The 71,884-nt window shown below is 45.4% G+C and overlaps 4 protein-coding genes across 4 annotated transcripts; all 4 read left to right on the top strand.

Moving 5' to 3' along the window:
* The first annotated feature begins 16,871 nt into the window (after positions 1 to 16,871).
* LOC127345910 (protein STAY-GREEN LIKE, chloroplastic) lies at positions 16,872 to 18,353 on the top strand. Its single transcript, XM_051372431.2, has 3 exons — positions 16,872 to 17,241; positions 17,333 to 17,827; positions 17,965 to 18,353. The coding sequence occupies exons 1-3, from the start codon at positions 17,095 to 17,097 to the stop codon at positions 18,064 to 18,066; spliced, it is 744 nt and encodes a 247-aa protein (XP_051228391.1). The 5' UTR covers positions 16,872 to 17,094; the 3' UTR covers positions 18,067 to 18,353.
* A 20,732-nt stretch (positions 18,354 to 39,085) lies between these two features.
* On the top strand, positions 39,086 to 39,544 carry LOC127340465 (uncharacterized). Its single transcript, XM_051366208.1, has one exon. The coding sequence runs from the start codon at positions 39,086 to 39,088 to the stop codon at positions 39,542 to 39,544; it is 459 nt and encodes a 152-aa protein (XP_051222168.1).
* A 1,777-nt stretch (positions 39,545 to 41,321) lies between these two features.
* On the top strand, positions 41,322 to 44,034 carry LOC127345909 (cell division protein FtsY homolog, chloroplastic). Its single transcript, XM_051372430.2, has 10 exons — positions 41,322 to 41,653; positions 41,742 to 41,920; positions 42,022 to 42,080; positions 42,744 to 42,781; positions 42,886 to 43,006; positions 43,101 to 43,169; positions 43,258 to 43,340; positions 43,445 to 43,513; positions 43,608 to 43,670; positions 43,771 to 44,034. Exons 1-10 carry the CDS (start codon positions 41,369 to 41,371, stop codon positions 43,882 to 43,884), a joined length of 1,080 nt encoding a protein of 359 aa, XP_051228390.1. The 5' UTR covers positions 41,322 to 41,368; the 3' UTR covers positions 43,885 to 44,034.
* Positions 44,035 to 44,494: 460 nt separating this feature from the next.
* LOC127345908 (anthocyanin 3'-O-beta-glucosyltransferase) lies at positions 44,495 to 46,170 on the top strand. Its single transcript, XM_051372429.2, has one exon. It carries the CDS (start codon positions 44,537 to 44,539, stop codon positions 46,040 to 46,042), a length of 1,506 nt encoding a protein of 501 aa, XP_051228389.1. The 5' UTR covers positions 44,495 to 44,536; the 3' UTR covers positions 46,043 to 46,170.
* The last annotated feature ends 25,714 nt before the right edge of the window (positions 46,171 to 71,884 follow it).

The raw sequence follows: 71,884 nt of genomic DNA, 5'->3' as shown, positions 1-71,884 counted from the left end.
CGATGTAAAGAATAGGACCGGGGTCCACAGTTCACTAGAGGTGTCTCTCCCATAAGATAAATAGCATGTTGGGTGAACAAATTACAGTCGGGCAATTGACAAATAGAGAGGGCATGACCATGCACATACATGATATGATGAGTATTGTGAGATTTAATTGGGCATTACGACAAAGTACATAGACCGCTATCCAGCATGCATCTATGCCTAAAAAGTCCACCTTCAGGTTATCATCCGAACCCCTTCCAGTATTAAGTTGTAAACAACAGACAATTGCATTAAGTATGGTGCGTAATGTAATCAATAACTACATCCTTAGACATAGCATCAATGTTTTATCCCTAGTGGCAACAGCACATCCACAACCTTAGAACTTTCTGTCACTGTCCCAGATTTAATGGAGGCATGAACCCACTATCGAGCATAAATACTCCCTCTTGGAGTTAAGAGCAAAAACTTGGCCAGAGCCTCTACTAATAACGGAGAGCATGCAAGATCATAAACAACACATAGGTAATAGATTGATAATCAACATAACATAGTATTCTCTATCCATCGGATCCCGACAAACACAACATATAGCATTATAGATAGATGATCTTGATCATGTTAGGCAGCTCACAAGATCCGACAATGAAGCACATGAGGAGAAGACAACCATCTAGCTACTGCTATGGACCCATAGTCCAGGGGTGAACTACTCACTCATCACTCCGGAGGCGACCATGGCGGTAAAGAGTCCTCCGGGAGATGATTCCCCTCTCCGGCAGGGTGCCGGAGGCGATCTCCTGAATCCCCCGAGATGGGATTGGCGGCGGCGGCGTCTCTGGAAGGTTTTCCGTATCGTGGCTCTCGGTACTGGGGGTTTCGCGACGAAGGCTATTTGTAGGCGGAAGGGCAGGTAAAGGGGCGTCACGAGGGGCCCACACACCAGGCCGTCGCGGCCAGGGCCTGGGCCGCGCCGCCCTGGCGTCTGGCCACCTCGTGGCCCCACTTCGTCTCTCCCTCGGTCTTCTGGAAGCTTCGTGCAAAAATAGGACCCTGGGCGTTGATTTCGTCCAATTCCGAGAATATTTCCTTACTAGGATTTCTGAAACCAAAAACAACAGAAAACAACAACTGGCTCTTCGGCATCTCGTTAATAGGTTAGTGCCGGAAAATGCATAAATACGACATATAATGTGTATAAAACATGTAGATATCATCAATAATGTGGCATGGAACATAAGAAATTATCGATACGTCGGAGACGTATCAGGCACCCTCACTCAGTTTTCTTGTCCCGGCGCGCATGCTCAAAATGGCGTCGCCGAGCGTAAGAATCGTCATCTTCTTGAGACCACCCGTGCTATGATGATTGCTTCTTCTCTTCCGCCACATTTCTGGGCTGAGGCTGTCGCTACATCGGCCCACCTCATTAACATTCAGCCTTCCGCTGCTCTACAGGGTGGCATTCCTCTCGAGCGTCTCTCTGGAGTTTCTCCAGACTACTCGACTCTCCGTTCATTTGGTTGCGTCTGCTATGTCCTTCTGCCTCCTCGCGAACGCACCAAACTGACCGCTCAGTCTGTTGAGTGTGTTTTTCTCGGATACAGTGATGAGCATAAGGGCTATCGCTGTTGGGACCCCGTTGGTCGTCGGATGCGCATCTCTCGTGACGTCACGTTTGATGAGACGCGTCCCTTCTATCCTCGCCCCACCTCGGGTACTTACCCGGTGGATGATATCTCTTTTCTTCTTTTTCCGGATGCACCCCCTGCTGTCCCTCCTCCCCTCCCTCCTACTTCTGATGCGCCCCCTTCGGCGCCATCCTCTCGTTCGTCTAGTCCACCTAGTACTCCTCGTTCTCCGGCTTCGGCTCCTTCCGATGCTGTCCCTTCTTCCTCTTCTTCTGATGACTTGTCTTCTGCAGATGAGCTTCCCCCTTCACGGCCTGTTCATCAGCGTCGTGCTCCAGTTCGTTACTCTCCTAGTCAGTATGGTCTCTCTGTCGTTTCCGAGCCGACTTCTTATCGGGATGCCGAGCGTCATCCTGAATGGCAGCTTGCCATGGCTGAGGAGATCGCTGCGCTTGAGCGCACTGGCACTTGGGATCTTGTTTCTCCCCCTTCTGGTGTTCGTCCGATCACGTGTAAGTGGGTCTATAAAATTAAGACTCGCTCTGATGGATCTCTTGAGCGCTATAAAGCGCGTCTTGTGGCTCGTGGTTTTCAGCAGGAGCACGGCCGTGACTATGATGAGACTTTTGCCCCTGTGGCTCATATGACTACTGTACGTACCCTTCTTGCTGTTGCTTCTGTTCGCCGCTGGTCTGTCTCCCAGCTTGATGTTTAGAATGCTTTTCTTAATGGTGAGTTGAGTGAGGAGGTTTACATGCTGCCTCCTCCTGGGTATTCTGTTCCCGATGGGATGGTCTGTCGTCTTCGATGTTCTCTCTATGGTCTCAAACAGGCCCCTCGTGCCTGGTTTGAGCGCTTCGCCTCTGTGGTGACTGCTGCTGGTTTCTCTCCTAGTCTTCATGATCCAGCACTTTTTGTTCACACTTCTCCTCGTGGACGTACTCTTCTTCTTCTCTATGTTGATGATATGATCATTACTGGTGATGATCCTGAGTATATTGCCTTCGTTAAGGCTCGTCTTCGCGATCAGTTTCTTATGACTGATCTTGGTCCTCTTCGCTATTTTCTTGGCATTGAGGTTTCCTCCACTTCTGATGGCTTTTCTATCTCTCAGGAAAAGTACATCCAGGATCTTCTTGCTTGTGCTGCTCTTGGGGATGAGCGCACGGTTGATACTCCTATGGAGCTTAATGTTAAGCTTCATCCTACTGATGGTGATCCTCTTCCTGATCCCACTCGTTATCGCCATCTTGTTGGGAGTCTTGCTTATCTTGCTGTCACTCGTCCTGATATTTCTTATCCTGTTCATATTCTGAGTCAGTTTGTCTCCGCTCCTACCACTGTTCACTATAGTCATATCCTCCGTGTTCTTCGTTATCTTCGTGGCACGATCACTCGTCGCCTTTTCTTTCCCCGTTCCAGTTCTCTCCAGCTCCAGTGCTACTCGGATGCTACGTGGGCGAGTGATCCTACGGATCGTCGTTCACTTTCTGCTTACTGTGTGTTTCTTGGTGGTTCGCTTGTTGCTTGGAAGACGAAGAAACAGGTAGCAGTTTCTCGTTCGAGTGTTGAGGCTGAGTTGCGGGCTATGGCTTTGTTGATTGCTGAGGTGACCTGGTTACGGTGGTTGCTTGCAGATTTTGGGGTCTCTGTTACGACACCCACTCCACTTTTGTCTGACAGTACAGGTGCTATCAGTATTGCACGTGATCCGGTCAAGCATGAGCTGACGAAGCATATTGGTGTTGATGCTTTTTACACACGTGCTCAGGTGCAGGATGATGTTGTTGCGGTTCATTATGTGCCTTCAGACTTGCAGTTGGCGGATTTCTTTACGAAGGCCCAGACTCGAGCGCAGCATGATTTCTTACTCTCCAAACTCAGTGTTGTGGATCCACCATGAGTTTGAGGGGGGGTGTTAGATGTATATATCTGTATATTGTAGTTTCCCCATATGTTAGGGGACTTTCTGCATATGTGCACCTGTACATGTACTATATATTGTGGCTTTTGGCCCTCTGGTAATACAACAAGCATATTACTCTAACAGACAACAAGTTGATTCAAACTCTGTCTGTCTGGAAACGAAATGACAGATCAACACATGTTGGAAAAAGGCATAAAAAGAAGAAACCGTAAGCATCCCTGGAACTACAAAACAGCAATACAGTGATAACATGCAGCAAACCAATGCCCGAGAGTAAAACTGGCTAAACACAGTTTACGAATGGACTGAAATATTATATTTCAAACTATTTGACAGCAAATGAGTACCAAGTACTCTAGCAAAATAAGTAGAATCACTCTTGCAATTACATTCAGTTTTACCAACAGCTAGTTTATGTAATAACATAGCAAAACTGCAGCCCGTCAAGAATTCATGATCTTGGAGTTCAAAAAGCGAGTCAAGTTCAATGAAGAGTTGTACTTGTATGTATGAGGCTCTGCAGCAAATCCATGTCTGCAAGCAAGATATAACTGGGCTGACTGAGACCTTGACTTCCATGTCTGTTGCTTTGGAGGAAGAAAAAGAACAGATTGCCTCCCTTGATGCTAATATCCGGGTAATGAAGATAACATCAGCGATGTGCGTTGACAGTCATGGAGGACACCTAGAATTTGACCTTGTTAGTATGAAGATGTTGCCTAAAGCATACAGTAATTTTGAAAGCAGAACAGCATAAAGTATGAAGCAAACTGAAATTAGGTGCGCACTGACATCCCTTTCCCATTTTGTTATTGATGTTTATTCAATTAGAGCCACACTTTCCCAGCAAGTTCACTCACTATTGTAAAGTCTAAACATGTGCATGTTACAGAAGTGGAGCAACTTGCACTCTGTATAGTTCATGTTTCCAAATGCATTGGTCGATTGTTAATATTTAAATTTTTGTGCAGGCTGACTAGTATAATGTGTTAGTTTAACCAACAAGTTGACTAGTATAATGTGTTAGTTTAACCACAGGTTGACTAGTATAATCTGTATTAAAGAAGAACGAATTCTGGTATAAACAAATACTTGAGATTAAATGCTCTAATCTCATGTAAGCAGAAGCTGACGTTAGCCTTTTTTGCATTGCTTCATTTTGCTTTCGGACTGGTTTTGAGTTTGCTAAGGTGAAAATCTTGAACAAAATTCAAATCAATTTTCAAACTTGGGACTGATGTAAAAGAAGAAAGGTGAAAATGATTAATAGCATACATTTGTCTCATCATGTGCCATCACTCTACTCTAATCATATTTGTCTCTTTGGGCAAACAAACACGGATTCTACTTGCAACTTATATGACTTTGTTTGTAGATTGTAGGTTTGGATAACTGTCTGGAGCATAGTGCAAAGAAAGGACTGAACTGAATGGTACGGCACAACATTTTGAGCCTGACAGAGCATAATGAAAAAATGTTTTGAAATAAACATATCATATAAACACGATAGTTGATATATTTGTCATGTTATGCTAGTTTCAAACATATATTTTCAGGAAAAAGCAGTAGTAAACTGTGCACAAGTAGAGAAGGCAGCCTGATTCAATCCTAGTTGTCTTCACTATATCGACAAGCCGACCGCTTTATAAAATTTAGAAGAGCATATTATGAAATTCCGTCGTAAGGACTGCGTGTTCTATACTAGAATGTGAAACTGGTAGTACTAGCAGCAGAGTATTACATAACATGAATATGCTATCCGAAAATGGTAATCCAGTTTATAAAGCAGTGTGGACTATTATATTAGAAGATTATGCATATTCTGCATGCAAACCGCACCTAACAGTTTTATGCATGTATCAGACGTTATTGCAATATCAAATTTAATGTCTCCATGTAAATTTCAGACATTGACTGTTGGTTAACATACATGAACTCTTCAGCTAAGACTAATTCAGTAAGCACACCGAACAGGAACATGCATCAGTATTTGTATGAAAGAGGAAACTGAATTAGCAAAAATAATTGCTTCGGAGTCGGCGTACATGGAGGCGAGATTGGTGCTGGTACCTCTCAATCACTACAGGAATGTGCCGATATGCCGAGGGCCGGGAACCCTCGGTGTAGCCTGTTTTGGCCGTCGGCGTAGGCTACGCCGAGGGCAGCCCTCGGCATAGCTCCTCGACGACTACCTCCCTCGGCGGAGCCACTGTTGCCGTCGGCGTAGCCCGGCCCTTGGTGTAGCACGCTACGCCGACGGCAAAACCATCGGCATACAAATTTAATAAATTCAAATTTCCTTTTTCCAAAAAAAAAAATCAAAAAATCGAACTTTTTTGATATGCCGTCAGCATAGAGTTTTAATTTTTTTAAATTTTAATTTGTTTTACGCCATTTTTTTACTTGTTTATCTTTCACCCAATACACTTTTAATATTAAGTACACTTAATATTAGGTCAAATTACTCGGTCACCCATCCCCACACTACTCTAGCATCAGCACGTTTAACTTCTTGGTTCCATTCGATGAGCTTCCATTAAAAAATTGACACCTTTCTAATAATAATAGCATATCAACCCTATTAACCCTTGGACCGTGATGTCACACCTCTTTATTTTTGAATTTCAAACTATTACTTAAGTAAACAAAAATGAATATATAAGTAATAATAATATTGAATTCAAATAACAATAAAATTATTTTAATTTTTGGTCCTTTTCTATTTAATATGGAATAATTAATATCTTTAAATCGGAAAATCGAAATTCCACAAATAATATGTCTAAATCGATCAGAAAAATAAGAGAAATCTAAATATAACATTCATATTATCATTTGAACCTAAAAGTTAGAGTAATCCAAATATGACGTTCAGTTTACCATCTGGCTAAAACGGCTTCCTTGGGAGATGCGAAATGGCCGTACTGGGCGCGTTGGTGCACCGTTCGCCAACATGCTAAACGGACAAAAATTAGCAAATAAAGTGAAGTGTTATAGACCTAAAAACATTTTTCGCGAAATTTATTGAGTGACGGTAAGTGTACCCCTAGTTCAAATTCGGTCAGTTTCCAGTGGATTCGGCGGGACACCGCAGGAAGCCGCATGGATTCCCAGATAGATAGCACGCACATATGGCATGTGATATATGGTGCGGAGGCGGTGTCCTACCACTACGCGGAGGTTTTGCGCAATACTAAAATGCGCCCCAGTAACTACTTCACAAAAAAAACTCGTTTTGGCACCCCAAAAATAAAAAAACCATTGCCCATGGGTCGGATTGAAATGTGCTCTCGGGGCCTTGCTTCCCATCCCAGGGATCACACACGTGCCAAATATGGCCTCGTTCCGACAAATTGTGCGGTGTCACATGCCTTTTCTTACTCATTTGCCCTAAAAGCCATAGAACTCCGAACGTGATAGCCCTGTTTGTGAAGGGTTTTCCAAAATAATTTCCGTAACCTAATTCTGAATTTTCGAATGGTTACTAGGACACATAAAATGACCCCATGCGGCTCCGCGGGATTTTCGTTTAAATTGCCATCTGGCCAAAACGGGCTCTCACGGAGATGCGGTATGGCGTACCGGGCGCACTGGTGCAGTTGTTCACCATCGCGCTAAACGGAAAAATTTAGCACATAAAGTGATGTATCGTAGACCTAAAAATATTTTTCCCGAAATTTGTTGAGCGACGGAAAGTGTAGCCATAGTTCAAATCTGGTCACTTTCCAGCGGATTCGGCGGGACACCACAGGAAGCCGCATGGATTCCCAGATAGCTAGCGCGCACATATGGCATGTGATATGTGGTGCGAAGGCGGTGTCCTAGCACTACGTAATAATAAATGCGCCCCATGTAGCTGGTTCACAAAAAAACCCGTTTTGGCACCCCGAAAATGAAAAAATCATCGCCCATGGGTCGGATTGGAAATCCGCTCCCGGGTCCTTGGTTCCCATCCTAGGTACCACACACGTGCCAAATATGGCCTCGTTCCAACAAACTATGCGGTGTTGATACGTCCCCGACGTATCCATAATTTCTGATGTTCCATGCTTGTTTTATGACAATACTTACATGTTTTGCTTGCACTTTATGATGATTTCATGCGTTTTCCGGAACTAACCTATTAACAAGATGCCACAGTGCCAGTTCCTGTTTTCTGCTGTTTTTGGTTCCAGAAAGGCTGTTCGGGCAATATTCTCGGAATTGGACGAAATCAACGCCAAACCTCCTATTTTTCCCGGAAGGCTCCAGAACACCGAAGAAGAGTCGGAGAGGGGCCAGAGGGCCACCAGACCATAGGGCGGCGCGGCCTGGCCTGGGCCCGCGCCACCCTATGGTGTGGCGCCCCCAGGTGCCCCCCTGCGCCGCCTCTTCGCCTATAAAATCCCTTTCGACCTAAAAACACCGTACCAATTGACGAAACTCCAGAAAGACTCCAGGGGCGCCGCCGCCATCGCGAAACTCCAATTCGGGGGACAGAACTCTGTTCCGGCACCTGCCGAACGGGGAAGGGCCCCCGGAAGCCCTCTCCAACAACGCCACCGCCTCCGCCCTGCTCCGTGAGTAGGTCCCCCATGGACTACGGGTTCTAGCAGTAGCTATGTCGGTATACTCTCCCCATGTACTTCAATACAATGGTCTCATGAGCTGCCTTACATGATTGAGATTCATCGATGTAATCGGTGTTGTGTTTGTTGGGATCCGATGGATGATACATTATGATTAGTCTATCTATAAAGTTTGTGAAGTTATTGTTGCTGCAATCTTGTTATGCTTAATGCTTGTCACTAGGGCCCGAGTGCCATGATCTTAGATTTAAGCTCTATATTGTTGCTTAGATTGTATCTACAAGTTGTATGCACATGTCAGCATCCCGGAACCAATGGCCCCGAAGTGACAGAAATCGGGACAACCGGAGGGGATGGTAGTGATGTGAGGATCACATGTTTTCACGGTGTGTTAATGCTTTGCTCCGGTACTCTATTAAAAGGAGTACCTTAATATCCAGTAGTTTCCCTTGAGGCCCGGCTGCCACCGGCTGGTAGGACAAAAGATGTTGTGCAAGTTTCTCATTGCGAGCACGTACGACTATATACGGAAAACATGCCTACATAATTAATAAGCCTGATGTTCTTTCTTAATGCCTTTGATTCCTATCAATTGCCCAACTGTAATTTGTTTACCCAACACTTGTCACTTATTGGAGAGTTACCACTAGTGTAGATCGCTGGGAACCCCGGTCCATATTTCATCATCAAATACTTGTTCTACATGTCATCATATTACCTCTGTGTTACTATTACTGCTGTTGTGTTACTATTACTACTGCTCTCATATTACTGCTACTTTCACATCACCCCTGTTACTAGTGCTTTTCCAGGTGCAGCTGAATTGACAACTCAGTTGTTAAGGCTTATAAGTATTCTTTACCTCTCCTTGTGTCGAATCAATAAATTGGGTTATACTACCCTCGAAGACTATCGCGATCCCCTATACTTGTGGGTCATCAAGACTGTTTTCTGGCACCGTTGCCGGGGAGGCATAGCTCTACTCATAAGTTCACCTGGGGAGTACACTCTACCTCTCTCTCTGTTTTTATTTTCTTTTATTTCGTTTTGCTTAGTTTACTTTTGTCTAGTTTATTTGTGCTTAGTTTATTTCTGTCTAGTATTATTTTGCTTAGTTTACTTTTGCTTAGTTTATTTTTGTCTTGTTTTATTTGTCTCATATACCCAAAAATCCATAAAAATTTGAAAAATCAAAAAAATTAAAAACTGCTGTTATGGGAGAACCTACAACCTACTTGGAGCTCATAGAATGTTATAATAATTATAGGAAATCAAGAGCTGGTGAAGTAATGAGTGCTATGATAGAAAAAGTGAATACAATTGCTAAAATCTTGCTTAAACGCCATGATATAAACTGTTGCTCTCAACAGGATACTAAACATCTTAAATTTCAATGTGGCTTTAGTGAGGAATTTTTAATTAAAAACTATAATCGGAATTGCTATATTCATTATGGGTTCGAAGAGGTAGAACAATTTGTCGTGTTTATGGGAGCCTCTGAGATCGAATCCTTCATGGTTGAGAATTATGAAACTTGTGTTGTTTGTAAGGACCTTAAAGATTATGTCTCTTCTATCCTTAATTGTTGCATAGAATGCTTCGGTAATAATCCTTATATCATTGATTATAAAGAGAGACTCATTAATGCACAAGAATGCACTCACAATTTGCAGGAACCCGTGGAAGAAGAAACTGATGAACCTGAAAGCTCATTGGATGAAAAAGAGGAGGAAATTAATGAACCTGAAAGCTCATTGGATGAAAAAGAAGAGGAGAGCGACGAACAAAAGGAGGAAGAATGGATTAGCTACCCATGCCAACCTCCTAATGAGAGTAACTCTTTATCTCTTACATTATTTGATTGTCCTCCATGCTTACCGAAAGAGGTTGAATGTTATGTTCCTGTGGATTCTCTTGAAATAGTACCTATGAGTAATACTTGTGAGAATAATTATGCTACTGTTATATATGATAATCCATGCTACTTTGATAAATCTTATGATAATGCTTTGTTTGTGCCTGATGTCGAAATGCATGGTACTAAAGAATTTTGCTTAGCAAATGTTTATGATAAAGCTCTAGATGATGGTCCTATGTTACTTGATAATATTAATTGTACTACTAATGAAAATGGGATTGGAGAGTTCATGACTTTATCTAGGAGTCCCATATCTCTTGAGATTGATCAACTACCTTGTTATATTATTAATAAAAGTAAGTTTGAAAGCATTAAATCCACTATTCTTGAACTTGATAAAAATTATATGTTTGTGGATCATGAAAAGTATGCTGCATGTGATAGCTATATTGTTGAGTTTGTCCATGAAGCTACTGAAAATTATTATGAGAGAGGAAAATATGGTAGTAGAAATTTTCATGGTACTAATACACCTCTCTATATGCTGAAATTGTTGAAATTACACTTGTTCTATCTTCCTATGCTTGTTACTTTGCTTTTCATGAACTTGTTTATTTACAAGATTCCTTTACATAGGAAGCATGTTAGACTTAAATGTGTTAAGGATTTGCCTCTTGATGCTCTCTTTTGCTTCAAATACTATTTCTTGCGAGTGCATCATTAAAACTGCTGAGCCCATCTTAATGGCTATAAAGAAAGAACTTCTTGGGAGATAACCCATGTGTTATTTTGCTACAGTACTTTGTTTTATATTTGTGTCTTGGAAGTTGTTTACTACTGTAGCAACCTCTCCTTATCTTAGTTTTGTGTTTTGTTGTGCCAAGTTAAGCCGTTGATAGAAAAGTAAGTACTAGATTTGGATTACTGCACAGTTCCAGATTTCTTTGCTGTCACGAATCTGGGTCCACCTCCCTGTAGGTAGCTCAGAAAATTAAGCCAATTTACGTGCATGATCCTCAGATATGTACGCAACTTTCATTCAATTTGAGCATTTTCATTTGAGCAAGTCTGGTGCCATTTTAAAATTCGTCAATACGAACTGTTCTGTTTTGACAGATTCTGCCTTTTATTTCGCATTGCCTCTTTCGCTATGTTGGATGAATTTCTTTGATCCATTAATGTCCAGTAGCATTATGCAATGTCCAGAAGTGTTAAGAATGATTGTGTCACCTCTGAATATGTCAATTTATATTGTGCACTAACCCTCTAATGAGTTGTTTCGAGTTTGGTGTGGAGGAAGTTTTCAAGGATCAAGAGAGGAGTATGATGCAACATGATCAAGGAGAGTGAAAGCTCTAAGCTTGGGGATGCACCCGGTGGTTCACCCCTGCATATATCAAGAAGACTCAAGCGTCTAAGCTTGGGGATGCCCAAGGCATCCCCTTCTTCATCGACAACATTATCAGGTTCCTCCCCTGAAACTATATTTTTATTCCATCACATCTTATGTGTTTCACTTGGAGCGTCTGTATGTTTTATTTTTGTTTTGTTTGAATAAGATCGGATCCTAGCAATCCTTGTTTGGGAGAGAGACACGCTCCGCTTTTTCATATGAACACACGTGTTCTTCGTTTTACTTTTAATGTTCAATGATAAAAGTTGGAAGCTACAATACTTATCTTTATTTGGTTGGAAGCAGAAAATGCCTCATATGTCTTGGATAATTTGATACTTGGCAATTGTTTTGAGCTCTCAAGTAGATCATAAGTTTTTGCATGTAGTTTAAACCTATTAGTGGAGAACTACCGTAAAGCTTGTTAAAATTGGTTTGCATAATTGATCTCTCTTAAGGTCAAGATATTTTCTGGTAAAAGTGTTTGAGCAACAAGGAAGACAGTGCAGAGTATTATAATGCTTGCGATATGTTCTTATGTAAGTTTTGCTGTACCGGTTCATACTTGTGTTTGCTTCAAACAACCTTGCTAGCCTAAACCTTGTATTGAGAGGGAATACTTCTCATGCATCCAAAATACTTGAGCCAACCACTATGCCATTTGTGTCCACCATACCTACCTACTATGTGGTATTTCCTGCCATTCCAAAGTAAATTGCTTGAGTGCTACCTTTAAACAATTCAAAATTTATTACCTCTGATTTGTGTTAATGTTTTATAGCTCATGAGGAAGTATGTGGTGTTTAGCTTTCAACCTTGTCATTTACTTTTGACGGACTCTCATATGGACTAGTGGCACATCCGCTTATCCAATAATTTTGCAAAAAGAGCTGGCAATGGGATTCCCAGTCCCAAATTAATCAAACTAAATAGACACTCCTCCATGGTATGTGATTGTTGGACGGCACCCGAAGGATTCGGTTAGCCATGGCTTGTGTAAGCAAAGGTTGGGAGGAGTGTCATCATAATAAAACTAAAATAAAAAGGCACTCCTTCATGGTATGAGATTGTTGGCAGGCACCCGAGGATTCGGTTAGCCATGGTTTGTGAAAGAAAGGTTGGAAGGAGTGCCACCCAAAAATAAATATGCAATAATTCATGGGAGCCGCTCTTGAAAGTCCGGTTGGCGAGGTAGTTAGTGTACCCATTACCATTCGTTGACAACAACAAACACCTCTCAAAATTTTACTTTTATGCTCTCTATATGTTTTCAAAACCAAAGCTCTAGCACAAATATAGCAATCGATGCTTTCCTCTTTGAAGGACCATTCTTTTACTTTTATGTTGAGTCAGTTACCTACTTCCTCCCACCTTAGAAGCAAACACTTGTGTTAACTGTGCATTGATTCTTACATACTTGCATATTTCCAGATAGCTAGCATGGATTCCCAGATAGCTAGCGCGCACATATGGCATGTGATATGTGGTGCGAAGGCGGTGTCCTAGCACTACGTAATAATAAATGCGCCCCATGTAGCTGGTTCACAAAAAAACCCGTTTTGGCACCCCGAAAATGAAAAAATCATCGCCCATGGGTCGGATTGGAAATCCGCTCCCGGGTCCTTGGTTCCCATCCTAGGTACCACACACGTGCCAAATATGGCCTCGTTCCAACAAACTATGCGGTGTTGATACGTCCCCGACGTATCCATAATTTCTGATGTTCCATGCTTGTTTTATGACAATACTTACATGTTTTGCTTGCACTTTATGATGATTTCATGCGTTTTCCGGAACTAACCTATTAACAAGATGCCACAGTGCCGGTTCTGTTTTCTGTTTTTGGTTCCAGAAAGGCTGTTCGGGCAATATTCTCGGAATTGGACGAAATCAACGCCAAACCTCCTATTTTTCCCGGAAGGCTCCAGAACACCGAAGAAGAGTCGGAGAGGGGCCAGAGGGCCACCAGACCATAGGGCGGCGCGGCCTGGCCTGGGCCCGCGCCACCCTATGGTGTGGCGCCCCCAGGTGCCCCCCTGCGCCGCCTCTTCGCCTATAAAATCCCTTTCGACCTAAAAACACCGTACCAATTGACGAAACTCCAGAAAGACTCCAGGGGCGCCGCCGCCATCGCGAAACTCCAATTCGGGGGACAGAACTGCGTTCCGCACCCTGCCGGAACGGGGAAGTGCCCCCGGAAGCCATCTCCATCAACGCCACCGCCTCCGCCATGCTCCGTGAGTAGTTCCCCCATGGACTACGGGTTCTAGCAGTAGCTATGTCGGTATACTCTCCCCCATGTACTTCAATACAATGGTCTCATGAGCTGCCTTACATGATTGAGATTCATCTGATGTAATCGGTGTTGTGTTTGTTGGGATCCGATGGATGATACATTATGATTAGTCTATCTATAAAGTTTGTAAAGTTATTGTTGCTGCAATCTTGTTATGCTTAATGCTTGTCACTAGGGCACGAGTGCCATGATCTTAGATTTAAGCTCTATATTGTTGCTTAGATTGTATCTACAAGTTGTATGCACATGTCACTGTCCGGAACCAATGGCCCCGAAGTGACAGAAATCGGGACAACCGGAGGGGATGGTAGTGATGTGAGGATCACATGTTTTCACGGTGTGTTAATGCTTTGCTCCGGTACTCTATTAAAAGGAGTACCTTAATATCCAGTAGTTTCCCTTGAGGCCCGGCTGCCACCGGCTGGTAGGACAAAAGATGTTGTGCAAGTTTCTCATTGCGAGCACGTACGACTATATACGGAAAACATGCCTACATAATTAATAAGCCTGATGTTCTTTCTTAATGCCTTTGATTCCTATCAATTGCCCAACTGTAATTTGTTTACCCAACACTTGTCACTTATTGGAGAGTTACCACTAGTGTAGATCGCTGGGAACCCCGGTCCATATTTCATCATCAAATACTTGTTCTACATGTCATCATATTACCTCTGTGTTACTATTACTGCTGCTGTGTTACTATTACTACTGCTCTCATATTACTGCTACTTTCACATCACCCCTGTTACTAGTGCTTTTCCAGGTGCAGCTGAATTGACAACTCAGTTGTTAAGGCTTATAAGTATTCTTTACCTCCCCTTGTGTCGAATCAATAAATTGGGTTATACTACCCTCGAAGACTATCGCGATCCCCTATACTTGTGGGTCATCAGGTGTCACGGGTCGTTTCCTACTCATTTCTCCTAAAAGCCATAGAACTCCGGACTTGATAGCCCTGTTCGTAAAGGGTTTTCTAAAATAATTTCCGTATCCCAATTCCGTCTTTTGAAGTGGTTACTATAACACATAAAATGACGTCATGCGGCTCCGCGGGATTTTCTGACTTCGTTTAAATTGCCATCTGGCCAAAACAGGAATCCGAGGACATATAAGAATGTGTTTGAATTGTTACTATGTTAACATGGTACTGTACATGATTCAAATATGCATGATTTTGACATAAACGGATAGAGGATGTTTTTTTGAACATTTTGATACCTTATACGCATTTTTCTGACATCATATGAATTAGTTATGATTTTTACAAAATTAGACAAATTAGAAAAATGGCCTACGCCGAGGGTGGCCGTCGGCGTAGCCCTGTCTACGCCTAGGGCCAAAGATATGCCGAGGGCTTCCCTCGGCGTAGACCTCGCTACGCCGACGGCAACGCTACGCCGAGGGTCGGACGGGCAGGCTGGCCTGGCTGGGCCATACGCCGATGGCCCCGACTTCTGACCGTCGGCGTATAAAAGGCCCTCGGCGTATCGCGCCATTCCTGTAGTGAATGTTACGGCTGCGTCAACCTAGTGGCCGCGTGGCTCGCCGGTGAAGCACGAAGGGGCCGAACTGGTGGCGGCTGATCTCGCACTCGACGCATGATGGGGCCGACCTGATGGCGGCGGCACTCATTGGAGATGCAGGGCCGGGCCGATCTGGTGGTGGCAGGGATCGCACGAGGTGCATGACGTGGTGTCGTGGAGGCGGCGATTTTGGCTGCTCGACGTCGCGTGCTCGGGGATGAAGGAGGGGGTGTATGCTCGATGTTGGCCCGGGTTTCATTCTGCTACTGTACTTCCTTTTCTATTATCTATGTTTTAAGTCGTTTAATCCTAACCATTGTCTCAAATCATACCGACCAAACCTATACACCAACTTACGGGTGGGTGTGAATGAGATATTTTCAATTGTATATGGGTTGTATCTGAGAAAAAACTATGTAAACCTAAATTTGCTCTGTGATTCGTGTTACATCGAGATTTGCAGATGAGAGCGACAATCGAGATGCAGACTTACGGGGGACATCATAACTAAATTTCAGTCGAGTGAGCTCTAGGCATGCCCAATAACATGGGAAAAACAATAGTTTTTTTAGAGAAACAATAAGGATTGTTGGTTTGGAAATAAACGCTTTCCAGTCTAGCTAAAATACACATAGATAAACCTTTAAATAAAGTTATATATTTACGAACAAACTTACTTTGAAGTTCTAGCTAGATGTAGCTGGGTTTTTTTAAACGAAAACGATATTTAGAAGTTTCAAAAAAAATGAAAAAAAATCTAGATGTACATAAGGCTGAATAATACAAATTCTAAAAAAAATCAATGCTAAATACCATATACTTTCAGTTACGCAAAAATGAGAAATTATGATAAACTTTGATAGTTTGAAATGTGTAGTGTTCACTCTACTAAGATCCACTTTTTGTGTAGGCCAATGTATAAGGTGTTTCTTATTGAGGCTTTACACACGTGTAGGGTACGTGTTTAGCGACATTTATTGTTTTCAGATTTTTTCAAAAACATCTAAAACGAGGTTTTTGATTTTTTCAAAGAAAAGAGCTAATTTTTCAGATAACATGCCAATGGTCCGACGTCAAATTAATAACGCCTCCAACAATGACAAGATACATGGTGTTGAACCTAACTTATAAGATCAAAAAACACATCCACAGAAACCACCGAAGAAGCTACAATAGAAAACGCGAACAACGGGCACAACTATTACAAAGAATACGCAGGATTAGGGCAGAAACTAAACAACAACATTGCTAGGCTGAAACTCACCCAAAAATCGAACCAACGAACACACACGCCATCAACAGACCTGCCTATCGCAGGCAAAGCCGCCAGAGGCCGACCATCACGAGGAGCGGGCCAAAGCTGCCCATAAACCATCCCTTTATGAAGCATATTAATTAAACTTCTAGCTCTACAAGTGTTCGTGTGAGAGTGTGAACGGTGGGAGTAGAAACATGTGGTCATCAGCTGAGTGCACATTTTCAGTGTATATGAAGATCATTTTATTGATAACTTTTATTAAGATCTCTAACTCAATTTCATGTCCATTTTCTTCTTATTACTATAAATATTTTTCCTACTATCTATAAATGCAAAAAAAAACCTTCTAGTATCATTTTTAATTAATATGTACCACATATTTAGAAAATGGGTTCGTTCTTCTGCAGTGCTCGTGTCACGGTGTCAGTCCATGAGTTTGGACGTGACCTGGAGACTTAGCTTGTGGCCTCCATGAGCTCTATCCACCTCTCTCTCACAGCCAGGTACATCCCTTTCTTCCTTTCTCTAATTTCTGGCCACTAGCCACCGGAGTCGGATCTTGAATCGGTCGGGCGGCTGGCCGGAGCAGCAGGAGGAGACGCCTGCAGGATGCCACGGCGAGCAGCAGCCTGCTGTTGATGCGAGATTCCCGATGGCGTCGCGCAGCGCCGCGCTCTGCTTCTCCGCCGCCGCAGTCGCCACCACCACGTCCACCGGCGGCAGGAGCAGCAGCCGGAATCGTCTTTGGGTCGTCTGCTGCGAGAGCAGCAGGAAGTCCGACCTGCTCTCTTCCTCCCTGGTAAGTAGTTCGGTTTTGTATGTTCTTACCTTCTTGTCTGCTGAACTCATCTGATAACAGAGCAGTGGTCTGCATGGTTGACGGCGTGCAGGCAGCCAAGGTGCTGGGCGCCCCGACGACCTTCGACGCGGAGAAGCTGACGGTGCAGTTCGCCAGGCAGGACCACCACCTCCGGCCGGCGTTCCCCAGAGCCTACACCCTCAGCCACTGCGACTTCACGGCCAACCTCACGCTGGCGGTGTCGGAGATCATCACCATCGACCAGCTCCGGCGGTGGCGGCCCGACGACGTCTTCGCCGAGTGGAAGCAGATGACCAGCTGCTCCGGTGGCGTCGGGGAGATGACTCTACACCTGCACTGCCTCGTGAGCGGGCGCAACCCGCTGCAGGGGCTGGCGGCAGGGTTCAGGTACTACGTCTTCTCCAAGGAGCTGCCGCTGGTGCTCAAAGCGGTGGTGCACGGCGACGGCGCGCTCTTCGCCGACCGCCCGGAGCTCATGGAGGCCCAGGTGTGGGTCAACTTCCACTCCGCCTCCACCAAGTACAACCGGATCGAGTGCTGGGGGCCCCTCAGAGAAGCTGCTGAGGTATAAATTCTTCTTCTTCCTTCTTGTGCATAATTGATGATGATCTGAACAATGCAATGCTTCGTACATGGATTATGCATCGATCATATATACATACACGGCGAATTCTCATCTGATTGTGGACGAATGAACTGCAGAGGAATCTGCTGGATGGGCGGCTCGACGAGCTGCAGAGCGAGATCAGCAAGAGACGAAGGAAATGGAACATATTCAACGCCCTCGTCTCGCTTTTCCTATGATCGAATCCATCCAATCCCATCCGATCCGATCCGGGTATATATGTACATTGAGTCATTGAGATTTAAGAGATAGGATAAACGAGCATTGCATTGTAAGTAAGAAGGAAAGAGGGTCCCAACAATCTTTCATTCTTTGCTGCGCGCGTCTGTCTGGTCCTTCCTTGACAAGCGATAACTCTAGACGACCTTGCTCTTCAGATGTAGCAGTCGAGTCGCCTTCTTGTTAAGCAAGCATTTGATCGATTCCTTTGACTGTTGAAATGAATCAAGCTGACATTTTCATGTTTCTTTGGATAGTTGCAATGCCATCATACTGATCCGCCTTGTTTCAGCTGTGAACCTCTTATATATTATAATCAGCACTAATATTCTTTAAACTAGACCATGATAGCAGTAATGTTTAAGAAAAAAATACACAATACATATACTTTGATAAATTTCGAACTGAATTGAATTTAATTATTTACATTGTGGGATCTACATTTATTTCAACCTAGAACTAATACGATTTATATAGTGGGACAGAATCCATATCCACACTCGATTTTGTTTTCAATGGTATAATTTTACTGATCAAATTGATGATCAAAATGAAATCATGTTAAACGAGAGATAAAAGTAAGAAGAAAGTGAGCTCACTACTGTCCAAAGCTAGGAGTGTTGAGTTCATGCTTATCTCGCACTCTCCTCCAATAAAAATAGGTTGCTCCCAGACTGATCTTCTTGGTAGCCACCGATTCAGAATCAGTTTCAAATTGTTATAAAAGCGACAAGCAAATAGCGAAGAACGATAAAGATAAACGCAGCGGAGACACAAGATTAACGTGGAAAACCCCTTCTAACACAGAAGGAAAAAAAACCACAGACGCCAGTCAATAAAACTTCACTATATCAGGGAGTGTTTTACAAACGCCGTGGGTTATCTTATATTCTGATAAACCCTAGCCGGCGGCTTACAAGATGTATATATAGGCGGTGCCAACGATCTGTACCCGGCGACGGGCCTCGCTCTGCTCGTCAGAAGTTAGCCTCCCTTTAGTATATGAATTTGGATCACAATATAACAAACTCCACCTTGAGACAAATTTCATCTTGTAGCATGAACTTCAACAATCTCCTGAACAACAAAGAAAAACACTTGCTGGCGCCAACAACCACTTGGGCTAAATAGTTATACCAACCAAGCTCGAGCAAAGCTCAAACTTGGAAACGGGAACTGGCTTTGTCATCATATCAGCAGGATTATCATGAGTACTTATCTTGCATACCTTCAGTTTACCTTGAGCAATAATGTCGTGCACATAATGGTACTTCATATCAATGTGTTTTGTCCTCTCATGGAATATTTGGTCTTTAGTAAGGTATATTGCACTTTGACTATCAGAAAACAAGTTAATGCAAGAATCATCTCCACAAAGCTCAGCATACAAACCTTTCAACCAAACAGACTCTTTGCAAGCTTCATTAATTGCTATATATTCTGCTTCGGTCGTAGATTGGCAACAACAGGTTGTAATGTTGCCTTCCAACTCACAGCACATCCACCAACAATGAACACATAACCTGTGAGGGATCTTCTCTTATCCAAATCGGCAGCAAAATCTGAATCCACATAGCATAGGAGTCCCTCACCGGTCTTTCCAAACTTCAAGCAAACTTTGGATGTGCCACGAAGGTACCTGAAAATCCACTGAACAGCTTTCCAAATGTTCTTTACCAGGATCAGCCATGTATCGACTGACCAAACTCATAGCATATGATAAATCAGGGCGAGAACAAACCATGACATACATTAAGGAACCAACAGCACTAGAATATGGAACTCGTGACATGTACTCAATATCTTCATCAGTACTAAGACATTGCAACGCTGACAATTTGAAGTGAGAAGCAATAGATGTACTAACAGACTTTGCATCATGCATATTGAAATGATGAAGAACTTTCTGAATATAATTTTGCTGACTAAGAAACAACACACTAGATTTTCTGTCTCTTGTAATTTCCATACCTAGAATTTTCTTAGCAGCACCAAGATCCTTGATCTCAAACTCACTACTTAATTATGCTTTCAAAGTAGTGATCTTTTTCTTGCTCTTGGCAGCAATCAACACATCATCAACATATAATAGGAAGTATATATGTGATACATTAACAAACTTGATATAAACACAACTATCATACTGAGATCTCTTAAACTTATGTGCAATCATAAACGAATCAAACCTTTTATACCACTGTTTGGAGACTGTTTCAAACCATAAAGGGACCTCTTTAGCTTGCAAACAAGATCCTCCTTACCAGGCACAACAAAACCTTCAGGTTGGTCCATGTATATCTCCTCCTCGGGCTCACCATGTAGAAATGCAGTCTTTACATCTAGCTGCTCAGGCTCGAGATCATGCATAGCCACAATACCAAAGAATGCACGAATGAAACTATGCTTCACAACTGGAGAGAATACATCATTATAATCAAGGGATTTCTATTTTCGTGCCCTCCGTTCCTTAGTTGTGCTCAGTTTTCCCCAGCTCCTTAGTTTTTCCTCAGTTTTCCCCAAGTGCTTGTTTGAAACCCGCAGAAGGCAGCTCAGACGACAGGATTCCCGTTAAGTTGACCGCTCCGTGCTGACGTGTGGGGCCGCGTCGTGTGGGCCCGCGTCGCGTGGGGCTGGTAGAAAGGGACCGCGTGGGACAGGACGAGATAGCGTTTGGTTGCACGTGAGTAGGAGCTGGGTTTTGTCTCTCTCGGCCATTGGCATTTTCCTTTTAAGAGTACCTTTTCTGCCTCCTTCTCTCTGCCTTTTTTCACCTAATTAGTATCAAATCTAGAGAAGTTTGCATTTCTGTCTTTCTTCAATTATTATTTGTGCCTTTTGGCCCTCGTTGTTTGCCCAATATGGCAGCAAATCTAGTAGGGAGCCCAATCTAGTACTCCATCTGGTCCATATGTATGTAGTTAAATCTAGAAGCAAATCTACAGGGAATGTACGATAAATTCACAAGGTCATATAGTAGAATAGGGATAGATAATATAGATAATAAGCTGCATTCGACGACCAAACATAGTAGGGTTCGAGGTTCTTCACAGCGATCTGACACCATCATACTAACAACATAACAACGAGGGATCCCTAGCTAACAACAAAGGGATCCCAACAACAAAATGGAGGAGGCATCAGCAGCACACGTCCAGGACTCCGCCTACCCCATCTGCCTCTGCCTCCACTTGTTGCTCCCCTTGGGAGCCTTGGGCTTGAGCGGAGGCATGCGCCTGCCGGAGATCTCCACCCGCTGGATGCTGCGGAGGTGCATGCCGAGCGCCAAGTGCTTGGCGCGGAAGGAGTTGGGGTTCACCGACGCGCCTACCTTGGGGTTGGTGTGGCCGATGTTCTCGGCATACGTGAGGACGCAGTTGAAGTCAGTGCCGCCGAGCCTCCTAGTGCAGAAGGGGCACCTGTAGACACCCTTGGCGACATCGAGGTAGGAGACGTACTGGCCGACCTGCAGCCTCCGCAGCACCTGGCGAGTCTTGACGTCATGGTGCTCGTCGTCGCTGTCGACATCGCTGCCAGACAGCTGATCCATATCAAACGGGAATTTATTAGTGAATGAGTTGCAAACGTGCATGATAACAAAGTTAGGAAAAACAGAGGCAACCTCAGTTAGAGTGGACACGATTATATGTCTACAGGGACGGTGTAAGCGAACCAAAGCTCATGCACAACAGATTTGTACACAGAAATGGTTCGCTTAACCCTCCCTGTAAAAATCTGTGCCCACCGATTCATCATAGGCAAAGAAACAGATTCCAGATCTGAACTTGAACACATTCCAGATTATTTGCAAAATTAAACGGTTGATATCTTTTGATTCGTGCATAAAATAACTGATTGAAATCCTATGATTACTTGCATAAATTAACTGATTGAGATCCCATTATTACTTGCATAAATTAACCGAACGGCCGAACCCCAAATCTTAAACGAAATCAAGGAGGGATCAAAGCAAAATGGAATAAAATCGGCGCAAATATTAGCCCAATACTCATCCATCCACAGATCCATCTACACCAGCACAAATAGGGTTCAAAAAGGAATGGGGAACAAAAAAGGAAGCAAACCGTAGTTACCTCGTTCCATGGGTCCTCTATGGAGGTGTCGTAGCGGTTCGGGGGTGGGATGTACGGCACCGGCTCGTAGGGGTCCCATCTCGGCGGGATCTGACCGCGACCGGCGGCAGCAGCCTCCGATGCACCGGCGGAGGCGGCGGCGACGTCCGTTGAGGGGACGGCGGCGACGTCCGTTGAGGGGACGGCGTCGAAGAGGGAGGCGTCGCGCTTGGAGCCGACAGTGCCGTGGACGATGGGATTGGCATTCTCCTTGTCCATCTCGCCGGCAGAGGAGAGGGAGAGGGAGAGAGTTTTTTGCTTTGGAGAAGATGATGGGACGTGAGAGAGGCGGCGTTGCGTAGGCGAGTGAGAGTGACAGAGATAGTGGGAGGAGGCGTCTATAAAGGCAAGGGGTGGTTAATGCGACCCGCGTCCTACGCGTCCACCGCTGCACGTCTGCACGTCTTGGACTTCTGCAATGCGCCACGCGTCCATGATTGCACGTCTTCGACTTCTGCACCGCGATCGGCGTCTACGCGTCAACAATTGCACGTCTTTCATTTCTGCACCGCAACACGCGTCCTCGAGTCTAACCCTGGAAATTTAGATATACTCAGGTATAACCTCGAGCATTATACTAGCATTTTTTGTGTGCTCAGTTTTCCCCTTGAGTGCTAATACTGGCTAGTGCAATATGCTCAGTTTTACCCTCAAGTAGTTGGTCAACAGACAGTCAACAAATGGGATTAACTAGTTAAATGAGTCATTTAATGTGCAAAAAATTCTGAAAAATAGTGGCACATACCCATGGAGTCTTTACCACAAATTGCCAGTTCTCAAAACATAGATAAGTCATAGATAAATCAAGTTTTACCACAAATTGCCACTTCTCAAAGGCCGTCTCAAATCACCTAGTAGCTATGAAGGTGCATGGTTTTCCACAATAAGCCCTTCCCAAAACAGCTTTCCCCAAAACATACTTTGTCTAAATGAGGCCACAATTCTCACACTCATGTATATTTGTATTGCAAATAGTTTGAGATAGGCCAAGATGGGTTTTATTGTACAAAACACGCATTTTCCATTTTTTAAATCTCATATTTGAATCCCTTAGTCTGTTTATTACATATGTACCCTTGGTTTCTTGATACTACTCAGTTTTGCCCTCTCCCTCCATAAATTCTCTCACACGTGCAACATTGCCCTGATTGGTCTAGCCCATGTCACGCGGATCGTGCCCGCCGACCGTTGATCGTATGATCTAACGGGCAGGATAACCCCTCTCTCTCTCTGTCGGCGGTTACCTTCCACTCTCTAAGTATGCTAAAGGGCGGTTTTCTGTATTTATTTTCACGCGCTAAAAATTATAAACTCTTTTAGGCATTACTTTTCACGCAAAAAATTATAAACCATCACCGATTTGTTGTAGCCATAAATTTTCACGCAAAAAGTGATAAACCGTCACCGATTTGTTGTAGCCATTAATTTTCACGAAAATCCCAAATGATAAACCATCACCGATTTGTTGTAGTCATTAATTTTCACGCAAAAAATGATAAACCATCACCGATTTGTTGTATCCATTACTTTTCACGCAAAAAATGATAGACCATCACCGATTTGTTGTAGCCATTACTATTCACGGTAAAAATGATAAACGAACCAATCTATCTATCTCTGTATTTGAAGTTTGGAAGGGTTCACCATCTAGTTATGTTAACTTTTGAGGTTTTGACCTGAAAACAAATGGGTATTATAAAGGGAAATAAAAGTTCAAAAAAATGTAAAAATGAAACAATCTACCTATCTTTGTATAGAAGATCGTCTGTATGATTTTTGAGGTCATTTAGAGAAGGTAGAAAAAAATCCCTTTTGAGAAGGTCGAAAAAACCTAACTTGTTACAAAAGCTGGTTTCAGTGAGACCTAACCAAATTTGGCATACATTATGCCATATCTATAACAACAAGGAATATCTAAAAGGGAAAGTTTCACAAAATTTGAAATTTATGGCGAAAATGATGCCATACATGATGTTGTTTTTCGAGGTTTTGACCTGAAAATCAATTGGATATTATAAAGGGAAATAAAAGTTCGATGTTGTGGATATACTTCATAGGTATACTATCGACATGGTCCGATTCCGGCAAGCCTGGGTGGCCCACAGATGATGGCATATGGCCCACCGGGCGGCCTAGTTGTTGATTAAGATGGAATATGTCCAACCCAGGAACAAGGAGCCGGATCCGAACCGCACTACGAAGGTAGCCGGATCCGAACCGCACTACGAAGGTAGTCGGATCCGAACCGCCCTACGAAGGTAGCCGGATCCAAACCGCCCTACAGAGGTACCCGGATCCGAACCGCCCTACATAGGTACCCGGATCCGAACCGACATACAGAGGTACCCGGATCCGAACCGACCTACAGAGGTACCCGGATCCGAAGAGGTCTATGCCAGGAGTCAGATCCGTGAAGGCCCATGAAGGAAGCCGGATCCATGACGACAAGTTAGGAATAGGTGGATCCTTGACGTACACGGCAATGTAATATTCCGTAGTTAGGCAACTTGTATTCCCGGTAGGACTCTCCGTAGAAACCCTAGATCCGTGCGCCTATATAAGCCGGATCCTGGGAGCCCTGAGGGGAGATCTCGAGCTAGAAGCGAGACAACCACAACTCATTGTAACAACGCGAAAGCGCCCAGATAATACCAGACAAGCAGCAGTAGGCCCTGTCATCGTGCAGGTGTTCCGAAGCTTGGTAAATCGCGTACCACCGTCCCGTGTGCACTCCGCCCTATGGCCCCTACTTCTTCTTCCCCTCGTGAGGATCCCTCCTCCGAGGTATCGTCGATTAGGCAACGACAGTTGGCGCCCACCGTGGGGCCAGCGGCGTCTGGAGGCCGGAACCGGGAGGGTTCCACATCATCATCTGCGGAACCGTCGATTTCAACGGAAACACATTGGCAAGTTCCGCACGGACCGCCATCGAGCCGGAGATGTTCGCGGAGATCCGATCCGAGCAGGATCCGCCCATGGCTGGAACCGCTCTATATCAGGAATTTCCGATGCATGGACCGCTTGTGAGCAGGATACGTCCGCGAAAAAGAATTTGAGCCGGAACCTCTCAAGGATGGATCCGCCTTATAAGTTTTGAAAATCCGTCTTGCAAGCCCAGCGGCAGCGCAGATTCGAAGCTCTAAGTCTCCGTGTATCCACATGGGAGCTGACCCGTATGTCCAACTGAGAAACGATCAGCCTTGTGCGCGTGTACCAGGCTAAGCCGGATCCATCTGGCCTAATGCATGCTGCGTGTACGGAGTACCAGGCACCACATCGATGATCAATTTGGAGTCTCTAAAAGAAAAAGGGGAAATCATCTTTCGTACAACATCACGTGAAGATCCAGTCGGAAGAGTACACGTACATGCTCCTCAAAATCCATGTAAACACATGTGCTTCCGACATGCCTACTCCTCCACGTAAAGCAAAGGACAATTAAACTACTAGCTGTCGTGATTCCGCTATGGCTGGCTATGCCGCCGCGGTGTGTTTAGATTCCGCTATGGCATGATGTTGGTCTGTTTCCGACTCTATCGTAGCTGGCTTTGCCGCTGTGGATTGTTTCGATTCCGCTTGAGCTGGCTTTGCCGCCGCGTTTGTTCCGATCCCGTCTTAACCGACTCTGCCGCCGCGGCTCGTTTAGAATCAGTTGCATAACACACATGGACAGAGGCAGAACGCTTATCCACAGGAACAAAGGCGGAAACGAGCGGGCTTCGTCACCTTTTGCCGGAGTACACATCACATGAATGAAAAGACAACTACAACGATTCCGCCTAGCGAAGAAACTATGCATGTAATTTGCATCTTCACGTGCATTGATTGAATGGTGCTTATGCATGCAATCTGCACGCTGGCAAACAGATCACATTTGATCGATTCCGGCTCCTTGCTCCAACAACAGCCCACAATCGACCTGTACATGTTTTCCTGAGAAAAGAAAGGGATTGAAGCGGAAAAAATCGAAACTTCACGTATGGATCACTGCATGCATGAATTTCTCGGCCAGGATGCCATGTTTTCCGACCGATCGAAGATTCAACGTGTGAGGATTCTGCGTAAAGCAGCTCCGGATCAATACATCTATGCCGATTTTTCCGGTTTTACTTCGCGATGAGCTGTCACGGTCAGATTCCAGGACTATTATGTCCGCATATTTGCCGTGACCGGTTCCATTCCACCTTGGCTTCCGATGTCAGCTACATTTAAACAGCTAAGTTCCTATTTATATTTAATGTTTTAAAATTTTATGATCATAAGATTAAGACTGGTTCACTCATGTCCTGAGTCTTTTACCGCTTTCATCGATGATCATATCTTTTCCACGATTTGCCTCACGCTCGTGAAAATATTATACTCCCTCCGACCCGAAATAATGTTCGCGTCGCTATTTTTGCGACAAACAAACCACTCATCTCCTCTCTTCTCCTGCACCGTCACCTCCTTCCCCCGCCGGCACCGCGTGCTCTGCCCCTCCTCTTGCCCCGCCGCGTGCGCCGCCCTCCCTCGCCAGACTTCCTCCTTCCTCCTCGTCTCCTCGCCTTTCTTCCACCAATCAAAGCCCAACGAGGAGGGAGATCCAAGAAGAAAGGAATGATTTTTCTGATCCCGCGTCCACGCCCGGCGGCGCTGGCGGCGGATATGGGTCGCTGATTCCGCGTCCACGCCTCCGCGAAAAGGCACAACCTCCGCGAGCGGCCTTGACTGCCCCGACTGCTCCTGTGCGATCTCCGCTGGCAGATCGGGAGGGCGACGTCCCGGACCACGGCGTAGAGGGCACATACGGGGCGGCAGCAGGCGCGGCCGACGGAGGCGGAGCGGCGGCGGAGTGGTTTTCGAGGAAGAGGAGGTCGTAGCTCGACGGCCGATGGCCGCCATGGTCGATGATGGAGAGTTCGACGGCCTGGGCTGGGAAGGGGAAGCAGCCGGCCGGCGGGAGCCCTCCGCGGGAGCCTCCCAAATTCGAGCGGAGCAGCGACGGACTACCTCTTGCCGGCCGGGGAGCTGCGGAGGGCAGCCGCGCGCGGCCGGCCCCGACACGAGGAAAAAGACGATGTGATTTGGACTTGATTTAAAAAAGATTAGAAGCGCTAAGGTGGTTTCTGTAAAAGTTAATTATAACAGTGACGCGAACACTATTTCGGGTCGGAGGGAGTACTGTTTTTGCCGCCTAAGGCTCCAGTATGCTATAAAATTTCCGCCTTCGGGTGTTAGCTTAAGTTTTCTGGCCTACACGTTTTTTGTTGTTTATATGTGGATTCCTTAGTAGTGACATTTCGGTACTTAAAGCCGGCCTTTGTTTCTGAGGTTCTTGATTGTTTCGCTACTAAGTGCTATCGCCTCAGCAGATGTTCTGTGCTTAAAGTTTGTCGTCTCGCGAAAAGTCAAGCATATAAATCAGAAGAACGGATAAACCAACACTTGCTTAAAACATATAAATTACATTAACTGTTCAAGATAGTCGAATTTTTTCCGCCTTGACAGTTTTATGTTGTTCAACTGCTGCATAGTTTCAGCTTGAAAACATTTGTTTAAAGGCCGTTTTTGTTCCGCCTTACATTTGTTCGTTGAACATGATCAAAGAAACAATTTAATACAAATATGATTTTATGTTTATGTATCAGGTACATGACACTTGGACGTACAACAGTCCCCCGAGGTTAGGCGGATCCATGGCGTGCATAGCTGGAAAAGCAACTTGAGTCTTGATTCCGCTATGCTTAGCCGGAACCAACCCTCGGGGGCTGCGGTTTGATCTTAGGTGAAAAGTGTGTTTCCTTTCGGGTATCGTCTTTGAAATTTCCGCCTAGATGCTTGGGATTTACGCTATTCCTAAGTCACATATAAAGATAAAGCTACTCTAAGAGCTCCAAGCCGGATTTTCAAGTAAATTCACCTTGGCGCTCGGGGGCTACATCGATGAAGTTCCCTTAGGAGCAATAAGCCGAAAAATTTCCACTTTGACGCTTGGGGGCTAAGTTTCTGAGCATCGAGTCTCCTTGGAGAAAGCAGACTCAACGCTCGGGGGCTACATATGGTTATGTCAAGAAAATTTAGAAGATGGCAAAAATCCGGCTAGCTAGTCGGATCCGCACCTGAATTTTGGGTTGCCGGATCCGAGCCTATATTTTTGGTAGTCGGATCCGCACCTCAATTTTTGGTAGCTGGATCCGCACCTAATATTTGTTTTTGGTAGTCGGATCCGCACCTCAATTTTTGGTAGCCGGATCCGCACCTAATATTTTGGTAGTCGGATCCGCACCTATATTTTGGGTAGTCGGATCCACACCTATATTTTGGCTAGTCAGATCAGAACCTACATTTGGCTAGTCGGATCCGTACCGAAGATTATGTTGGATGGTGTCTCCGAAGAATCTGACCATTGGATCATGAAGTTTCCGACCAATACTTGGTTGGAGATATGAAGTTTGGAGTCCTTCAAGATTCTCTATTATTCGTTCCAGCCAAAGGATGAAGATACATGCGCAAGCTGAGCTGGATGGAAGAACGGTGAATCTTGGAGAACTCCGGGGGCTACTGTTGTGGATATACTTCATAGGTATACTATCGACATGGTCCGATTCCGGCAAGCCCGGGTGGCCCATAGATGATGGCATATGGCCCACCGGGCGGCCTAGTTGTTGATTAAGATGGAAGATGTCCAACCCAGGAACAAGGAGCCGGATCCGAACCGCACTACGAAGGTAGCCGGATCCGAACCGCACTACGAAGGTAGTCGGATCCGAATCGCCCTACGAAGGTAGCCGGATCCAAACCGCCCTACAGAGGTACCCGGATCCGAACCGCCCTACATAGGTACCCGGATCCGAACCGACATACAAAGGTACCCGGATCCGAACCGACCTACAGAGGTACCCGGATCCGAAGAGGTCTATGCCAGGAGTCAGATCCGTGAAGGCCCATGAAGGAAGCCGGATCCATGACGACAAGTTAGGAATAGGTGGATCCTTGACGTACACGGCAATGTAATATTCCGTAGTTAGGCAACTTGTATTCCGGGTAGGACTCTCCGTAGAAACCCTAGATCCGTGCGCCTATATAAGCCGGATCCTGGGAGCCCTGAGGGGAGATCTCGAGCTAGAAGCGAGAGAACCACACCTCATTGTAACAACGCGAAAGCGCCCAGATAATACCAGACAAGCAGCAGTAGGCCCTGTCATCGTGCAGGTGTTCCGAAGCTGGGTAAATCGCGTACCACCGTCCCGTGTGCACTCCGCCCTATGGCCCCTACTTCTTCTTCCCCTTGTGAGGATCCCTCCTCCGAGGTATCGTCGATTAGGCAACGACATTCGAAAAATATAAAAACGAAACAATCTATCTATCTATGTATAGAAGATCAGATGTATGAAATTTGAGGTCATTTAGAGGAGGTAGAATAAATCACCTTGTTAGAAAAGCTGGTTTCAGTGAGACGAAACGGCATGCGTTTAAGCAAAGTGATTTTTTCGAACATCTCCAAATGATCCCAAATTTGCCATACATGATGCCATACGTGTAACAACAAGGAACCCTATCTAAAAAGTGTCAAAAAAGTTTGCCCAACCGTATAGCTCTATCAAAAAGAACCTCACCATGGCGCTAGTATAATTTTGGGCTTAGTTAAAAACTTTCGTTACCTAACCTTCAACACGAAACTTGTTTCAAATCACTTTTGGCGTACAAGAAACAAATCCCTCCTTGATTCGAGCACCACAACCTCCAAACTTTGCCGATGCCGATATCGGCATGGTCAGAACGGCTAAGCTCGATGCCACTGCTAGGTCACCGTCGGGATGCACCCTCAATCCCGTCCCCTCATTCGATCACTGACACACCAGAGATACCGCCGAGGCCAATGCCGAACGTACATGCTGATGCCAATGCCGAACATGCATCCACGCCGATGTGGGCACGGCCACGCCGCCCCGCTATGCTGGACGCCACAGACCACCGCGAGGTTTTCCCTTCGCCACCACACTCTTCTAGCACCCATCTATACACGCCAGAAAGGAGAGACACTAGTTTTCTCTACATTGCTCGCGTTCGTGTCGGACACGGTCAGTCAAACTTTTGAGGTAGTCGTCGATGTCGTCGACCATTTCTTCTCTTCTTTGCATGGTTAAACGCGTCTAGTTCATATCTATCTAATGCGTCTGGTCTCGCCTCTTGCAGTTCTTTGTGGACGTCGATCTCATCTCGGCACCCCGCAGGCCACCTCCTCCGTGCCATCGCTGTGGAGCTCCGTTTAAAAATCTATTCCCACCCGTGTATTGCCCCTTGTATCAGCGCCATGGCCCACTTGTCATTCGATATACCGAAGCCCCACTCGTGCGTGTTTTGGTCATGGATACAGCGATGCTTACGGTCAAACAAAGATGGATGGTCTGACGTGTCTTTGCGGGCTCTACGTGGCCCCACTAGTCAGAAGATAACACGGTCAACCGTCGGGCAACCGGCCGTTACAACATCTGTGATGGTTTCAGATAAGGTCTTGGGGAAACTGAGGAAAAACTAAGGAGCTGGGGAAAACTGAGCACAACTAAGGAACCGAGGGCACGAAAATAGAAATCCCTATAATCAATACCTGGAATTTGGCTGAAACCTTTTTCTACTAATCTTGCCTTAAAACTCGGAGGCTCATTAGGAGACAAACCTTCCTTTCTTTTAAATATTCACTTACAGCAGACAGCCTTCTTTTGTTAAGCAAGGGCACAACATCCCATGTGTCATTCTTGTCAAGCGATTGCATCTCCTCTTGCATAGCAGAAATCCACTTCACGCGGTCAACGGATGCAACGGCCTTAGTATATGTAGCAGGTTCAGTATCATGCTCCACATGTTCAGTACAACTCAAAGCATGATGAACAAGATTACATTCTTCAATTAAACGAGGACGTGGACCTTTGTTATGCCTCGGTCTATCAGCAGCAATGGAACTATTTGTTTGCTGCAAAACAGGTGGTGAGTGCTGAACAATAGTGTTATCATTTTCAGCAACATCATTTTCTTTCTCCTCCACGTGCTCTACCTGCACGCTAATCTTCTGTTGTTCATCATCAGAATTATCAGAAAAATCAGCATCATCAGTAACATCTGTAGATGAACTCTTATAAAACATAACAGCCTCATTAAAGACTACATTCCTGCTATGCAAAACTTTCTTAGCTTCAGGATTCCATAACTTGTATACCTTAACTTCTGAACCATAACCAAAAAACACACACTTAACAGCCCTAGGCTCTAGCTTTCCATTATCAATATGAGCGTAAGCAGTGTAACCGAAAACTCTCAACTGTGAATAATCAGCAGATGAACCAGACCATATCTCAATAGGAGTTTTCTTATCAAGCGGAATGCAAGGTGACCTATTTATCAAGTAACAAGCGGTGGAGGCTGCTTCAGCCCAAAAACTTCTATGCATACCAGCATTGGACAACATGCAACGAGCCTTGGAGATGATGGTTCTGTTCATCCTCTCCTCCACAACATTCTGCTGAGGAGTATATGTGATGGTGTGGTGCCTGACAATGCCTTCGTCGCTGCAATAATCATTGAAAACAGTAGAACAAAACTCCATGTCATTGTCAGTATGAAACAATTTAACTTTCTTTTCTGTTTGCTTCTCTACCATAACTTTCCACTTTCTAAAAGCATCAAACACATCAGATTTATGTTTCAGAAAGAAAGGCCACACTTTTCTGGAGTAATCATCTATGATAGTAAGCATGTAATTTGCACCACCAAGAGAAGTCTTGCGGGAAGGTCCCCACATATCAGCATGCACATAATCTAGAATCCCTTTAGTGTTATGAACGAAAGCATTGAATTTAACTCTTTTATGCTTACCAAAAATGCAGTGCTCACAGAACTCAAACTTACTCAAATTGCAGCCATCTAGCAGGTCTCTTCTGTGCAATTCTGCCATGCCATGTTCACTCATATTTCCAAGACGCATATGCCACAGATTAGTTTTACCATGTTCATCAGGAATAACAACAACATCAATACCAGACAAAGTGCTACCTCTAAGAACATATAACTTTGCAGAATTCATATCACCTATCATGTGAACGAGAGAACCTTTTGAAACCTTCACAACTCCGCGAGAACCGGAGTGTTTGTACCCATCAACATCAAGGGTACTGAGAGAGATTAGATTTCTGGCCATGCCAGGTATGTGTCTCACATCTGTCATAACCACTTGTTATAAAAGCGACAAGAAAATAACGAAGAACGATAAAGGTAGACGCAGCAGAGACACAAGATTTAATGTGGAAAACCCCTTCTAACACAGAAGGGGGAAAAACCACGGGCGCCAGCCAGCAAAACTTCACTATATCGGGGAGTGTTTTACAAACGCCGTGGGTTATCTTATATTCTGATAAACCCTAGCCGGCGGCATACAAGACGTATATATAGGCGGTGCCAATGATCCGTACCCAGCGACGGGTCTCGCTCCGCTTGTCGGAAGTTAGCCTCCCTTTAGTATAGGAATTTGGATCACAATATAACACAAATAATATTTTTCTTTACCAAACTCTAAATATTATTTTCCCTGGCTCCGAATTGTAGCATCGTGCATCGAGTGCTTGTATCTAATATGTTGACCTATTTATCCATTTATTTATTTATTTGTTACTCTAAACTAGTACTTCTGTTGTGTTGTGATCAAGAATTTGCTTTGCTTGTAGAGTTGGGATTTTGTGTGTGCGTGTTCATCTCTTGTGTCAACTTCTCTTCAAAGTGTTTTGTCTGCCCAAAGCAATATATTCCTACTCTTTCTTCTTCTTTTGTTTTGGATAAAGAAAGAAGAAGGAAAACAGTCCCCACGAGAGGGATGCGCATGTAATTTGCTGCATTGCTCATTCTTGCTTTTCTAATTCGAACTAGTGCTTGTTCTCTCATTTTTATTAGGAAGTAAACCACATTCTGCACACACACAGCTAAAATCTGTCGATTTTTCTAAAACTGAGATGCGGAGTATAATTATAATGGTGATATCTTCAATGTGTGTCGATTTGCAAATTATTTCCGACAAGCAAAGAAAAAGACAGAGCAAATGGCTACCCGAGCTACCGATACCAATCTGATTCAAACACACAAAGATGCTTGTTGAGTTAGCTAGCTGCTTGTCTTTGAAGGGGTCATTGAAGGCCATGAGCAACTCAAATCATACATTACTAACTATTATAAAGATCTGTTTGGTCCTTCGGAGGAAAGCTCCTTTTCTCTTAATGAGGACTTAACGGATGATATACCCCAAGTTTCTACAGAAGAAAATGGCCTAAAAGTGGCCACCATTAGACTTAATACAGTTGCGGATCACGTCGTCCAGCCATCACAGACCGCTTTCATGCAAGGAAGGAACATCCTTGATGGAGTGGCAGTTCTACATGAGACGGTACATGAGATGCATACTAAGAAACTAAATGGGGTCATATTAAAATTAGATTTCGAAAAGGCGTATGATAAGGTCAAGTGGTCTTTTCTACAACAGACACTCAGGATGAAAGGATTTTCTCCTGAGTGGCGTGCTCTAATTTATGATTTTGTGCATGGAGGTAGTGTGGCAATTCAGGTTAATGATGACACCAGACACTATTTCCAAACACGAAAAGGGTTACGCCAAGGAGATCCGTTATCACCGATGTTATTTAACATTGTAGCGGATATGTTGGCGATACTCATAGAGCGGGCCAAGTCTGATGGTCAAATTGAAGGTGTGATCCTGATGAGGACATCCCTACCTCACTACCACCTCCGTCATTACCAACTGAAGATAAACCTGTTGTGAAGCTCAAGTCCAATGAAGTTCGGATTGGACCTATTACAAGGGCTCGTGCGAAGCTACTTAAACCACAGGTGAACTTGTTCCTAAACGATACTTTGATTGATCATAACTTTATACTAACTAAGTCCCATTACTTATGTATCATCAGGTATAAAGAGGAGACAAGCATCGCACGAGAAGAAGAAGAGCAGTTGGACGTGAAGATGGACGTGGAGCTGGACATGAAGAAATCTCATGGACGCGCGAGGGAGGAGCGGGAGGCATGCGCAAGAGGAGAAGACGAAGTCCAGGCCGGCCCAGCACCCGGTCAGACCGGCCGCCACGCCGGTGCGCCCGTTCCCTGGCCCGGTTCGACCGGGCGGCAGGCCGGATCCACCCCGGCGCCAACCGGGCGCCACGCTGATGCCAACCGGCGGGGTTACTGTGTCACAATTCCCGAGCCCGGTTGGAACCCGGTCCCTGGCCCGGTTTGAACCGACCAGCCCGGTCCCAGGCCCTCTCGACCGGCCTCCAGACCGGCCGTGTCCGAGTATGTCTCGACCAGATCTATTCTGGGTCGGTTATTCTTGTATCTTTTCGACCAGAAGTCGTCCCGGACGCCTATATAAGTGCCCAGGACGCCCCCTATCTGCTTTAGACCACGTTTAAGATAAACCCTAGTTCTTAGTTGTTTGCTTTAGCAAAACTATTGAATCTCTATACCATATTGTTTGATATTGTGTAATCTGAAAGTCTTGTGTGATCTGCTGTTCCATTGGGAATTAGAAGGTTGCAACTTACCGCTTTGTGGTCGGCGGCTACGTGCGCAAGTGTGTGGAGTTGCGAATATCTTGCAGGATTGAGAGCTGTTGCATTGGCGACAGGGACCAATCGAGAGATTTCGTTGTGTCATACAAGTTATCATCCACTACATCGTCATGTTCCTCCGCTTCTATCACCCCGTGATCATCATCACCACCGTTGCTTACTGAGAAGATCGGGCCACCCCTTATCAGATCCCACATCTGGTTGATGGGGGTTTATCAATCCTTCAATATGTCGACGATACAATTCTATTTATGGATCATGATCTCGAAAAGGCTCGTAATCTGAAATTATTTTTGGCGGCTTTCGAGCAGTTGTCGGGATTGAAAATCAATTTCCATAAAAGTGAATTGTTCTGTTTTGGCGATGCCCAAAATGATATGACTCTATATACAGAGTTGTTTGGTTGTGGGCAAGACCAATTTCATATTCGCTATTTGGGTATTCCGATTCATTATCGGAGACTTACAATGGCTGAATGGAAAATTGTGGAAGAAAGATTACAAAAACGCCTGAGTAGTTGGAAAGGTAAATTGTTGTCCCTGGGAGGAAGATTGGTACTCATTAATTCGGTACTGACAAATATGATACTGTATATGTTATCATTCTTTCTTCTGCCGAAAGGAATTATGCATAAACTCGATTATTATCGATCCAGATTCTTTTGGCAAGGGGATAGCGAGAAAAAGAAATACCGACTGGTTAAATGAAGTATATTTTCTAGTCCCAAAGATCAAGGCGCACTTGGAGTTCACGACCTGGAGGTCAAGAATTCAGCTCTGCTGGGTAAATGGCTTTTTAAGCTTCTTACCGAGGATGGGATTTGGCAAACTATTCTTCGGAGAAAGTATATTGGCTCGAAGACGCTATCCCAAGTGGTTTGGAAACCTGGGGATTCTCACTTCTGGGCTGGTCTCATGGCGACAAAGAATATCTTCTTTCGCCATGGTACTTTCTCCATTAAGAATGGAGCACATATACGGTTCTAGGAAGATGTTTGATTAGACAATGCTCCCTTAAATGAACAGTATCCTGCTTTGTATAGTATTGTTTGTCGCAAAGGTGATACCATTGCCACAGTAATGGCTACCTCACCCCCGAATGTGACGATCAGATGGGTTTTGTTTGGACAAAGGCTACTGTCATGGAATGCTCTAATTTAACGACAGGGAGATATTCATTTATCGCCTGAACCGGATGAATTTAGATGAAATCTTCATGTAGATGGCACTTTCTCATTTAAATCTTTATACAGTGCAATCCTTCATTTTGATATACCAGTTTATAATAATAAGAAAATTTGGAAGATGAAGATACCATTAAAAATTAATTTTTTTGGATGATACCTTCGTCGAGGAGTTATTCTTACCAAAGATAATCTTGTTAAGCAGAATTGGCACGGAAGTTCACGATGTGTTTTCTGTCATCATGATGAAACCATCAAACACCTTTTCTTCCAGTGCAATTTTGCGAGATCTATATGGTCAGTCATCCAAGTAGCGTCTACCCTGTATCCCCCGACTAGTGTGGTAAATGTCTTTGGAAATTGGCTTCACGGTATCAATTCAAGGTTTAAGTTGCTTCTTAGGGTGGGGGCGCTATCAGTTATCTGGGTGCTTTGGCTGAGTAGAAATGACAAGATTTTTAACGATAAAAATTGTTCTTTGTTGCAGGTCATCTACAAATGTACAGGTATTCTTCGTTCGTGGTTACCTCTTCAGCGGGTGGAGAACCGAGACCTATTTACGGAGGTCTGTACACGGTTGGAGGCTACGGCGAGGGATACTTTTTCCCTACATGGGTGGCAGAATAGTCTACGGATTGAAGCTCCACCCTCTCCCTAGGCATTATATCATTCATCATTTCGATATGTATTTTGCCTAGTTTTATATACTTTGGCTCCAGACACTTGAACGGTTGTGTGCATCCTGGTTATGCAGAGGCTGGATGTAATTGCTTTCCAAAAGTAATAAAGTATCCTTTATCGAAAAAAGCTGCTTGTCTTTGTTTAATCTTTGTATGCTACACGATGTAGTTCCATTTCTACATATATTGCGAACAGCCCGAGGAGGCAACATAGCTGTAGGATGCGAGTCGATGCAACGGCTGAATGCTAAGACGCGTTATCAGCCAGTAGCGCGTACCAAGGGCGATGACACTGCAGCCTGAAGGGGCGGCACAACGACAACACATAGCTCAATCGGTGACCTTGGATCTGCACTGGTATTTTTTTCAATCATCGTTTCTAGGTCAGTACTCGATCGAGCTCCCTCCCATCCTTCTCCCGAACCGCCCCCGCGTGTCGGTCGGAGGGGACTCTACCCTGTCGTCGCCGCCTCCCCCTCTCTCCCCTTCCCCTCCCTCGCCGCTGCCAGGGGCGCGGTCTGGCAAAGGCCAGTCGGCGCCGGTGGGGATTCTTCGTCATCTCGCGAGAGGAGGTCGGGCGTGGGTCTTCTTCCTTGGGCCGGAACGAGGCCCTTTCGTCGGGGACCTCGATGGCGGGGCCTAGCCTTGGCTTGGTGACACCATGATGGACAACAAGGTAGTGGACTGCCCTGCCGGCGGCAGAGGGAGGGGTGGGGGCATGGTGCAAGGGAAACCCTAGGTCCCCTTCTCCTCGCCTCTCGGCGGCCAGCGGTGGAGGGCTGGCTTTCGGCTGCGGCGGTGCCCAGGCATGTGTGTTCTCTTCGGACTACACGATCTGCTTGGTGTCTCGGCGACAACCATGGCTAGCCTGGGATGGTTGCCGGCGTGGGAGCCCGGTCTGAATAAAGGCGGCGGTCCTAGGGTCTCTCTTGGGTGAAGATGAAGACCCGCTAGAGGCCTGCCCTTCATGATCTAGCCGTAGTGTTGAGTTTCGGAAGGCGCCGCCGGCGAATGTAACCGTGCTTCTATTGCCTGGAGTTTGCTGGATCGGTGGTATTCGGTCGTGCGTGTCCATGCTTTTATTCCAACCGTTTGGTTTTGGAGGGTGCTGCGCGAAGCTGTTTTCTGTGTTGACACCAAGTGACAGCTGATCCATGGTTAAGTCAGAAGAAGAGAATATCATTAAGGCTAGATTTGGAGGACTAGCTAATGGAGGTTTAAGTCTTTGCGTTGTTGAGGAATTTGCTTGGTGTTTCGGACTTCGCAACAGTGGTATGAAAATGGGGGCGGCAACACATGTGAAGTTCGGAGTCTTACCTTTCAGGGTGAAAATCCAAGGTCTAGCCTTAACTGGTTATGTCTAGCAATGTCCTTGTTGAAGGCATTGTTTTGAGAGCGGAGACTATCTTATGGGTGAAAACCTAAGATCTTTGATCGGGCGACAACGACGCTGGTGCACTGTTCCCTTCTTGGAGGCGTTGCTTTTGAAGAGTTTGAATTTCAAGTGTTGACTTGGTGGTGCATGTATTACTATTGCTAGGGTTGAGGTACTGTAGCGGAACTTTTATTTCTTAGTTTTCTTTTTTCTTTGTTAGCTGTGTGCATCCGTAATGTTATTAGGACATTGCGTTATTGCAGAGGCTGAATGTAATTGATATCTTCTGATATTAATATATTCCCTTCATCGAAAAAAAGGTCAGTACTCGATCCGGCCAGGGTTTCTGTCTTGTGTTCACCGATTCAGACGATCTCCGCACCACCAAGCAAAGTTCACTCCTCAAAGAAAGGATTCGCAGAAGAAATATCACGATTTTAAACGGACTGGTCCATTGCATAATGCATATACATGGAGATTCAGATTCTAGGTTCCGTCCGGCTTATGAACCCCAAGGTACGAGGAGTCTAGCATGAAGAATACATCAGAGAGTCCCTCTGAAAAAAGGAAAGCTGATATCTTGTGGAGATCTCGTGCCGTCACGCGTCTTGCTTTGGAAGAAACTTATTGGGATTTCTACCATACGTCTTACCTGTGAGTCGTGGCGATATATAAGCAGGTACATCCCCAGTTTGACGTCTCGGTTGATCTCGAGCAAACAAAACCATCGGTTCCTTGCGCTTCTCCGTCATCGAGTTCAAGGCAAGGTACACGCTGCCTATAGTTGTGTGGTCTATTTCTATCTTGATGGAGTCGTTGTTGATCTAATCTCTAAACGTGTACGCCTTTAGCTAGCCTACGACTACTTGATGATCATCGTTTGTTGTGTTTATTTGGGGGTGGATGATAAGATCTGTGCTTCTTGCTTCAGATCTTATGAAAGACGATGAAGACACTTGACTCTGTTTTAGTCTTTTTCGCCGCTCATGTTTGGTGGTCTCATTGAACAGATGAAGATCTTCGTCAGCACCCTCGCCGGCGAGAAGATAACCGTCAAGGTCGACCCCTCGGACACCATCAACGTTGTGAAGGCCAAGATTCAGGACCAGGAGCGCCTTCTCTTTGGCAAGATGGAGCTAGACGACAGACGCACGCTAGCTGATTACGGCATTGCAGACGAATCCACACTTCACCTTGGTCTGGGGACTAACAGGGAGATGCAAATCTTTGTCAAAGGTTTGAATGGCAAGACCATCAGCATTTGGGCTAAGGAATTGGATACCATTGGGAGTGTCAAGGCCAAGATCCATGCCCTCAATGGCATCCCACCGGATGACCAGTGCCTCATGTATGGCTGGTGTGTCATGATCGACGATAGAACCTTGAAGGACCGTGGCATCACAAATGAGGCGACACTTCACCTGTCGCTCCGCCTCGGGTCCTGCAAAAAATGCCCGGGGCATACCTAGCTAGCTTCCCAAGGGTGATAACCCCTTCCAAGTGTGCTTAGACCAGTAGTTTTCTTCCAAGTGTGCTTGAAAGTCGAAAAAACATGTTAAGTATGCCATTTTCTCCTTGCCCTACCGTGCGGATTACATTGGCCCAAGATTGCCCGTTAGCTGTCTCTACAAGCATTGCGCTCTTCCGTTCTCCGTCATGGCTATCATTTCTATTTGGGTTGCTTGGGACACAAATTTTACATGCAATCATGTTGGATTGTCTTATTGCAAACACTTGCATGGGTGGTCCTCATATCACTGCTGCAAAAGAGACTAGCACAGCTGCAAAAAAAAAAATCATGAACGTAACATTTGTTCTCTGTATGTAACATTTTCAGATATGCAACATCGTTTTGCAATATTGTTTCCCATGTGTGTAAAAACTTGTGTCATGCAGCAAAATAAAATTATATAACATTTAAACACATCAATGTAGCAGAATGCAACAGTTGATGCAACAAATCCCCATTTATTCAGGACAAAAGGTCTGTAAAGTATCTCATCTTTGCAACATAATGAATCAACGCATCAAACAACTCATGCAGCGTTTGACCCATACATGCACAACACATTTTGTAGACGCTTGTAGCAAAACACACCACCTTATGTATCTCCTATCAAATTGCATCTTGTCTTGCATTTGTTGCTTTATGCAAAATATATATATATAGCAATGTGGTTGAAAAAAGTCGCTCCCGCATGGTCCCTTCACCAAAAGATTTATCAAGCTTGTATATTGGCACATCCACTTTGCATATTTGAAAAGTCTAGTGCCACTTTGTATATCTCGTGGAGGGGCCAAACTATCCGGGCACAGAATGTTCATATCGACCATCCCTCCCGCCGGCCACCGCCCTTCCGCCTTCCCCACTGCCGATCAGCCCGTGCGCTGCCCCTCGGCCTTTCGTGACCTTTCACTCTAACCCACCATTCATTTTCTCGCTAGAACGAGCCTCCACGCAGCAAAATCTAGCGTCGCCCCGCCCGCAGTCCTGCCATCTGATTTGGACCGGAGGAGGCCAACACCGGTGATTCCAACTGCGGGGAGCTTTGCCGCGCACCCTAGTGCCCCCTCCCAGCCTAAGACCACTCGCCCCGCACTCGCAACCCCATGTGGTCGGACATCGACGGGATCCGGCGCCACCGCCTCAGGCTGCGCGGCCTCGCACCACCGCTGGCTTGGACAGGCGGTATGTGTGGGCGAGGAGTGGCCGTGCGGCCGGTTGGTGGGCGGCAGGTGTGGACAGGTCGGTGGGCAGCCAAGCGTGGGAAGAAGAAGACAGAGTAGGAAAAAAAGAAAAGGAGAGTAAAAAAAGGCGATTTACACAAAAATAATCCTTTTTGGTAAGAATTGCACGAAATGACCTTCCCCTATTTCATAATTCTAACCCTTTTGTCGCAAGGATGCCACACCCTTCTATGTGGCGTCCTTCGCTTATTTTGGCAATCCAGTTATACAAAGTCTACAAAAGAAAACGAATATGTATGGATTGCTATACCTTTTCTCATCTGTTTGTATACTCAGTATTTAGCAATCTATTATAGTATATATAAAAATAATGTTGGAGCAAGATGCCTCCGTTTTAAAATACTACTGCTTATAAGCTTTTTAAGAAGTTAATTAGCTTAGCTTTGTAAAATAAATTATATTTTAGAACGGAGGTAAAAATTATTTTATATTTCTGTCACTACGTTTTAGATTGTGCACGTGACAATCTGTTTTCGATTAAACGAACCAGCAGTACGGCGTTTGAGCTCTATCCACCCAGCGCTGCTCGTATCCTCACCGCAAGAATGGCGGCACCGCCCCACGTCCTCCACTTCCTCTCCCCGTCCGCCTCCCTGCGCGCCCCCTCCGGCCGCCGCCGCCGAGCCGCAGGCCTCCGCTGCGCCGCCGCGGCGGGGCAGGCCGGCTTCTTCACCCGCCTCGGCCGCCTCATCAAGGAGAAGGCCAAGAGCGACGTCGACAAGCTCTTCTCCGGCTTCTCCAAGACCCGCGAGAACCTCTCCGTCGTCGACGAGCTGCTCACCTACTGGAACCTCGCCGACACCGACCGCGTCCTCGACGACCTCGAGGAGGTCAGCCGTCAGCTCACCTCCCCTGCTGCTTACCTGCTGCTCCATTCTCCCTCTGATGACGATGCTTTGGTTCTCGCGTCGCGTGCAGGCGCTGCTGGTGTCCGACTTCGGGCCCAAGATCTCGTTCCGGATCGTTGACACCCTCCGCGACGAAATCCGGGACGGCAAGCTCAAATCCGGCAGCGAGATAAAGGCGTCGCTGAAAAGATGCATCCTTGAGCTGCTGACGAGCAAGGGCAGCAACACCGAACTGAAGCTCGGCTTCAGGTTCTGCTCCCTCTGCTGAACTGAGCACCAGTGTGCTACTGTTGTGTGCTGCGTGTTGTCTGAAAACTGGGAGGTCTGAGTGTGCTTGCTCGTTTCTGCAGGAAGCCGGCGGTCATCATGATTGTGGGAGTGAATGGTGGTGGAAAGACGACATCGCTAGGTAGTTCCGGGCATGCTTTACTGCCTTCTTGCTCTCATTGAGATGTAGTACATTTTGTCACCGGAAGAAATGCTATAGGTTTATCGCGATTTCGCACATTGGGGCTGCATAGTTAACTTGCTGCTCCTCGACTGGCCTGAGTACTGCGAAGAATTGCTTATCCTTCTTTGAAAATTTTACTTAAACCTTATCACATTGATGGCATTAGTCTTTACTCTTTCTATTGACCATCGTGGTCTTTGTAATAACAAAAAAAAATTACTTCATAATTTTATCTGCATTCCACTGCTTAATATATCAGTGCTAGTTCCAGCCTACCTTACTATATGGAGAAAGGTTTTACCAATTTCTTGAAATGAATTTAAATGGCAATGTAGGGTAGGCTGTACAAGATTTCTAATATGAGGTAGCATTAGATTGAGCTTCTTTATGTTAAGTGATATTTTTTTTTCTCTTCCGGTGAAATTATGTGGTCACTATGAAGCTAAATAAACCCTATATATAGTAAGACTAATCCAGTATATATGTGGTGGTAATTTGGACATTCCTTATCAATTGGACCTGATGCTCAATTTAGCACACTGTTTTGTGTTTGTTTGTTATTTGCCACATGATGCTGTGAAGTGGAAAATTGATCCATTCTGTTATCTGAAATATTTGCAGGAAAGCTTGCTCACAGATTTAAGAATGAAGGAGCGAAGGTGAGGCTATTTACTTCATATCTGCTGGTTCAGCTATATATATTGCTTGGGCGCATTCTTATCAAATTGGAGAGTTTATGTTCCTGCTTTCAATGGTAATACAGGTATTGATGGCAGCAGGTGATACCTTCAGAGCTGCAGCTCGTGACCAGCTAGAAGTTTGGGCTGAGAGAACTGGCTCAGAGATTGTTATCGATAGAGATAAGAAGGCACAAGCTCCATCAGGTATGAACTTCTGATCCGCCAAGCATGATTGAAGTATGTCGTTATCTTAATGAGCCCAGCTCTTATGTTTCATCTAATTTGACTGGCTTGGTAGTTCTTTCGCAGGCAGTGAAACGTGGGAAGCGTGAAGGATTTGATATTGTTCTGTGTGATACGTCAGGACGTACGGTTGTTGTTACACATTGGGGCAGAATATAATTACTTATTTGCTTGCTGGAGAAACTGAATTTTCCTCAGCAATTGTTTTACAGGACTTCATACAAATTATGGTCTGATGGAAGAGTTGGTTACTTGCAAGAAAGTCATGGCTAAAGCCCTTCCTGGTGCTCCTAATGTATGCTATATTGATATACAAAAGATTAAGTTTTGTGATGTATTATTAGGTCCATGCTTTTGCATAGTAGCTTTATCATGTATTCTTTGGTCATGCTCCTGCAGGAGGTCTTGCTGGTTCTGGATGGCACAACTGGCTTAAATATGCTACAGCAAGCGAGGGAGTTCAACGATGTAAGTGCAACTCGATCTGCACCTAATTCATTAGTTATGTTTCTGTATAATAATGAATCAGTGATGATGATAGACTTTCTTGCCTTCATGCCAGGTTGTTGGAATCACAGGATTTATCCTGACAAAGCTAGATGGCACTGCTCGTGGTGGCTGTGTGGTATGCACAATCTCCAGACCTTCTTTCTTACAGCTGCAGTTTCCGGTCACGGGTCTTAAATGAATAGATGTCCTGAACTGACTAAGTTTATCGGTCACAGGTTAGCGTTGTCGATGAACTTGGGATACCAGTGAAGTTCATCGGTGTTGGCGAAGGGGTGGAAGATCTCCAGCCTTTTGACGCAGAGGCATTTGTGGAAGCCATTTTCCCATAAATTTTGATTCTGGAGAAAAAGAGACATTCTTCTGATGTACATCCTCAAAACTTTGTGGCCTTGCTATTAGTATTTTTCATGTAACAAGATTTTGCTAACCTGCTAGAAGTTAGAAGCAATTTTGTGAGCATCTACAGTTTTTTCAGTCTAGTCGACTGTCTCACCACGTTTCTTCCATATGCTAGTATTACATGTATACTACCTCTATCCATAAAAGGATATCAAAAGTTTGTCTAAATTTGAATGTATCTAGTAAAAAAAAATTGACAATTATCTAGTCACTATTTAGTGTATAGATAGTTGCAAATTTTGATAAATCTTCGACATCCTCTTTTGAACGGATTGAGTACTTATTTTCTCATCCATTCGGTGCATTCATAACATACAGCTTGAGTGAAGTCATAAACAACACAAGATACCATGTGAGAGCACAACAACTCGAGTGTGAGAGCACAACAGCTCGAGTGATTAACATGTATTTTATCCTTCAATTGAATCTGTAGTTTATCCTCCCTTGTCCTCATGCATACTCTTGACAAACATTAATTGCGCTCTTGAGCGTCTCGATCAGTCAGCTGGCAAAATAATTGATCCCAACACTAACGTGAGCACTGAGCAGTATCGAAAACTATTCCACCACGAGATACAGGCAATGCGGTGCACTCACACAACACCTCCACACACACAAACGCACTGCCACACCAACAGCTCTGCCATGGCCACCGCCACCACGGCCGACGGTGCCGCTGCAGCCCACCATACTGACGGCCGCGAACACGTCGTGGTGTTCCCGTTCATGGCGAAAGGGCACACGCTCCCACTGCTCCACTTCGCCACGGCGCTCTCCGTGCACCACAAGGGCCTGCGCGTGACCGTGGTCACCACGCCGGCGAACCTCGCCTTCGCCCGCAGCCGCGTCCCCTCGTCCGTGCGCTTCGCCGTGCTCCCGTTCCCGTCGCTGCCTCCGCTGCCGGCCGGCGTCGAGTCCACCGACGCCCTGCCCAGCCCGTCCCTCCACCCGACGTTCGTGCAAGCCGCAGCGCTCCTCCAGGAGCCCTTCGCCGAGCTCATGGCGTCGCTCTCGTCTCCGTCGCCGCCGCTCGTCCTCGTCTCCGACTTGTTCCTCGGGTTCACGCGCCGAGTCGCCGCCGACGCCGGCGTCCGTCACATCGTGTTCCACGGCATGTCCTGCTTCGCCACGGCCTTAGCCACGTCGGCCATGGTGGGCCCGCTGCCCAGCTGCGCCGGGCAGGGCGGCAGCTTCCACGTCCCCCGCATGCCGGCGCATCTGACGTTCACGGCGGCGGAGGTCCCTCCAGATGCGCTGGTCAAGACGACCGACCATGAGGATCCGTCAACCGATCCCCTGATGGATGAGGATTCCGAGGCGAGCAGCTGGGGCGTCTTGGTCAACAGCTTCACCAAGCTGGACGAGGAGTTCGTGGCGATCGTCGAGTCGTTCAACCAGCCGGGCGCCCGCGCCTGGCTGGTCGGCCCGCTGTTCCTCGCCGCCGGCGACATTCTGCAACAGGATCCCGAGGGCTGCCTCCCCTGGCTCGACGAGCAGTCGGAGCCGGTGGTGTACGTGTCCTTCGGCACGCAGGCCCACGTCGCCGACGAGCAGCTCGCCGAGCTGGCGCGCGGGCTGGTGCAGTCCGGCCACCCCTTCCTCTGGGCCGTCCGGTCAGAGACCTGGTCGCCGCCGGTGGACGTGGGACCCCACGGCCGCGTCGTCCGCGGGTGGGTTCCGCAGAGGAGCGTGCTGGAGCACCGTGCGGTGGGAGGGTTCGTCAGCCACTGCGGGTGGAACTCGGTGATGGAGAGCCTCGCGGCGGGGAAGCCCGTGCTGGCGTGGCCGATGATTGCCGAGCAGCCTGTGAACGCGAGGCACGTCGCGGACATGATTGGCGCGGGCATCAGGATGGACGTCGCCGTCGACGGTGGTGCCGTAGTCGACAGGGCCGAGGTGGAGAAGAAGGTCAGGAGGCTGATGGACGCCGACGGCGAGGAGGGGCGTAAAATGCGTGCGAGGGCCGCCTGGGCTCAGCAGGAGGCCAAGTCGGCGGTGAGCGGCGGCGGCACGTCGCACATAGCATTGCTGAAACTGGTGGAAGAGCTGCAGCGAAGCTACGACCGTGATGCTAGCGTACGAGCGTAATTTCAACTCTTGGGTATTCCCGAGTTTGTAATCCACCCTATGCTGAGAACGTTCCTTCATTTGGAATCATCATTTTCGGAGGTTTTATCACTTAACACAATATATTGAGGAATTTTTTTATCACAGAACCACAACCTGAGTTTTTTTTTTTTCACAAAACATCAACGTATGGTTAATTTTTTCACGGAACACATACTTTGTTTATCCTGTTTGATACTACATCTAGTCACAATAAATTGACGCACCTTTTTTTTTTACCAGAAACTGTGGGGCAAAACCCGCACAACCACAATTTATTAAAACTTTCCAAACTGTACAAAAAGGTTATTTACAAAAAGAAAAAAGAAAAAAATTACATCAAGTTGACAATCCATGATTTAAAGATATCAGCAAATTGACGCACATTTGGCCTAACAATATGCATACGCATGCCTCCCTCCGCGTCATGGAAAATTCGAGCTCTCTTGCCACGGATTTGCTACACCGGAGATCAATTGCCATGGATTTGCTACACCTTTCGGGGCAATCCATGCACCCACGAGTCATACGAGGCGGCCATGGCAAGGTCCCCTTGGGAGCACCAAAGCTCGTGCAGGCGGAGATCTAGTTCTATGCTGCGAAGGACGCAGTGAAGAAGAAGGCTTTAACATCAGGGGTTGGTCTCTCCACATCCATGGAGGAGTCTTCAGACGATGACTTTTGGGATGATCTCTACTCCTCCTTCGATGGCGATGACTAGGAGTAGTGTGTTGCAGTGTGTCATAGTGTGTCGAGTTCTACGTCGTGTCTGTCGGAGTCAAGGCCTAATGTTTGTCAAACTATGAAGTACTACTGTTCATCGAACAATGAAAACTACTTTATCCATCGAAATTGAGTTTGGTTCCTTATTTACTCATCTTTAATCTATCTGGTGCCCTTTTATACATCACCTCGTTTTGCAGATTTTTTTTGGTGCCCTAAAGCTCAAAATATGGCGCCCTAAAACCACTTTCAATTGTCCTATTATGCATCATCTATTGGAGATGCTTGATGCTGGTTTGCATTGGATCTCTATCTTATTTCCACACCATATCCGGGACGGTGATCACCCAGCTAAAGAATATGCACTAGGTAAGATACAAAGTTGCAAGGGTCTATTTGATTGGTAGGATAAGGAAACCATAAGAATAGGAAAAAAATGTAGGATTGGAATTGTCACATCGGCTTTCCTGTCATTATTTCACCAACTTCCTTGACCTTCCGGCACTGGCATGCGTCAGCCCCATACATGGTCTTATGACTTTGCGGAGATTTTTTTTTTGTAAACAATCACCCATACATGGTTTATTTTATGTTCTTACCTATTGTATGGATATACAAAGAAAGATCTATAGCTACCCCACCCACATACTTTAAAGAGCCTAAAGGAGTCTGGTCCTGCTGAATGTTTTTTTTTTTTGTCCAGGTTTATGTCTTTTCCAACCTACTCAAGTCCAAACTGTTGGGCCCCTTAGAGGCATAACTCTGAGTGGAGGTTTGGTTTCTTATGAAATCTAGTGCAAAGAATTCTTAGGCTTTTTTTACGGAAATCAATCCTACAAATCAAATAACCATCATAGGAAAATTTTCTATACGGTTTTTTACACGTAAATGCTCTATAGGATTTAATCTACATTTTTTCTTTGCAAATATTTTGAATAAAACATGGCCTTATATTCCACTCTCTCTAATCCATAATAATTGTTGTGGCATTAGTTCAAATTTGAGTGATTTTGAACTAAAATCACGATATTTATTATGGATCGGAGTTACTACTATAGTTTGTTTGAGCTTTTTTTGAGGGAAATAACCGGACTTTGATGTGAGTTTTATAAATTAAATAATAGTTACACCGTTAACTAAAGAGGAAATGATAAAACTTGGCCGATCATCTACCCAAACACACAGGAGTGAATCTATCTCTTGATAATCAATCAACAACAAATTTTTTCAAACTTAATTGAGCCGTTATTTGGAGTAGAGGTTTTGTCTTCGTCTCGTCTAGTTGTTGAGCGTTGTTTAAACTGATCTTCTCTGATAATCGTGAGGATTTCTTTATACAATTTCATACTACTACTCAAGTGAGGGATCTAGGGCTCTAGGCTCGTTAATTCGAAAAAAAACTAGGTAATCCCCCAAAATATTAGATAATATACTTTCATTTAAAATAAAATTTGTGTAAGTAGTAGTTAAAACATACACAAAAGGACTTTACAATCAATTTTGCAAAGTCAAAGTACCAATGACAAACCGTAAAATCTCTGGCTCCTCAATTCGAAAAAAAAGAGGACAAACCGTAAAGCAAGCTACATAGTACGTACTACTAAAAAGAAAAAAACTGAAAGTCTGAAACTAATCAGCTAGCCCTGCTTCACTTCAGAGACGGAAACTGAGCAACATCATCGATGCTCGGCGGCGGCGGAGCCTGCAGCACTACAGGTGCCGGCGGCACTTCCTTTGACACCAGCGGCGCGAGGGCCTTCGTCACGGCGGCGCCCCGCTGCTGCTTCGCTCGATCGTTGTACTGCCCCTGCACCCTCACTCCGTTGGCCTTGCCCGTCTGAGCATCTGCAGCTGCATTCTTGGCACTCTTGTCGTCGTCAGCGCCAGAGACGCCGCCACCGTTTTCCGCCGCCTGGGCCTGCTGCCGCCGCTCGAACTCCTCCTGGCGTTCCTGCCTCTGCTTGAAGATGCGCTCCCGAGCCGATGGATAGGTGAACAGGACCCTGGTAAGATTGGTATTACGCGCGGGTGGTGGTGGCGGGGCAGGGGTAGTAGTCTGCTGCTTGTTCATCGGCTTTGCCATAGACGCCGCCGCCGTAGACCGGAGCCCGGCGGAGACTACCGGTGTAGGATTCTTCGTGGACGCTGCTGCCGCCGGGCGGAGACCGGCCTCTACTGCCGGTGTAGGGCTCTTCATGGGCGCCTTGGACCCCGCGGCCCGAGGCGAAGGCGACGGGGGTTTCATGAGCTTGAGCTTATAGTCGCACGCGGCCGCCGACAGTGGCTTCTTCTGGGGCTGATCCTTCTTCTTCGGGTCGAAGTCAGCGAGCCGCTTGTCACCGGGGTCGTCACCATCGAGGAGCGCGAAGACGTTGACGCTGGCCTTGATCGCCGCCATGACCAACGATCGATGTGATGCGCGCGAGGGGCTTTCTCTCGGATCGTTGCTCCCCGTGTGCGTGATGTGAATATTTATAGGCTGGAAGAGAGACCTACCTCCGTAGTTGAATCATGTTCAAAACCGAGTCGGTATTTTGGACGAAACGAGTTCCGTTCCAAGTTCGACTCTTCTTTTTGTTGAGAACCCAGCCGATTTCGAGTTTGATATAGTTTGGTACCGCCAGGTGGGCCGTCCTAGTTAGGAATGTTTTTTTAGCTGTGCTTTCTTTTTTTGGGTTCGCTTTTATGCTTATTTTTCCTTTTCATGTTTTATCTTTTTTATTTTCTTTTTAAATTTTTCTCTTCTGTTTTTCTATTTCAATTTTTAAACCATATGAGTATTTACATTTGCGTAACAAATGGACATTATTTTATCAAGTTTTATTCCTTCACGGGGTCTTAAAAGGTTTAACAACTTTAAAAATGTCCGTAAATTTGAATTGTGTTCACAGATTTTTTTATTTGAAAACATTCATAAATAAGGAAAAAATATTCAATAATTTTGAAAATATATTCATGGTTTTAAAATATGCTAGTGAATTTGTAAATGAGACGGGTTGATAAGGGCCTCTTTCTTGCTACCCTCTTGTGGAGTGGGGTGGATCCTCTCAACCTCCCTCAACCCTGCTCCTACTCAAATTTGTCATCCAATGAGTTCCACCAACTTGACGGCTCAACATAGAATCCTAAGGGATCCACAAGAGTGTAGAGGCACTCCTAGTTTGCTTTGTGATGCGTGTCCCATGTGGCCATGGGGTAAGTGGCGTGTAGGCATGTTGCGAGAGGAGCGCTACGGCTCTCCATGACGGCTTAGTTGATGATAGTCTCCCTGCCTTGCCGTCTTTTATCATGAACGTCCGTAAAATACCGCCCAAGCGTGCGGGAGGTTTGGCGGCACAACGCGAGCGCGAGGCGCCAACGAAGCGATGATTCAAGGTTAACCCACATGGCCACCGCCTGATGGCGGGACGCGTGAGGTTATGGGAGCTCGGGGGAGACAGTAGTGCGGCTCAATCCGTTGTGCCACGTAATCGGTGTCATTAGTGGCGAGAACTCAAGCATGAGGTAGGACGCGACCACGTAATTGGGACGTCAGGCGGTGGCGAAATCGCCGGAGTGCGGTGACGTGGGTGAGGGAGGAAATGATGCGGCAGGGAGATGGGTGGAGAAAATGGCCGGATGCTTGCCCCTTGGTGGCTTTTGGCCTTGATCAACGTTGGCACACGTAGGTACTTCACATATGATTATTGTACGATGCAGTTGCATATGCCTTGGACACGAGCCTGTCATACAAAAATCGGACATCACAATGTTGTATGTGAAGTAGTTTTGTTTTGATGCCGAAGTGGAAATACCCAAATTTGGGTCTTTGGGAGGAAAAAGCGGCTACCAGCCCTAAAAAATAGGCCAACGCTAACAATCAGCTGGCTGTAAATAGCCAAAGTATCAACCGCCTCCGGAGCCGTCTGATTCAGTTAAGTCAAACAAATCGCGCGCGTTCGATCGGACCAGAGTCCTCTCAAGCTAGGTAATATGTTCATCCAAGTGTGTATATCCCGAGCTTATTGTGGTGCCAGGTGATGAAGTCATTGCCCCAAAACGGCTGATCGGAATTTGGAGTATCTTGTTGGCTACTTCCTCCACAAAAACGGCACAAACTGCATCTTCATTCCATGACCGTGGAGCATCGGTTAAGGATGCAATGGTTTGTCCTTCGGTGAGAGGGACCAGAGGTTTAGCCGAATAAGGGGAATCCTAGGAACCCATCTATCGTGCATGTTTTTTTCAATGATCCGTCACCAATACCCCATAAACACCCTTCTTCACCAGTTGCCTACCATGCAAGATGTTGCACGATGCATAAGAAGCTGAACGATGACAAGCAGGTGCGTTCCAAAAGTCACCATCGGCGAAATAGCGATCTTTCAAGAACCGAGCACAAAGGGAGTTGGGCTCTGTTAGAAGACACCAACACCGACGTCCATACATTCCCTGATCGAAGAGCTCCATGTCTCAGGAACCGCATGCCTCCCATGTTCTTTGGAGATCAAAGCCACTCCCAAGATCTCAAATGCATCTTGCTCTTGCCATCTTTAAAACAACACCAATAATCAGCAATGATCTTTCTCATATCTTCACAAGTAGCAAAAGGAAGTTGGAAGCATCTCATTACATAAGTCGGAATTGATCACACAACCTTCAACATAATTTCATTGCCCATTCTAGAAAAAGGCATGTGCGACAAACCATTGGCACATCACCAACTTCATTGACCTCTCAACACTGGGTAGGTGACAACCCCATACATGTCTTAGGACTTTGCGGTGACTTGTGTTTTTGGCAAACAGTCGCCGGAACATTGTCATTGCGACCCCCTTTTGTGAGGGGGCACTCCTTGTGTAGAGTACATTGAATGTACAGAAATGGATGTAATGAAGTTTCAGTTATTTGTAGGATGTTATTATATGGTGCTAATGATTTAATAAATATTTTGTAGCTTTAGAATGGTTTAGTTTATGTTCTTACATATTGTTTGGATATACAGAGATATCTATATATGCCTATGCCACCCACATAATTTAAAGAGTCTGAAGGAGCGCGGGTCATATATTCTGAACGTCATTTTTTTGTCAAGGTCGTACTCTCTTTGTTCCAAAAAAAAATGCTCAGCCTTTTTTAGATGTGGATGTACCTATAACTGAAAGTTTTCTATATATGTTTGTATATAGATAAAGTTGAACATATATTTTTAGAAACAGAGGGAGTATGCCTCTTTCAACCTACTTAATTCCAAATCGTTGGGCCCCTTAATTAGAGGTATGAGTGGATGTTTGATTTTCTATGAAAGCTAGTGTAAAGAATTTCTTAGGAACTTTTTTATGGAAATTAATCATACAAATCAAATAACTACCGTAGGAAAAATTTCTACAAAATATATTTTTGCGGGTAAATTTTCTATAGGATTAAATCCTACAATTTTTTTTGCAAATCTTTTGAATCAAACATGTCTGATTCTACAATAGTTTGTTCGAACTTAATCTTGCTGTTGTTTGGATTAGAGGTTTGTCTTGGATGGTCACGTGTTGGGCGCTGTTTAAATTGATCTTCTCCGATAACCGTGTGGATTTCTTTAGTACAGTTTCATACTACGGTCGATCGTCCTATGAGCAAGTGGCGCCAGAAAGCCACTTCCTCAAGCTTGCTTTACATGAGATCATGCACGAGCTCCGAGTGAAGAGGCTTGGGGGCCTCCTCCTCAAGCTCGACTTTGAGAAGGCCTATGACAGAGTCAATTGGGACTTTCTCCAGGAGGTGTTGCTGAGAAAGGGTTTCTCGGCCATGGTGGGCCATCGCTTGATGCAGTTGGTCAGGGGTGGCCAAACGGCCATCAATGTTAACGGAGAGGTGGGACCCTTCTTCCGGAACGCTCGGGGTGTGCGGCAGGGCGACCCACTATCCCCGATCCTCTTTGATTTCCTGGTTGATGCGTTAGCAGCCATGCTGGCTAGGGCTAACTCGGCAGGACACATCAAAGGGGTGGTGTCACACCTGATCCCCGGGGGGGGTCACCCACCTGCAGTACGCCGACGATACCATGATCCTGATCGAGCCTACGGATCTTGGCATTGCCAACCTCAAATTCCTCCTGCTGTGCTTCGAGAACATGTCGGGTCTGAAGATTAATTTTGACAAGAGCGAAGTAATGGTGACAGGGGTCCCAGATGAGGAGAAGCGGAGGCTGGCTAACCTTCTGAACTGCAAGCTGGGATCTTACCCTTTGCGGTACCTGGGGCTCCCGGTGAGCGGTGGTCCGCTTAGGGTGGCGGACTGGGAGTTCCTCCCGGAAAAAGTGGGACATCGGGTTGACCCCTGGCAGGGCCTTTTTCTGGCCTCTGCGGGTAGGCTGGAGCTCACTAACTCATGCCTCTCGAGCCTACCAATGTTCGCCATGGGGATCTATCTCCTGCATGACTCGACCCATTATGCGATGGATAGGTCTCGGTCTCGATTCTTTTGGGAAGGAGTCGGGAACTCTAGGAAGTACCACATGGTCGATTGGGCGACGGTATGCAAACCTAGGGAGGTGGGGGGTTTGGGGATCCTCAACACCAAACTCATGAACATTGCGCTGATGCTGCGGTGGATCTGGAAGATCTACCAGAACGAGGAGGGCCTGTGGGCGGACCTCCTTAGGGCCAAATATCTTGGCACCCATGACTTCTTTTCCAAAGAGGTGCCGGTGAGGGGATCACAATTCTGGAATGCCATCCAGAAAATTAAATGGCACTTCAAGCTTGGGGCGAAGCATTCCGTTCACAATGGGAAGTGGACATATTTCTGGAAGGATTGGTGGGTGGGGCCGGGGCCCCTTCGCGCCCGGTTTCCGCGTCTGTTCAGCTGCTGTACCCACCCAGATGTTACGGTGCATGCGACCAGGGTGTTAGAGGGGACTCCTGGCGAGTGGCGCATCCACTTCCGCCGCCAGTTTAGTCTTGCGGAAGCCGTGGAGTGGGACAACCTGTGCAGGGAAGTACAGGCGCTGCCGGTGGACGAGCAGAATGATAAGGTGTCCTGGGCTCTCGAGAGCTCGGGGATCTTCTCGACGAGGTCCGTGTACCATGGCCTCTTGCAGGGGGCGGCGGTCACACATTTCAAGGAGGTCTGGCGGACTAGGGTTCCCCCTAAGATCAAGATTTTCATGTGGCAGTTGATCAGAGGGAAGCTCCCGTCTTGCGAGCAGGTGGCCAAGAGGATGGGACCCTCCGATGGCCACTGTGCGTTATGTGGAGAAATTGAGGACTGTAACCATATCTTCTTTACTTGCCACATGGCGAGATTCATGTGGGCTGGAGTTAGGGAACTCCTACACTGCGACTGGAACCCGGCAGGGGCTGGGGATTTCATCGCGCTTGCGCAAGGTCTAGCAGGCCCCCTTCGTAGACTAGTTTGGTTCACCTTTGCGACCTTGTGCTGGTCGCTCTGGAACATTAGGAATAAACTAACTATCGAAGGGAAGATGATCGGTAACCCGGCTGACGCTTTCTATCATATGCTTATCCACATGCAGTCATGGAGGGTTCTGGTCAGACGGAGGGACAGGGAGCTGCTGGACGTGGCGCGGGACGAGCTCAGGAGACTACATGCGAGGACTAGAGCTGCAGTTTAGCCACCATTCGACCCGTTTCAGGGCTCTGTATCGTATCTGTTGTTCTAGGTTCGTCTCTTGTGGTGTCGGCTAGGGGCCGCGCTCTCCTGGTATCGAACTTGGTTGTGGCTGTGTGGTTTCATGTTGCGTTCCTGTATCTTGACTTTGTATGGTGTTGGTAGCTTTATCTATAAAGCTGGGCCAAGAGGCCTTCTGTTTAAAGTACAGTTTCATACTGCTCAAGTGATGGGTCTAGGCTCGTAAGTCGTTAGTTCAAAAAAACTACAAAATCGCCCAAAGTATAAAATAATTTACTTTCGTTTAAAATATATAAAATTTGTGTAAATAGTACTGTAGTTAGAACATACATAAAAGAACTTTATAATCAATTTTGCAAAGTCAAATAGCCAATGACAAACCGTAAAGCAAGCTACATAGTACGTACTAGTAAAAACTGAAAGTCTGAAACTAATCAGCTAGCCCTGCTTCACTTCAGAGACGGAAACTGAGCAACGTCATCGATGCTCGGCGGCGGCGGAGCCTGCAGCACTACAGGTGCCGGCGCCACTTCCTCTGACACCAGCGGCGCAAGGGCCTTCTTCACGGCGGCGCCCGGCTGCTGCTTCGCTCGATCTTTGTACTGCCCCTGCACCCTCACTTCGTTGGTCTTGCCCGTCTTAGCGTCTGCAGCTACGTTCTTTGCACCCTTCTTGTCGTCGCCAGAGGCGCCGCCGCCGTTCTCCGCTGCCTGGGCCTGCTGCCGCCGCTCGAACTCCGCCTGGCGTTCCTGCCTCTGCTTGAAGATGCGCTCCCGAGCCGATGGATAGGTGAACAGGACCCTGGTAAGATTGGTATTACGCGCGGGTGGTGGTGGCGGGGCAGGGGTAGTAGTCTGCTGCTTGTTCATCGGCCTTGCCATAGACGCCGGCGCCGTAGACCGGAGCCCGGCAGCGGCTACCGGTGTAGGATTCTTCCTGGACGCTGCTGCCGCCGGCCGGAGACCGGCCGCTGCTGCCGGTGTAGGGCTCTTCATGGGCGCCTTGGACCCGGCCGCCCGAGGCGAAGGCGACGGGGGTTTCATGAGCTTGAGCTTATAGTCGCACGCGGCCGCCGACAGTGGCTTCTTCTTGGGCTGATCCTTCTGCTTCTGGTCGAAGTCAGCGAGCCGCTTGTCACCGGGGTCGTCACCATCGAGGAGCGCGAAGACGTTGACGCTGGCCTTGATCGCCGCCATGACCAACGATGTGATGCGAGGGGCTTTCTCTTGGATCGTTGCTCCCTGTGTACGTGATGTGAATATTTATAGGCTGGAAGAGAGACGTACCTCCGTAGTTGAATCATGTTGAAAACCGAGTCGGTATTATGGACGAAACGAGTTCGATCCGCTCCAAGTTTGATTCTTCTTTTTGTTGAGAACCCAGCCGATTCCCGTTCGTCAACTTTTTTTTTTTGAGAACCCAGCCGATTCCGAGTTTGATATAGTTTGGTACCGCCAGGTGGGCCGGCCTAGTTTTTTTTCTTTTTGGGGAAAGGGCCGGCCTAGTTAGGAATTTTTTTTAGTTGTGTTTTCTTTTTTTCTTGGCTTCACTTTTATGTTTATTTTTCCTTTTGATGTTTATCTTTTTTATTTTCTTTTTTAACTTTTCTCTTCTGTTTTTTAATTTCAATTTTTAAACCATACGAGTATTTACATTTGCGTAACAAATGAACATTATTTATCAAGTTTTATTCCTTTACGGGTTTTAAATGTTTGCAACTTCAAAAATGTCCGTAAATTTGAATTATTTTAACGTTTCTTCTTTTTGTCCGTAAAATATTCATGGTTTTAAAATATGCTAGTGAATTAGTAAATGAGACGGGTTGATAAGGGCCTCTTTCTTGCTACCCTCTTGTGGAGTGGGGTGGATCCTCTCAACCTCCCTCAACCCTGCTCCTACTCAAATTTGTCATCCAATGAGTTCCACCAACTTGACGGCTCAACATAGAATCCTAAGGGATCCACAAGAGTGTAGAGGCACTCCTAGTTTGCTTTGTGATGCGTGTCCCTGATGACCCACAAGTATAGGGGATCGCAACAGTCTTCGAGGGTAGTATAACCCTAATTTATTGATTCGACACAAGGGGAGGTAAAGAATACTGATAAGCCTTAACAACTGAGTTGTCAATTCAGCTGCACCTGGAAAAGCACTAGCAACAGGGGTGATGTGAAAGTAGCAGTAATATGAGAGCAATAGTAACAAAGAATACGTGCCAGCAGTAATAGCAATATGAGAGCAATGGCACCGGAAAATAGTTGATACTACTTCCAATGACATGTAGAACAAGTATATAATGATGAGAGATGGACCGGGGTTCCCAGCGATCTACACTAGTGGCAACTCTCCAATAACAAGTGTTGGGTGAACAAATTACAGTTGGGCAATTGATAGGATTAATAAGGCATTAAGAAAGAACATCAATTCATTAATCATGTAGGCATGTTTTCCAATTATAGTCGTACGTGCTCGCAATGAGAAACTTGCACAACATCTATTGTCCTACCAGCCGGTGGCAGCCGGGCCTCAAGGGAAACTACTGGATATTAAGGTACTCCTTTTAATAGAGTACCGGAGCAAAGCATTAACACACCGTGAAAACATGTGATCCTCACATCACTACCATCCCCTCCGGTTGTCCCGATTTCTGTCACTTTGGGGCCATTGGTTCCGGACAGTGACATGTGCATACAACTTGTAGATACAATCTAAGCAATAAGTATAGAGCTCAAATCTAAGATCATGCCACTCGGGCCCTAGTGACAAGCATTAAGCATAACAAGATTGCAGCAACAATAACTTTACAAACTTTATAGATAGACTAATCATAATGTATCATCCATCGGATCCCAACAAACACAACACCGATTACATCAGATGGATCTCAATCATGTAAGGCAGCTCATGAGACCATTGTATTGAAGTACATGGGGGAGAGTATACCGACATAGCTACTGCTAGAACCCGTAGTCCATGGGGGAACTACTCACGGAGCATGGCGGAGGCGGTGGCGTTGATGGAGATGGCTTCCGGGGGCACTTCCCCGTCCCGGCAGGGTGCCGGGACAGAGACTTCGTCCCCCCGGGTGGAGTTTCGCGATGGCGGCGGCGCCACAGTAACTTTTCTGGAGTTTCGTCAATTGGTACTGCGTTTTTAGGTCGAAAGGGATTTTATAGGCGAAGAGGCAGCGCAGGGGGGCACCTGGGGGCGCCACACCCTAGGCCGGCGCGGCCAGGGTCTGGCCCACGCCGCCATGTGGTGTGGTGGCCCCCTGGCCCCTCTCCGACTCTTCTTCGGTGTTCTGGAGCCTTCCGGGAAAAATAGGAGGATTGGCGTTGATTTCGTCCAATTCTGAGAATATTGCCCGAACAGCCTTTCTGGAACCAAAAACGGCAGAAAACAGGAACTGGCACTGTGGCATCTTGTTAATAGGTTAGTTCCGGAAAATGCATGAAATCATCATAAAGTGCAAGCAAAACATGTAAGTATTGTCATAAAACAAGCATGGAACAACAGAAATTATGGATACGTCGGGGACGTATCAGCATCCCTGCTTAGTTCTGCTCGTCCGAGCAGGTAACCGATAAAAAGAATAATTTCTGTAGTGACATGCTACTTACATAACCTTGATCATACTATTACAAAGCATATGAAATGAATGAAGTGACTCAAGGCAATGATCTATAGTTGCTAACAAGTAGATAACATATAGCAAAACTTTTCATGAAGAGTACTTTCAAGACAAGCATCAAAAGATTGCACAAGAGTTAACTCATAAAGCAATAAGTTCATAGTAAAGGCATCGAAGCAACACAAAGGAGGATATAAGTTTCAGCGGTTGCTTTCAACTTTCAACATGCATATCTCATGGATAATTGTCAACACAAAGTAATATGATGAATGCAAATATGCAAGTATGTAAGAATCAATGCACAGTTAACACAAGTGTTTGCTTCTAAGATGGAAGGAAGTAGGTATACTGACTCAACATAAAGTAAAAGAATGGCCCTTCGCAGAGGGAAGCATTGATTGCTATATTTGTGCTAGAGCTTTGGTTTTGAAAACATAAAGAGAGCACAAAAGTAAAGTTTTGAGAGGTGTTTGTTGTTGTCAACGAATGGTAGTAGGCACTCTAACCCCCTTGCGAGACAAACCTTCAAAGAGCGGCTCCCATTTTATTTTTATTTTTGGGTGGCACTCCTTCCAACCTTTCTTTCACAAACCATGGCTAACCGAATCCTCGGGTGCCTGCCAACAATCTCATACCATGAAGGAGTGCCTTTTTATTTTAGTTTTATTATGATGACACTCCTCCCAACCTTTGCTTACACAAGCCATGGCTAACCGAATCCTTCGGGTGCCGTCCAACAATCACATACCATGGAGGAGTGTCTATTTAGGTTAATTAATTTGGGACTGGGAATCCCATTGCCAGCTCTTTTTGCAAAATTATTGGATAAGCGGATGAAGCCACTAGTCCATTGGTGAAAGTTGCCCAACAAGATTGAAAGATAAACACCACATACTTCCTCATGAGCTATAAAACATTAACACAAATTGAGAAGCATTTTGAATTGTTTAAAGGTAGCACTCAAGCAATTTACTTTGGAATGGCAGGAAATACCACATAGTAGGTAGGTATGGTGGACACAAATGGCATAGTGGTTGGCTCAAGGATTTTGGATGCATGAGAAGTATTCCCTCTCGATACAAGGCTTAGGCTAGCAAGGTTGTTTGAAGCAAACACAAGTATGAACCGGTACAGCAAAACTTACATAAGAACATATCGCAAGCATTATAATACTCTACACTGTCTTCCTTGTTGCTCAAACACTTTTACCAGAAAATATCTAGACCTTAAGAGAGATCAATTATGCAAACCAATTTTAACAAGCTCTACGGTAGTTCTCCATTAATAGGTTTAAACTACATGAAAAAACTTTAATCATGATCTACTTGAGAGCTCAAAACAATTGCCAAGTGTAAAATTATCCAAAACATATGAGGCATTTTCTGTTTCCAACCAAATAACCATAAGTATTGTAGCTTCCAACTTTTATCATTAAACATTAAAAGTAAAACGAAGAACACAAGTGTTCATATGAAAAAGCGGAGCGTGTCTCTCTCCCAAACAAGGATTGCTAGGATCCGAATTTATTCAAACAAAAACAAAATGAAAATAAACACACAGACGCTCCAAGTAAAGCACATATGATGTGACCGAATAAAAATATAGTTTCAGGGGAGGAACCTGATAAGTTGATGAAGAAGGGGATGCCCAAGACATCCCCAAGCTTAGACGCTTGAGTCTTCTTGAAATATGCAGGGATGAACCACGGGGGCATCCCCAAGCTTAGACTTTTCACTCTTCTTGATCATATATCATCCTCCTCTCTTGACCCTTGAAAACTTCCTTCACAACAAACTTCTCATAAACTTCATTAGAGGGGTTAGTACTCAAAAAAAATTTGAATCCACCTTGGTCCTGTAGTGGTACATTGCAAGAACTCAATAAAACATTAGCTACAGCTCTCTATGTCTAGAAAAGCTCGCTTAAAGTCCACAAGAGACAATGCAAAAAAATAGAGACAGAATCTGCCAAAACAGAACAGTCAGTAAAGACGAATTTTAATAAAATACTTCCGTTGCTCAAATCAGAAAACTCAAAACTAATGAAAGTTGCGTACATATCTGAGGAACACGCACGTAAATTGGCATATTTTTCTGAGTTACCTACAGAGAAAACAGCCCAGATTCGTGACAGATAGAAATCTGTTTCTGCGCAGAAATCCAAATCTAGTATCAACCTTCGATTAGAGGCTTCACTTGGCACAACAAAACACAAAACTAAGATAAGGAGAGGTTGCTACAGTAGTAAACAACTTCCAAGACACAAATATAAAATAAAGTACTGTAGCAAAATAACACATGGGTTATCTCCCAAGAAGTTGCTTTCTTTATAGCCATTAAGATGGGCTCAGCAGTTTTAATGATGCACTCGCAAGAAATAGTATTTGAAGCAAAAGAGAGCATCAAGAGGCAAATTCAAAACACATTTAAGCCTAACATGCTTCCTATGCAAAGGAATCTTGTAAATAAACAAGTTCATGAAAAGCAAAGTAACAAGCATAGGAAGATAGAACAAGTGTAACTTCAAAATTTTAAGCACATAGAGAGGTGTTTTAGTACCATGCAAATTTCTACAACCATATTTTCCTCTCTCATAATAATTCTCAGTAGCTTCATGAATAAACTCAACAATATAACTATCACATGCAGCATACTTTCCATGATTTCCAAACACATAATTTTTATCAAGTTCAAGAATAGTGGAATTAAAACTTTCAAACTTACTTTTATTAATAATATAACAAGGTAGTTGATCAATCTCAAGAGATATGGGAATCATAGATAAAGTTAAATCCTCTCCAATCCCATTTTCATTAGTAGTACAATTAATATTATCAAGTAACATAGGACCATCATCTAGAGCTTTATCATAAACATTTGCCAAGCAAAATTCTTTTGTACCATGCATTTCGACATCAGGCACAAACAAAGCATTATCATAAGATTTATCAAAGTAGCATGGATTATCATATATAACAGTAGCATAATTATTCTCACAAGTTTTACTCATAGGTAATATTTCAAAAGAATCCACAGGAACATAACATTCAACCTCTTTCGGTAAGCATGGAGGACAATCAAATAGTGTAAGAGATAAAGAGTTACTCTCATTAGAAGGTTGGCATGGGTAGCTAATCCATTCTTCCTCCTTTTGTTCGTCGCTCTCCTCTTCTTTTTCATCCAATGAGCTTCCAAGTTCATCAATTTCCTCCTCTTTTTCATCCAATGAGCTTTCAGGTTCATCAATTTCTTCTTCCACCGGTTCCTGCAAATTGTGAGTGCATTCTTGTGCATTAATGTGTCTCTCTTTATAATCAAGGATATAAGGATTCCTACTGTAGCATTCTATGCAAGAATTAAGGATAGTAGAGACATAATCTTTAAGGTCCTTACAAATAGCACAAGTTTCATAATTCTCAACCATGAAGGATTCTATCTCAGAGGCTCCCATAAATAAGACAAATTGTTCTACCTCTTCGAACCCATAATGAATATAGCAATTCCGATCATAGCTCTTAATAAAATATTCCTCACTAAAGCCACATTGAAATTTAAGATGTTTAGCATCCTGTCGAGAGCAACAGTTTATATCATGGCGTCTAAGCAAGATTCTAGCAATTGTATTCAATTTTTCTATCATAGCACTCATTACTTTACCAGTTCTTGATTCTCTATAACAATTATAACATTCCATAAGCTCCAAGTAGGTTGTTGGTTCTCCCATGACAGCAGTTTTTAATTTTTCGGTTTTTCAATTTTTTATGGATTTTTGGGTATATGAGGAAAATAAAACTAAACAAACTAGACAAATGTAAACTAGGAAAAATAATACTAGACAGAAATAAACTAAGCACATATAAACTAAACAAAAGTAAACTAAGCAAAACAAAATAAAACAAATTAAAAACAGAGAGAGAGAGGTAGAGTGTACTCCCCAGGTGAACTTATGAGTAGAGTTATGCCTCCCCGGCAACGGCGACAGAAAATAGTCTTGATGACCCACAAGTATAGGGGATCGCAACAGTCTTCGAGGGTAGTATAACCCTAATTTATTGATTCGACACAAGGGGAGGTAAAGAATACTGATAAGCCTTAACAACTGAGTTGTCAATTCAGCTGCACCTGGAAAAGCACTAGCAACAGGGGTGATGTGAAAGTAGCAGTAATATGAGAGCAATAGTAACAGTAACACAGCAGCAGTAATAGCAATATGAGAGCAATGGCACCGGAAAATAGTTGATACTACTTCCAATGACATGTAGAACAAGTATATAATGATGAGAGATGGACCGGGGTTCCCAGCGATCTACACTAGTGGCAACTCTCCAATAACAAGTATTGGGTGAACAAATTACAGTTGGGCAATTGATAGGATTAATAAGGCATTAAGAAAGAACATCAATTCATTAATCATGTAGGCATGTTTTCCAATTATAGTCGTACGTGCTCGCAATGAGAAACTTGCACAACATCTATTGTCCTACCAGCCGGTGGCAGCCGGGCCTCAAGGGAAACTACTGGATATTAAGGTACTCCTTTTAATAGAGTACCGGAGCAAAGCATTAACACACCGTGAAAACATGTGATCCTCACATCACTATCATCCCCTCCGGTTGTCCCGATTTCTGTCACTTCGGGGCCATTGGTTCCGGACAGTGACATGTGCATACAACTTGTAGATACAATCTAAGCAATAAGTATAGAGCTCAAATCTAAGATCATGCCACTCGGGCCCTAGTGACAAGCATTAAGCATAACAAGATTGCAGCAACAATAACTTCACAAACTTTATAGATAGACTAATCATAATGTATCATCCATCGGATCCCAACAAACACAACACCGATTACATCAGATGGATCTCAATCAAGTAAGGCAGCTCATGAGACCATTGTATTGAAGTACATGGGGGAGAGTATACCGACATAGCTACTGCTAGAACCCGTAGTCCATGGGGGAACTACTCACGGAGCATGGCGGAGGCGGTGGCGTTGATGGAGATGGCTTCCGGGCACTTCCCGTCCCGGCAGGGTGCCGGGACGAGACTTCGTCCCCGAATTGGAGTTTCGCGATGGCGGCGGCGCCACGATAACTTTTCGGAGTTTCGTCAATTGGTACTGCGTTTTTAGGTCGAAAGGGATTTTATAGGCGAAGAGGCGGCGCGGGGGCACACAGGGCGCCACACCCTAGGCCGGCGCGGCCGGTGCGGCCCGCGCCGCCATGTGGTGTGGTGGCCCCCTGGCCCCTCTCCGACTCTTCTTCGGTGTTCTGGAGCCTTCCGGGAAAAATAGGAGGTTTGGCGTTGATTTCGTCCAATTCCGAGAATATTGCCCGAACAGCCTTTCTGGAACCAAAAACAGCAGAAAACAGGAACTGGCACTGTGGCATCTTGTTAATAGGTTAGTTCCGGAAAATGCATGAAATCATCATAAAGTGCAAGCAAAACATGTAAGTATTGTCATAAAACAAGCATGGAACAACAGAAATTATGGATACGTCGGGGACGTATCAGTCCCATGTGGCCATGGGGTAAGTGGCGTGTAGGCATGTTGCGAGAGGAGCGTTACGGCTCTCTATGACGGCTTAGTTGATGATAGTCTCCCTGCCTTGCCGTCTTTTATCATGAACGTCCGTAAAATACCGCCCAAGCGTGCGGGAGGTTTGGCGGCACAACGCGAGCGCGAGGCGCCAACGAAGCGATGATTCAAGGTTAACCCACATGGCCACCACCTGATGGCGGGACGCGTGAGGTTATGGGAGCTCGGGGGAGACAGTAGTGCGGCTCAATCCGTTGTGCCACGTAATCGGTGTCATTAGCGGCGAGAACTCAAGCACGAGGTAGGACGCGACCACGTAATCGGGACGTCAGGCGGTGGCGAAATCGCCGGAGTGCGGTGACGTGGGTGAGGGAGGAAATGATGCGGCAGGGAGATGGGTGGAGAAAATGGCCGGATGCTTGCCCCTTGGTGGCTTTTGGCCTTGATCAACGTTGGCACACGTAGGTACTTCACATATGATTATTGTACGATGCAGTTGCATATGCCTTGGACACGAGCCTGTCATACAAAAATCGGACATCACAATGTTGTATGTGAAGTAGTTTTGTTTTGATGCCGAAGTGGAAATACCCAAATTTGGGTCTTTGGGAGGAAAAAGTGGCTACCAGCCCTAAAAAATAGGCCAACGCTAACAATCAGCTGGCTGTAAATAGCCAAAGTATCAACCGCCTCCGGAGCCGTCTGATTCAGTTAAGTCAAACAAATCGCGCGCGTTCGATCGGACCAGAGTCCTCTCAAGCTAGGTAATATGTTCATCCAAGTGTGTATATCCCGAGCTTATTGTGGTGCCAGGTGATGAAGTCATTGCCCCCAAAATGGCTGATCGGAATTTGGAGTATCTTGTTGGCTACTTCCTCCACAAAAACGGCACAAACTGCATCTTCATTCCATGACCGTGGAGCATCGGTTAAGGATGCAATGGTTTGTCCTTCAGTGAGAGGGACCAGAGGTTTAGCCGAATAAGGGGAATCCTAGGAACCCATCTATCGTGCATGTTTTTTTCAATGATCCGTCACCAATACCCCATAAACACCCTTCTTCACCAGTTGCCTACCATGCAAGATGTTGCACGATGCATAAGAAGCTGAACGATGACAAGCAGGTGCGTTCCAAAAGTCACCATCGGCGAAATAGCGATCTTTCAAGAACCGAGCACAAAGGGAGTTGGGCTCTGTTAGAAGACACCAACACCGACGTCCATACATTCCCTGATCGAAGAGCTCCATGTCTCAGGAACCGCATGCCTCCCATGTTCTTTGGAGATCAAAGCCACTCCCAAGATCTCAAATGCATCTTGCTCTTGCCATCTTTAAAACAACACCAATAATCAGCAATGATCTTTCTCATATCTTCACAAGTAGCAAAAGGAAGTTGGAAGCATCTCATTACATAAGTCAGAATTGATCACACAACCTTCAACATAATTTCATTGCCCATTCTAGAAAAAGGCATGTGCGACAAACCATTGGCACATCACTAACTTCATTGACCTCTCAACTCTGGGTAGGTGACAACCCCATACATGTCTTAGGACTTTGCGGTGACTTGTGTTTTTGGCAAACAGTCGCCGGAACATTGTCATTGCGACCCCCTTTTGTGAGGGGGCACTCCTTGTGTAGAGTACATTGAATGTACAGAAATGGATGTAATGAAGTTTCAGTTATTTGTAGGATGTTATTATATGGTGCTAATGATTTAATAAATATTTTGTAGCTTTAGAATGGTTTAGTTTATGTTCTTACATATTGTTTGGATATACAGAGATATCTATATATGCCTATGCCACCCACATAATTTAAAGAGTCTGAAGGAGCGCGGGTCATATATTCTGAACGTCATTTTTTTGTCAAGGTCGTACTCTCTTTGTTCCAAAAAAAAAATGCTCAGCCTTTTTTAGATGTGGATGTACCTATAACTGAAAGTTTTCTATATATGTTTGTATATAGATAAAGTTGAACATATATTTTTAGAAACAGAGGGAGTATGCCTCTTTCAACCTACTTAATTCCAAATCGTTGGGCCCCTTAATTAGAGGTATGAGTGGATGTTTGATTTTCTATGAAAGCTAGTGTAAAGAATTTCTTAGGAACTTTTTTATGGAAATTAATCATACAAATCAAATAACTACCGTAGGAAAAATTTCTACAAAATATATTTTTGCGGGTAAATTTTCTATAGGATTAAATCCTACAATTTTTTTTGCAAATCTTTTGAATCAAACATGTCTGATTCTACAATAGTTTGTTCGAACTTAATCTTGCTGTTGTTTGGATTAGAGGTTTGTCTTGGATGGTCACGTGTTGGGCGCTGTTTAAATTGATCTTCTCCGATAACCGTGTGGATTTCTTTAGTACAGTTTCATACTGCTCAAGTGATGGGTCTAGGCTCGTAAGTCGTTAGTTCAAAAAAACTACAAAATCGCCCAAAGTATAAAATAATTTACTTTCGTTTAAAATATATAAAATTTGTGTAAATAGTACTGTAGTTAGAACATACATAAAAGAACTTTATAATCAATTTTGCAAAGTCAAATAGCCAATGACAAACCGTAAAGCAAGCTACATAGTACGTACTAGTAAAAACTGAAAGTCTGAAACTAATCAGCTAGCCCTGCTTCACTTCAGAGACGGAAACTGAGCAACGTCATCGATGCTCGGCGGCGGCGGAGCCTGCAGCACTACAGGTGCCGGCGCCACTTCCTCTGACACCAGCGGCGCAAGGGCCTTCTTCACGGCGGCGCCCGGCTGCTGCTTCGCTCGATCTTTGTACTGCCCCTGCACCCTCACTTCGTTGGTCTTGCCCGTCTTAGCGTCTGCAGCTACGTTCTTTGCACTCTTGTCGTCGTCGCCAGAGGCGCCGCCGCCGTTCTCCGCTGCCTGGGCCTGCTGCCGCCGCTCGAACTCCGCCTGGCGTTCCTGCCTCTGCTTGAAGATGCGCTCCCGAGCCGATGGATAGGTGAACAGGACCCTGGTAAGATTGGTATTACGCGCGGGTGGTGGTGGCGGGGCAGGGGTAGTAGTCTGCTGCTTGTTCATCGGCCTTGCCATAGACGCCGGCGCCGTAGACCGGAGCCCGGCAGCGGCTACCGGTGTAGGATTCTTCCTGGACGCTGCTGCCGCCGGCCGGAGACCGGCCGCTGCTGCCGGTGTAGGGCTCTTCATGGGCGCCTTGGACCCGGCCGCCCGAGGCGAAGGCGACGGGGGTTTCATGAGCTTGAGCTTATAGTCGCACGCGGCCGCCGACAGTGGCTTCTTCTTGGGCTGATCCTTCTGCTTCTGGTCGAAGTCAGCGAGCCGCTTGTCACCGGGGTCGTCACCATCGAGGAGCGCGAAGACGTTGACGCTGGCCTTGATCGCCGCCATGACCAACGATGTGATGCGAGGGGCTTTCTCTTGGATCGTTGCTCCCTGTGTACGTGATGTGAATATTTATAGGCTGGAAGAGAGACGTACCTCCGTAGTTGAATCATGTTGAAAACCGAGTCGGTATTATGGACGAAACGAGTTCGATCCGCTCCAAGTTTGATTCTTCTTTTTGTTGAGAACCCAGCCGATTCCCGTTCGTCAACTTTTTTTTTTTTGAGAACCCAGCCGATTCCGAGTTTGATATAGTTTGGTACCGCCAGGTGGGCCGGCCTAGTTTTTTTTCTTTTTGGGGAAAGGGCCGGCCTAGTTAGGAATTTTTTTTGGTTGTGTTTTCTTTTTTTCTTGGCTTCACTTTTATGTTTATTTTTCCTTTTGATGTTTATCTTTTTTATTTTCTTTTTTAACTTTTCTCTTCTGTTTTTTAATTTCAATTTTTAAACCATACGAGTATTTACATTTGCGTAACAAATGAACATTATTTATCAAGTTTTATTCCTTTACGGGGTTTTAAATGTTTGCAACTTCATAAATTTGAATTATTTTAACGTTTCTTCTTTTTGTCCGTAAAATATTCATGGTTTAAAAATAGGGATTTCTATTTTCGTGCCCTCGGTTCCTTAGTTGTGCTCAGTTTTCCCCAGCCCCTTAGTTTTTCCTCAGTTTTACCCTAGCCTTTGTCTGAAGACCCGCAGAAGGAGCTCAGACGGAAGGAATCCGTTTATTTGGACGTTCTGTGCTGACGTGTTGCGCCGCGTCGTCTGTGGGGCCGCGTCGTGTGGGGCCGCGTCGCGTGAGGCTGGTAGAAAGGGACCGCGTGGGACAGGACGAGAAGCGTTTGGTTGCACGTGAGCAGGAGCTGGGTTTTGTCTCTCTCGGCCCAAATTGGCATTTTTAAAAGCACCTTTTCCCCTCTTTCTCTCTCTGTCTTTTTCACCAAATTAGTATCAAATCTAGAGAAGCTTCTATTTCTGTCTTTCTTCAATATGGCAGCAAATCTAGTAGCAAATCTCTGGGGTTATTTATGCCTTTTGGCCCTCGTTTTTTGCCCAATATGGCAGCAAATCTAGTAGCAAATCTAGAAGCTATTATATGATAAATTCACAAAGATAATCGAAAACTAAGTATAATACATAGGTAAACTGCATACAGCAGCCAAAAGCAGCCAATAACATTGTTAATGTTCACGACAAACTAAGCTGCAAAAATATACAAGATCACGCACGCAATGTATGGACAACAAGAAGATTAGGATGAATGAATTTGTTCTTCATTCCTCCTCATATATTTCTCCGTCGCTCCATTCGTGCAATTCCCCAAGGAAATATTCATTGAACTCCTTCCGTCTGCAGTGTGAGGCCAATACATCCTCCAAACGGTATGGCATGTGTTCATTTCTCAAACCGTAGAGTCCTATTCTATCCACCCGTAGTGGCCACTCATCCCAGGTATTTGTATCATGAGAGTACGCTCTGATATAACCCAAATCCGTGTAGTAGATGCTGCCAGGTTGAAGTGTCGGGTACACTCTGGTGTCGACGGAGATACACCGGATAAAATTCATGAAGAAGGCATTACTGCCAATGTTAGTGACCGGATGGAGAGAGCGGCTCTGAGTGTCCACACGGTACACCAATGGTCTGCCCGCCAAAGCCGCGCTGACCAACAACACAAGCAAGCAGATCACCATCCGACTTCACAAGGTAGAACTTCGACGTCCAAGTTCTGGAAATGAAATTAGTGTCTCCATCTTGACGGTGCTGCGCGCTACTGCAATCGTATATTGGTGCACACTATTCTTCCGATCTCAAAATTGTCCGGAAACTCCGCATACGAGTTCACCATTGAACGGGGTAATGCAACGGAAAACATGGTTCTTGATCGAAAATCTTCCTTCTCCCCAATCCCCATCTTCATTTATATCCTTAGTTGGAGTGCTCTCATCGACCCAACCAATTTCCGGCGGGTAATGTGTGGCAACGAAGACCATAGTCGAGGATTTGATAACAATGATCGATTTCGAAAAAACGGATGGCATCTGCGCCTCAAACATCGTGTTCGATTTCTTTGTGAGTGGGTTCAGCAGCCGTATCTTGTGCGGCGGGTTCTTACAGGCAAGCACGATGACGCCACGGGAAAAGCCGACGAAGTAGAATCTAAAATATATGGAAAAGATAACAGTCAGCACTAAGATTGAAAATAAGATCTATGGTGACGCCACGGGAAAAGCCGAGGAATTTGAACCGTGCACGAACTGCAGATAGATCTATGGTGACGTAGCGGGATGTGCCGAGATGGAGGAAGGTGAACTCAGCGGCGCGTGGAAGGGCGTGGTGTAGCATGATCCATTCGTGCAGGTGCACGTCGGGATCGGAGTAAACCTGAGCGCCAATTTCTACAGACTTGCCTCATAGCAGCAGTAGCTGTCCACGTACTCCTCTTTCGCCAATAAGCATTCGCCGATCTTGTGAAGTGGTCCGTCGGCCCGTGAGACCGGCCCGGTTCACGGAGGCGCCGCGCTTGGATGCGCCGCCCTCGGATGCGCCGCCCTCGGAGGCGACGGGCTCGGCGGCGACGGGCTCGGCGGCGACGGGCTCGGAGGCGACGGGCTCGGAGGCGACGGGCTCGGGGCGATGGCCGCCGGCGCATTCTTCTTCTCCATCGCCGGCGGGGAGGGCTCGTACGGCGGTTGGGGTTTTTTGGAGAAGTTGATGGGACGTGAAGGGGTGGTTTCGTGCGTGAGCGATAATGAGACGTCTTGTGCGAGAGGGAGGGAGAGAGGGGCTTACGCGTCCTAAATGCGACCCGCGTCAACAATGGCACGTCTTCCACGTACGCACCGCGACACGCATCAACAATGGCACGTCTTCCACTTCTGCACCGCAACACGCGTCCTCGAGTCTAACCCTGGAAATTTAGATATACTCATGTATACCCTCGAGTCATATACTAGCATTTTTTGTATGCTCGGTTTTCACCTTGAGTGCTAATGCGCTAGTGCAATATACTCGGTTTACCCTCAAGTGGCTGGTCAACAGAGAGTCAACAAATGGGATTAACTAGTTAAATGAGTTATTTAATGTGCAAAAATTCCGAAAAGGAGTGGCACTTACTCATGGAGTCTTTACCACAAATTTCCACTTCTCAAATCATAGATAAATCGTAGATAAATCAAGTTTCACCACAAATTGCCACTTCTCAAATCACCTAGTAGCTATGAAGGTGCATGGTTTTCCATAATAAGCCCTACCCAAAACAGCTTTCCCCAAAACATACTTTGTCTGAATGAGACCATAATTTTCACACTCATGTAGATTTGTATTGCAAATAGTTTGAGGTAGGCCAAGATGGGTTTCATTGTACAAAACACGCATTTTCCATTTTTTAAATCTCATATTTGAATCCCTTAGTCTGTTTACTACTCACTTGCCCTTGGTTTCTTGATACTACTCGGTTTGCCCTCTCCCTTCACAAACTCTCACGTACGCCCAACATTGCCCTGATTGGTCTAGCCCATGTCACGCGGATCGTGCCCGACGACCGTTGATCGTATGATCTAACGGGCAGGATAACCCCTATCTCTCTCTCTGGTCGGGGCCACCACCTCTCTCTCTCTCTGTCGTCGGTTAGCTTCACGCAAAGTTTGGTTTCTCGCATTATTTTTCACGAGCTAAATTATAAACTCTTTTTAGGCATTACTTTTCACGCAAAAAATGATAAACCATCACCGATTTGTTGTAGCCATTACTTTTCACGCACAAAAATGATACACCATCACCCATTTCGTGTACCCATTACTTTTCACGCAAAAAATGATAAACCATCACCGATTTTGTTGTAGCCATTACTTTTCACGCACAAAAATGATAAACCATCACCGATTTGTTGTAGCCATTACTTTTCACGCACAAAAATGATACACCATCACCCATTTCGTGTAGCCATTACTTTTCACGCAAAAAATGATACACCATCACCCATTTCTTGTACCCATTACTTTTCACGCAAAAACGATAAACCATCACCGATTTCTTGTAGCCATTACTTTTCACGCACAAAAATGATACACCATCACCCATTTCGTGTACCCATTACTTTTCACGCAAAAAAATGATAAACCATCACCGATTTTGTTGTAGCCATTACTTTTCACGCACAAAAATGATAAACCATCACCGATTTGTTGTAGCCATTACTTTTCACGCACAAAAATGATACACCATCACCCATTTCGTGTAGCCATTACTTTTCACGCAAAAAATGATACACCATCACCCATTTCTTGTACCCATTACTTTTCACGCAAAAAACGATAAACCATCACCGATTTCTTGTAGCCATTACTTTCCTTTTAGGCATTACTTTTCACGGTAAAATGATAAACTATACCCCCACAACGGTCGACTCCTCCTTAATTTATTGTGTATAAACCCCCACAACGGTCATCTCCTCCTTATTTTATTGTGTAAACCCTACAACGGTCATCTCTCCCTTTATAAACACCCACACGGCCATCCCTTGTGTCAATAGGTTCTGCCTCTCTCTTCTTTTCGTTCACATACACTTTATCCATTGCCATGGCTTCCATGTCTCGGACGCGGACCGGAAGGGGAAGGGGAAGGGGAAGGGGAAGTGGATCATCATCATTGCCACCACCACCGTCAACACTGCCATTGATCATAGAGGAGTTCTTCATCGTCGTCTATGAAGACCCTTTGGTCAAGAAGGTACGTACGCGTTCCCACATATATGATGCATGTGATTAATTATGGGCATGTTCTAAAAAACCTTTAATTTCAAGGGTTCCCTAATTTCAAACGATCGGCGCTCGATCTCTTTGCAGGAACTCCCAAAAAATTTGCGGACTATCTTGACGGCAAGGAGCCAGCTAAGGTGTATCTGCGAGCGGTGGCTGCGGTCCTCGTCTCTGG

The sequence above is a fragment of the Lolium perenne genome, chromosome 3 (assembly GCF_019359855.2).
Source record: "Lolium perenne isolate Kyuss_39 chromosome 3, Kyuss_2.0, whole genome shotgun sequence".
Lineage (NCBI taxonomy): Eukaryota > Viridiplantae > Streptophyta > Magnoliopsida > Poales > Poaceae > Lolium > Lolium perenne.
This window is presented reverse-complemented; position numbering and strand designations above follow the sequence as displayed.

What these genes read in the sequence shown, in the direction of transcription:
- LOC127345910 (XM_051372431.2), top strand. Translation starts at nt 17,095, where the DNA reads ATGGCGTCGCGCAGCGCCGCGCTCTGCTTCTCCGCCGCCGCAGTCGCC. An exon ending in ACCTGCTCTCTTCCTCCCTG is followed by an intron (nt 17,242 to 17,332) that starts GTAAGTAGTTCG and finishes GACGGCGTGCAG; the next exon opens with GCAGCCAAGGTGCTGGGCGC. An exon ending in CCCTCAGAGAAGCTGCTGAG is followed by an intron (nt 17,828 to 17,964) that starts GTATAAATTCTT and finishes AATGAACTGCAG; the next exon opens with AGGAATCTGCTGGATGGGCG.
- LOC127340465 (XM_051366208.1), top strand. Translation starts at nt 39,086, where the DNA reads ATGAAGATCTTCGTCAGCACCCTCGCCGGCGAGAAGATAACCGTCAAG.
- LOC127345909 (XM_051372430.2), top strand. Translation starts at nt 41,369, where the DNA reads ATGGCGGCACCGCCCCACGTCCTCCACTTCCTCTCCCCGTCCGCCTCC. An exon ending in TCTGTGTGATACGTCAGGAC is followed by an intron (nt 43,170 to 43,257) that starts GTACGGTTGTTG and finishes ATTGTTTTACAG; the next exon opens with GACTTCATACAAATTATGGT. An exon ending in AAGCGAGGGAGTTCAACGAT is followed by an intron (nt 43,514 to 43,607) that starts GTAAGTGCAACT and finishes CCTTCATGCCAG; the next exon opens with GTTGTTGGAATCACAGGATT.
- LOC127345908 (XM_051372429.2), top strand. Translation starts at nt 44,537, where the DNA reads ATGCGGTGCACTCACACAACACCTCCACACACACAAACGCACTGCCAC.